Raw genomic sequence first — 55435 nt, 5'->3', positions numbered from 1 at the left:
CTTGATTTAAAATAGCACCATTCAATGTTCTTTTTCTATGAGTTTACTGTTATTCCTCACTTGAATTTAAATTCAAACTACTTATTCAAATACATTTGAATAAGTAGTAGTTTACTTTTCCTTTCATTGTCATTAGTGATACAGGGTCATTTACTATGTCTATTGCACATCACATGACCATTGGCCCATTAACAATCTGTCATGTGGATGCTGCTTATTGTATGTGAACAGCTTGCTAGTTCATTTGAATGCTGATCATTATTATAAGCATTTAGAAAGAGCTAGCTACTGGGGCTACAAGCAGAGGACCCAGGACCCAGGACCATAAATAATTATGAGACCATAATAACCTGAAATAAAGGCACTGGCTGCCCCCCCAACAAAGAAGAATATTAATTTTCTTGTACGGTATCACTCGCCATTCATGTGGGTTGAAATCTGTAGGAAAACTGAAAAAATAAATTTGTGAAAAGTGTGAAATGCAATAAATCATTACAAGATTGAGTATAACTTCCAAATAATGCCAACAAATAGGGGGGGGGGGGGGGGGGGGTGGCAGTAAACAGACAGTTCAATGGGGCTGTGCAGCGTCCATTAGGAGAGGATAACAGGCTATATTTGGCTGAATGTGACTATGAGGTGATGAAGTGACGTATACAGAGAGGGTACAGAGCTGCGGCTCGTGTACTAACCAGAGTTAGGAAAAGGGACCACATTACTCCTGTTCTGGCTGCCTTACACTGGCTCCCTATAGATCACAGGATAGAATTTAAAATTCTTCTTCTCACCTACAAAGCCCTTAATGGGCAGGCACCATCTTACCTTAAATAACTCATTATACCCTACTGTCCTACTAGGGCATTGCGTTCCAAGAATGCAGGGTTGTTGGTTGTTCTAGTCTCTAAAAGTACAATGGGAGCCAGAGCCTTTTCTTATCAAGCTCCACATTTGTGGAATCAGCTTCCAGTTTGTGTTCGGGCGGCAGACAAAATATCCGTTTTTAAGAGTGCGCTTAAGACCTTCCTTTTTGATAAAGCTTATAGTTAGGGCTGATTAGATTCAGCCCCTAGTTTTGCTGACATAGGCTTAGTTTGTCGGGGGACATCTTACTTCTTCCTTCTCTTTGTCTGTACCTGTGTACTCTCATGTTCCGATTAACCCAGCTTCCACAAATGTCTTTCTTTTTGGTGTCTATATACGCTGGGATCCGGAGTCATGGATGATCCTGCGGTCCTGTGTCCTGGATCGCGAGCGCTGGATCTTGAGTCGTGGCTGTGGTCCTGGATCATCGGTCCTGGATGGATATCCTCGTGGATTCATCTTCCCATTATACACACATGCACTTCCAAACATTTGGACTACCTATGTTGCAAATGTATTATCTTTTCAATTTACACACGGCATCTATTGCACGTCTGTCCGTCCTGGGAGAGGGATCCCTCCTCTGTTGCTCTCCCCGAGGTTTCTCCCATTTTTCCCTTTAAACTGTGGGTTTTCTCCGGAAGTTTTTCCTTGTACGATGTGAGGGTCTAAGGACAGAGGGTCTAAGGACAGAGGGTGTTGTATTGTCATACTGATATTCTGTACACACTGTGAAGTCCATTGAGACAAATGTAACATTTGTGATATTGGGCTATATAAATAAACATTGATTGATTGATGTTTAAAACAACATAATCCTAAACATTTTTGACTACCGGTAGTTTTGGGCTTGGACAGAATAATAGAAAAACTATTATCGGTTTTTATCAGATTTCAGAAGTCAAAATAGAGATAATGGTATATATCTATATATATATATATAGATATATAATACTAGTATATTGTTTTTTGTAGATGAACTAGATTGAGTTTTACTGTGTTGTTAAACATTGCTTTTTTTGTTGCCATTTTTGGACATTTAAGTAACATGTCAATACACTTTTTGCAAACAATGTGTATCTGAAATCTTTCTTGTCTAAGTTAATGAGCTGAATGCATAGGGTCATTTGTTCTAACACTATCTGTAATCCCTTTTTCCTTGTATTTAGCTGGGCGGAAACAGCTCAAAACCTCCGTTAAGTAAGCGTATCCACTGCTGTGAATTGTCTCTGCTGCAATGTTTGCTGATGTTGTCGAGACATATGCTCGCATCTGCCTTGGATAGGATCCGTCCTCCAACCATCGAACTGTGTACTGAGGGAAAATCCTGCAATGTATAAAAGTAGGCTGCAGGCTTTTTATTTGTATCTGCTCAGAATGATGATGAAACCGCTGGTTGTGTTATCCTTATCCCCGCCCACTGCTGCCTCCAGTTTGTAGGTTACTGAAAGATTTCACCAACCACAGATAAGAAGATTAGAGAGAGGAATTAATGGTATTCCTTTGTCATTATAGGAATAAATTGATATTTGGTTTTAAATCAGAGGGTGGGGACAGCGGGGAGTTACATGTTGTGTCAGCAGACGTCAGCAGAGGGATGGCACAGTGGACAGCAAATGCAACCAGGGAGATTCCTGTGACTTGGAGCTAAGCGCTGGATATCTGGCCGATGTTCACCGTGTTAGAGGAGATGAAACAGCAGGATAATCAAGATGCGTGTGTGCGTGGCGGGACAGAATGAGTGCTGCTGGGTCATGGAAGTGCCAGTAGAGGACAGGGACAGCTGTGGCATTCCCTGGGCGAGACACTGACGCAGCGGGAGGAACGTTTGGGTTCCTCTCGTCTCTCCAGCACCAGCCTAACCATGAGACTGGCCCTCCTGGCCTTCAGACTGATGTGCTTGGCCTGGCTGTGGCCCCTCACCCACAACAGCAGCCACTCAGCAAAAAAGAGGAGACACAAGGAGCACATTGGAGAGAGCACCAAGCAGAAGCATGGAGGGTGAGCTAAAGTGTGATTTCTCCTTGTGATTCTTTGCTTTGTAATCGTGGAGCTGCTTTTCTGATCAAAAATCTTTTTATTGCGTTTCGACAATGCATAAGTAATGTTTGTCATTTAGAATTGGGAAAGCAAAATATATTTATACAAATGAGACAATGGTCTGTACTGACTGTATGTACAAAGAGAAAAAAGAATGACAAAAAACACAAACCAACAATAACAACGACTAAAGTAATCCCCTACATTCACATACACGATTTCTCATACACACAATTATTTACCAGGAACATTGTTGAATGAATATTTGGAGCTGCTTTTACTGTTTGAAATGTCGACCTATATAATTGTATGGCTCTGTGTTCCACTTCACAATGTCATCAAATATATGGCTATGAATATTAAAATAAATAACTAAATGTAAGAGCAGGTGATTTATCATGTGAGGTGATAGGTAATCTGGGCATGAGACTGAACAGGTATTTTTTTATAAGATTTATGCAGCATAAAGTGCTTAGTACAGCAGTGAAAATCTGAAAAATCACAAGGATTTCTAGGAAGACAGTAAAAACAGATGTGCATTTTGAATAAATAAAAGTTGCAAGGTGAACCTATAAGACACAAGAAAGGGCAAAACGATGTCTCCAACCCAGTTATGTGCGAACAGTTATGGAACTTCTAATTTCCTCTAGACCAAAGCCTTGGGTTGTAATCAGAGTGCTAAAGTCCAATTAACCATCACTAACTCCCTCGACCTGATGTCAGTTCTGCTTCAATTATGCGTACGTGTCAGAGAAGGAGTTTCTACATTAATCTGTCATTTGTTCTCTTTGCTTTTCAGACGAGTTGATCTTAAACTCAAAAAGCTGGACAGCACCAAGTCGCTGCTAATTAAATCCGAGCAGCTGCTTCGGATTGAAGATCATGACTTTGCAATGCGGCCTGGCTTTGGAGGTAAGAAACACAAATCAAAACTATCTATTCACAGAAAGCCTGAATATATATTTATTCAAATATTCTTTCTCTTTTTTAAATAAATGTTCGTAACATGTGCTCTCCTGGCAACTCAGGGAGGTTTAAGTAGGTTACTGTGCTGCTGTTACGCCAACCACAAAAACCACTGGTGACCTAGATTGTCTGCTGTGTGAGACGATGACAGACAGCCTAGTAGGCTACAGATAAAATAATCTGTGTACTAATTCTGTGGAGGACGGGAAGAAAAGCCTAATGTTATATGACATTTTCGTGTTGCATAATTATTAGAATTTAAAACTAGAAATGTATTATTTGTATCACCGATTCAAAGACTGTACACGACAATCTTTGTGTTCTTTATGTGCCTCGTAGCCGGGTGAGGATTTAGTTTTGATTTTAACTATACATAAACAATGAATAATAAAAAACAAACTTTATCTGAAAAGAAAATGCTCTGGTGCTTCAGAAACGGTCTGTTTTTTTCTGCAAAGCATTGGGTGGCTGTCTTAATCCTTTCAGTGGATGTGTTTACGTTTTTTTTTTTAATCAGACGCACAAAATAACAGTCGTCTCTGAGTCCAACAAGTGACTCTTTCTTGACATTTACGAGCAGCTATTTTAAAGGTCCTATGTCATGCTTTTCCGGTTAGTACCCGTCCCCTTGTGTGTTATGAAGGTTTTTATGCATGTAAACGGTGTGCAGAGTCAAAACCCTCAAAGTACACCATGTAGGGAGTAAAACTCTAAAACAGAAAATACCTCCCCAAAACGCCTCGTTGGAGATACGTCACTGTCCATTTGATTCTTCCAGGTACGAGATTACGTAAGCACGTACCCGGAACGAAATGGACCAATCCGTGGAGCCGTTACGCTACGTCCGCGGAGCCGTTACGTTAAGCCCCCGCTGATTGGTCCAAATTGACCAATCCACGGACTTCCTCACACACACACACACACTCAGTGCATGCAGCTCTGCTGGACTCTCCTCCCTGGCTGCAGGCTGATAACAGACAGTTGGGATCGCGGCGAAATTCTCTCTGCAGACCCATTCTCACAGCATTTATCAACCTTTTTCTTACTCAATATCAAGCCACACTTATTGTTTTTACTTCGGCTGTGACTTTGTGTGTGCTCAGGATGAGTTTGCCTGTGTTTCGCTGTGTATCGCTAAACAAGGAAACAACACCTCCACAGAGTTTAGCACGATTCACAACGTCCCGACCAATCAGAGCACACTGTGCTCACAGGGAGGGTGGGGGCTGGAGCTATTGGAGCTACAACGAGCCGTTAAAGGCAGAGAGTGAAATTCAGTGAATACACGTAGTTTACAGAGATGCTGTTTGAGAAACCAATGTGAGTTTGGAAAATTGCACAATATAAATGTATTCTAGTAGACCTCAACAATGGAATTATGATCAGTGGAAATGGCCATGACATGGGACCTTTAATTAAAGGCCTTCATTGCCGAGGTGTTGTCCTCTGACCACTAGACTGTACAGACTTCCTGCATGTGTTGACTCTTATGACCTGTTTTCTTTGCAAACAATAAGGTCTTACAAAACTAGCATTGTGTGGCTGGTTTGAAATTAGTGTTCACTGTTCAGTAAAAACCTGTATGTCTGGTGTATCAGTATGTGTTTGGTATGGTTCTCTTCTGGTACACTTGTGAACTGTATGAGTTCCTCTCATTGTAGTTCTTGATGCACATCAGTAAATACACATGTTGCTTTCTGAATACCTTTTGTCAAACATTACATTTTCTCATCAGAAAACAGTTTTAAAGACAGTCTGTCTTTAACATATTTTAAAGGTTTGGCCAGTAACCATTACTTTCCGTTTCATGCAACGCTGATGTTTCAAATTGCAACTAAAGTCGTGACAATGGAGTTAGAGTTGAGAGACAGCGTTTACAACATATTTGATTCCCCAGCAGCCTTTTCCTAGTTCATTTTAAGCCAAAGAAAAGCTAAACTGACATCAAATGATAGGGTTGCAGCATTGCATTACGGCTACTGCGTTTCACTTTTGCTCTCTGCACAGCCTTTTAGCTGCGTACAACCAAAGCGTGCTCTAATGTGTTCGCTCGATACCAATTGGACTGCAAACAGAAATGTTTAAACACCTCTTGCCTACCGATTCTGAATGAATATGCTGTTTTTAGCAATATTCAGTGACATAACATTAAAAAAATGAGCAGGTCTTTACCTCCAGGACCCTACCTGCCTGATATAATCTCTCCCACTCCACTACTCCAATGTAATCGTAGACTGATGGCTTACCTTCATTAGATAATGGCACAGAGGGAACGGTATGTTTAGTACACATCATAAGTTTATAGTGTGACTGGGCGATGAGGGATAAGGTCCAACTATACACCATATAGAATATTTAGATGGGTACACAATGGGTACATGGCGTTGAAACATTTCAGTTGTTTAAGTAGATGTTTGGGTTTATCAATGCAGACTGCCGCCGGCATATGCGCTCACAATCAAAGTAGATCCTCTTTGTTGCGCTGTTCAATAATGGGCTGGCAACACATGCTCGTAGAGGAGAACACATCCTTAGTTTGTTTCCTGGCTCTGAACCCATTTGACATATTTTCCCAGTTTAGGTTTATCAAGTCATGTGAACTAAAATACCCCCTAATAGGATTTGTATGACAGTGATTGTTTGTCTTGTTGGTGCATCATGGGACAGGCTTAAGACTCATATTGAAAAGAAAGTTAAAGAGCATAAACTGAATGATTTTCTGGTAGTCTGTTATGAGTAACACAAGGGATATTTATGCAGTTTCTGGTGAGACAGAATCTTGTGATTTAAATCTGAACGGTCTCAAGGCATCTCTAAACTCATGCTTAAGAACTAGCCAGGGCATCGCTCTAATCCAACTGTTTGTCTTTGTATTCCGTCAAATCTAGTTTATGTCGTACTGTATATGTCACGATGTGGGATTTACACTTAAATAATCCCTGGCAGATGTGTGATTCATGGACGGCGTGTTACTGTTGCTGAAAAGCTGATCCACTGCGTTTGACCTTTTGTAGGTTCTGCTATTCCTGTCGGCATTGATGTTCAGGTGGAGAGCATTGACGGTATATCTGAAGTAAACATGGTACGTGCTAATAGGATATATGCACTTAGTCTAGGAACAGTGTTTCCTTTTCTCATCTGAACATCAGGGTTGTTTTGTTTTCAGGACTTCACCATGACGTTGTACCTGAGGCATTACTGGCAGGACGACCGCCTGGCATTCCCCTCCAGCAGCAATAAGAGTCGTACCTTCGACGCACGTCTTGTGAAGAAGATTTGGGTTCCTGACGTGTTCTTCGTCCACTCTAAGCGTTCTTTTATCCACGACACAACCATGGAGAACATCATGTTGAGGGTTTTTCCTGATGGCAATATTCTCTACAGCGTCAGGTAATAAAAATATGTTTTGTTAATATTTTGTTACTCATTAAGAGATAAAAATGAATGTTTGAAGTGAGACAAACTTTTACTGATCAGCAACAGGGCCCACTGTGGCCAAAAGAGGGTAATTGCAGGATAATGGTATGCTTTTGTTGTTGTTGTTGTTGTTGTTGTTGTTGTTGTTGTCACTTTTAAGGACACCATAATGGTCCTCAATATTTTTTAAATGTCTTGTCACATTAGCTTGCAGTATGCGATGTGTATTATTGCAATTGAATTCAACTGCACATCCAAAGCTTTCATTGTCCAGCTTTAAGTGTACCTGCGCATATAGATCTAATTTAAGGAGTTATGATTGAATCATTTGCATATAGTCCGGTAATTCAATTCAGGTTCTTTTTTTTGTTTTATTTTGTAAATATTAGAGGAAATTAGAGGAAATCTACAGATCAATAAAGACAAAGTGAAATGAATACCTTAAGGTGTGTTTTGGTTGTTTTCATTCCACCAGTCTATGGAAACAAAGCAGCCCAGAATTGCGCAGTGCATTACACTGAAGGGTTTCGCCTTAAATAATAAAAAAAAAATCTAAAAAAGGACGTCAACCAAGATATGAAACAATCCAGTGGACTGTTACTGCGGGGTTTAATGGGCATCGCCTGAAATAAATATAAGAAGCTTTCAGACGACATTCATCATATCCATTTCAGCCACAGAAGTCGTCAATATGGCGTCATCCCGACAGATTGTAGCGCCAGCGGCCTCTGAGAGAGAGTTAGTGCATGAATGCATCATTTAATGTCCCTCTCCACCGCCGTATGTTAACATCAGTCCAGTGATATTGTTGTATACACTTTCTGACATCTTGCTTGATTTATGAGGGTGTAAGCTGTGTTTCAGGATCACGGTGACTGCGCTTTGCTCCATGGACTTCAGTAGTTTCCCTCTGGACACACAGAATTGCTCTCTGGAGCTGGAGAGCTGTAAGTACCAAACTACAGTTGGAACATTTCCTGTTGTTAATGCTTGATAGGGAATTTAAATCGGTTTTCCTGAGGATTTATGTTAATTTTTTTTGCAATGCTTGCTTGGCATGTTTTGCTGAATAACATGTTACATAACTTTTGACACACTGGTTTTTAATTCAAAAAGCATCGGTTAGTGATACGGCTGAGCTCACTAAATTACACGAAGCAGTAGCCAAGCTTCACAAACGCACGGTAACCCCCGCCATCTTCTCTTTGCACTGAGTAAATATATCATAATCCTCATTCAGCTCTATCTCTGCCCATTATAAAAGTCTGCTCTTCTAATGAAGGACTTACTGGGGATTCTGTTTTTCTGAATCCCTGAACTTGGGATTCATTTCCATGTTGGGAATCTTTTGTTATTCTGGCCTGCTTCCATTTCTCTTTATCTGTCTTAAATTATTTCATGGATGAAGCATGGATCCTGATCTCACAGGAGAGACCCTTTCTGTGCAATCTTTCCTCTCCTCGGATCCATGACTCTTCTGGCAACATCAAAATGTTGACCCCCCTCTCTCCTCTCTTAAAGATGCTTACAATGAAAACGACCTGATGCTGTACTGGAAGAATGGGAACGATTCTTTAAGGACTGACGAGATCGTGCTTTCTCAGTTTTTTGTTGAAGATTTCCAGCCTTCCTTCGGGCTCGCCTTCTACAGCAGCACTGGTATGTGAGCTCAGAGCCGCGAGGGCCCCTCTGAATTGTACCTGCTTTGAACAAACACAAACAAAAAAGTCAATCTAAATAAGCCACCAGAGCTGTTACTGTTTTTTAAATGATGCTGAAGAGTATGATATTTTTTAATGAGTTTATCACCTCAAATTCATGCATGACCTTTCCTCTTCTACCTAAATCAGGGGTGTCAAACTCAATGTCATCGCGGAAGATATCAGCATTATTGTTGCACTCAAAAGGGCGGGTTGTAACTTTAAGACTATATAAATATATAATATATATATAAAATAATGTATTATATTACATTATTGCCTCTGTATTGGATTATTATCAGATAGGGTAATAACTTCATAATTAACTACATCTGAAAGCACAGGTCTCTTCAGTGCGCATGTCACACAATGAGATGCATTGTGCGACATGTAGTTTATGGGCAACGTATTATATTCTTTGCAAGCTCTTGCCGGCCACATAAAATGTGTGAAGTAATCTTGTGGGGACCTTTCCGCTCTAAGAGCTTGTTATATAACTGCAGCTCTAGACAGAAAATAATCACTTTGCCAACTGAGGTCTAGGTTCTCCCTGTAGATCCATCTAGTACTTTCTTACATTCACAACTTTTACTTTATTTTCCATGTTTTTTTGCAACATTTTCCAGAGTTTTCTGCTGCTTCTCACCGTTATTATGCCATGCTACCCACTCTCTACCCCACCTCCACTTTCTGTCCGTTTGTCTGTTTCAGGTTGGTACAATCGGCTCTACATAAACTTCCTTCTCAGGAGGCACATCTTCTTCTTCATGCTTCAGACATACTTTCCCACCATGCTCATGGTGATGCTGTCCTGGGTGTCTTTCTGGATAGACAGGAGGGCTGTACCTGCCCGTGTCTCTCTGGGTACTGAGACTACGTCTTCATTTGACCTTTAACACATGTTGACAGATGTATTCAACAAATACAATTTAACTTGTATTTTTATCCAAAATCATCAGTTTTACTTATAAGAAATGCTTAACAATTTAGGTATTTAGCTTTTCTAATTTCTTATGGAGAGATAAGAGCACTGTTTAGCTTATTTTAGCACAACAATAGAAAATAGGGGGAACACTTAATTGCTAAAAATGAAAAAACAATGGTGAATTCAAGAGGCAGATATTATGACAATAGTCTTTAACCCAAGTCAATCTGATAATGTAAACTACATGCCAAGACCTGGTCATAAATAGTAAATAAAGCATTTGAAATGTTTTATCAATCACTCGTAGGTATGACTTGACGTAGTAATGTTGTTAAACATCAGTATGTTTTTCTTCGGCTTTAAGCAACAGTTTGCAGCTTCAAGTCACTAAAATGACTTGTAGTGTTCGGATAAAAGACTCAATTATTGTAGTTATACAGATATTAAAAGACTAACAATTGCCACGGAGAATATTTATAATGCAACTTCGGTTTGTTTTATGCCTATTGAGTACTGGTGTGGTGTTTCTAATATGAGGATTTGATAATTATATTGTGGATAGGGATACATCTTTTAATTGCTCCTTTGTATGCAGGCATCACCACGGTCCTGACGATGTCCACCATCATCACCGGTGTCTCAGCCTCTATGCCACAGGTGTCTTACGTCAAGGCCGTAGACATCTACCTGTGGGCCAGCTTCCTGTTTGTCTTCCTGTCTGTCATCGAGTACGCTGCTGTCAACTACTTCACTACCGTGGAGGAGATGAAGAGGCTCAGGAAGGCAAAGGTCATATTCAGCTGTTTGTGGCCTAGAATATCTTGTTAAATAAATAAATAATACCAAATAAATACCATCTGGACAGACTAACTCTCCTCGTCTGCTTTCGTCTCTGCAGATCCCAGACTCCTACGACGCCAACCAGGCTATGGCGTTTGATGGCTGTTTCCATGACAATGACATCGACCTGACTCCTTTTCCAGACACAACCAGCACCTCAAACACAGAGAGGAACACGCAGTCTCGAAACTCTACCGTCTCCGGACCCACCCAGGGAACGAGGCTACGCCGCAAGCACCCTTTACTACAAAACCTCAGCTTCATCATGAGCAACAGCTACATGATCGACTCCTACTCCAGAGTCATCTTCCCCCTGGCTTACCTGCTCTTCAACATCATTTACTGGAGTATGTATGCATCGTAAATCACCAATGCATCAGAGGAAACTATTTATTTAAGACTATTTCCACCACAATACAGTTTAACACCAACAGGCTGCAATAAACTGATTAACAATACTCTGCTATGGGACTCGACCTCAAGTCTGTCTGCTGATGATATCGTGCATGATGTCGTTGTCTACATGGAAAACATCTGGGATCAGCTGTTGCATTGAATGGCTGGCTATTTTTGCTGATGTTTATATTTTTTTCTCGCATGCCTGTTTTATAAGAAACATACTTTTATTTAAACAAATGTGTTCTATTTTATTTCTTGATTAGACACAGAACATCTTAAAGTATAATAACTGTACATTGTCTTGAAAAATAAATGGATGTTGTGTGTCAAGTTTAAAAATATAATTCTGACAAATATTTACTTTGCTTTATTTTACTTAGTTTTTTCTTATGTTATTTATTTATTTAACCCTTAGATGCATAAGTGGGTCTTTTTTGACTCGGTGAGGTGGTTTTCTTGAAGTATCTTTGTAATTAAAAATGTGTTATCATTTCATATTCCAGCTATTCCTCAAAAAACATGTTTTGGATATCATGCCATTCAAATTTTTTATTTACATTTTATTTACATTTTACATTGTAGTTTTTGTATTTCAACCCCAAGCTTCCATAAGTGGGTCAAAAATGACCCGCATGCCTTTTCTATGGAATCCTATGGGAAAACGGTTTTTTTCAAAATGTAAAAGAAATATCTAAAATTATAAATAGTGAAAAATGTAATATAAAATATTTCTAGTGTGAACCAAAATATAATACTAAATATTATACAAGTGATTTTTCTTAACCAAAATGACAAAAATGGCATAAAAACACATATTATTCTAATACGGGTCCTTTTTGACCCAATATGGAAGAGTAGGATCCAGTCACTCGTGCATCTAAGGGTTAACAGGGACAGTGCACATTAATCAACATTCCTTTTCATTTAGTGCCAGAGTTAGCCAAGATGCTATTTTTCATCTGTAGTAACCGGACAGATTTAGTAAGTCACCCTAATGAGACAAAATGTCATTTAAAATAACGAGTAAATACAATCAATAAAAACATGCAACATACAATACTGGAAATGTTAATAAAAAAACAATAAAACAAAACATACATATTATGAAAAAGAACAGGTTAAAGCACAGGCAGTGCAGACAGACAGTGGGTTGTAAGGTGCAGAAGATTGTATCAGTGTTGACAGAGCTGATTCCTTACCAACTATTTAATTGGGATTTAAATACACGGAATGTATTATGTTCTCTGATTGTAGCTGGGATTGAGTTCCAGTGTTAGCAGCTTTAACAGAAAATGAAGATCGACTGAAATAACCTTTCCTGAGAGGAATAATGCAATCTCCTCTTGCTACACCTCTTTTCATCCTATTTGAGGTTGTCCCTATGATAATAATATCTGTGTACTTTAGCCGTAGACATTCATTAATATCAATTTGACGACAATGTGTCAGTCTTAGCCACAAGGCATTATTTATCTTTGCTCCGCTGCTGTGGCGGTGAACAAACACAGTTAAGGTGCAGCCCTAGAAAACGAAACAATGAGCTGAAAGATGCTAAAATGTGCCACTATTTTAAAAATACAAGTAGTCATGTTCTCTATTAAGAAATGTTTGCCCATTTAGGATTAAAAGATGAGGAATTAAATTGATTTATCGATCGTGGAAACAGCCGTTGAGAAAGGGATTAATGTCAAAGCCCTTCCTCCACCATCTCATGACGATCATAGCATGTAGAAGACACTACTTCATGCTATCGATCAAACACATGCAAGCCCATATGACAACCAAGAGTGACATAACAGAGGATTAATAGATCATAACAGCAGGCATACAGCACCTGAGACATTTAACAGTATACGTATGGGAATCGGATAGAAGCTTTTATGTGCTGCTGCTGCTGCTGCTGGGAGATTTTAAACGTATAGCCTATATGATGCCGTAACCCAATAATACATTATTGTTTATTCTTTAAATATCTCTGTGACAGGAGTGACAATACACTCAACAATATACTAAAAAAACAATTACATGCTATGCTGTATAGCATTGATACCCACTTGTATATGTTAACATGAAATGAGTTTAAAGGATTGGAACGAATGAGAAAATATGGAGGGAAGGGATTAGAGTTCATGAAGTCAGTCATACCCCGGTTGCATAACATGGTGTTAATGTGAAGCCAGCAGGAAGTCCGTTTTGTCAAAGCTTATGATGAATAATGTGAATAAACCTGACCAGAGTTATTATATATATATATATATATATATATATATATATATATAAAAGCTCAGCAGGGGGGAATATCAGTGCACAATATAGTTCAAATAGAAAAATAGGAAAACATGAACATTTTAATATTTGCTCTGGTCTCATTTGTGTGTGTGTACATCTGATCTTTATCCTTATGTCGCCCCCTAGTGTACAAACTGGGAACACCTATTATTCCACTGTTCATTCCTTTATTATTTACAGGTAACGCACGCTGGTCCATTGTCAAATTATGTTGGTACCACAATATAATAAGTGTTGTTAATAATACAATTATTAATGGTTTACTAACCCTAACCCGTCCCTAAAAGCTATTTCATTGACACATTGATACATCTAATCTGGGCTATCAGGATATGACTGTTCAAATTCAGGAACCCTTCTTTTACATCCACTGCCAGCATAGTAATTTTTTCCATATTTAGTATTTGATTTAACTTTATTTAGTAAATGAGAAGTGTGGCCTCTGAAGAGTGCACACTGTTAGGAGATTTAAATGATAACTAGGCCGCATTTCCAAATCTCCCCGCGTCCCTAAACAAGCTGTTATCTTACATGAAGGAAATCCAGAGCATACACTTAACCGTTAAACAATAATCCACTTTAATGGTAATATACAATGCAATACAATCAAATACATTACCATACACAACCATATCGTATCATATGTGTAATGTCAGGAGTTTGGCCTACTCCTGGCTCCTGCCCACAGGCCGCCACGACCTCCAGTCCAAGCGGCACGAGAAGAGAGAGCGAGGGCACACAGCGGGGTTCCTGTCTAAATACCTCGCTGACCAAAGGAGGAGTTATCTGCGCCTCCCTTCCAGACCAGTGATTGGCTGCCCAAATTATTATCAACACCTCACATCTTAAATTCCCCAATCCCAGTGGCTCAGCTTCATTATTACAGGGATCTGAGATGACTGTATGTTAACTCCACACCTTCCCCCTCTTCCTTTGTCCTCACAAAACCAAATGTTCACAGGCCCCAAAAACAGTTCACAGTTTTCTTACCCAAATCATTTTCCCTTTTTAAGCATCTTGATAGTTTACTAACATGAATACATACAAATATTTCCTCACAACACACATCCACATGGCTTTGACTCTTTAGGGTGTAGCTGTATTACAGTACAGTAAATATAGAGGTTTGCTTGTGTAAATATAATTTAAAATGCCACAGTAATTGATTACATTTTTATGTGTGAGTTCAGGTGTGTTACATACAAACCCCTCCCATTAAGAGTCCTGAAAAGCAGGTGCATAACAGGACATACACATAATGCTGGTGTGTGATTTCGTATTACGCAAGGAAATATTTGAATGCCCTTTCTGCAGTGTTACCCTGGAGACATTTAGTTCAAGTCATGTCTGTCACTAATTACATTAACAAGGCATAGGACACACCCTTAGGCGCACCTTTACTGACAAACACATCAGAATCAGAATACTTTTAGATAGAAAACCCCCTGCATAAACCTACACAGACATTAGCTGTGGACATTTAGGCCAATGATTTTTTGGAGGATTGTACAGCAATGAGCCTTCTTTGAACTTGTCTAAACTCGAATAATTTCCATTTTCGGGAGGTAGACATTGTTGAGCAGGTAATGTTTGCTACATGCAGCTGTTCAGGTTGACATTCCAGGGGCGTGCCACATGTGTCAGCTTTTGATCCTGCATGGGAAAGTCACAGTGAACTCACTCAGCAGTCTGTCAACAACGCTAGCAACGGGTTTGTGTCGGCAGAGAGAAGAAAAATGCACACATAAAGTTTGTCTTTTGGCTCTGTTTTCAAGGCTAGTATTCACCCTCGGGAAGTGATGTCCCAAGGAAATGAGGCTAAAATGAAGAGGACATCTGCTGGCTTTTGTCCTTATGGATCTTCAAGTCGACACACGTTTGGCCCCTCTGTCAGGTAAAGGTTTGGGTGTGTCTGCTTTTCCTTTATTAGTGCCCACAGCTGGTTTGAAACGGGATTACCCACCAATCTCTTCTATTTACATATTTATTATTTACACCATATTTGTCTTCATTTAAAGAAATTGTATGTTGTCTTCTTTTACTTTTTGGCTTTGATTGTGAATATACTATTTCATATTTAGCTTGGGTATATTAAGTGAAGTTCAGGATAATATTTCCAGACATAATGGCAGTTCAGATAACATTAAGGGGCAGAAGAAAACATTCCCAAGATGAATGGGTCTGTGGTTTTGTACTGTTGAAGTAAAATTCGTCTTCATCATCTACATACTGAAACAAAAGATTTTGATTTGTTGAGCAACATCGGTCCTCTACTCTAATCATCGTGTTCTCTCCTGTCACAGCTATTGCTTGGATGTTTCTTCTCTCATTTTCCTTTTCTCTAATTCTAATATACTCTATTTTTCCTCAAGTCAATGTACTAACGTTAACTACATTACGTACAGGATGTAGGTGAAAAGGGTTAAATTACATTTCAGTACATTCCACTGCCTCGAAAGGGTTTAGCTGACTAAGTTATATTTGTTGCCCTCTCAGTTGAAGCTTCATGTATCTACTACAGTATACATTGCTCGCTGTGTTGTGGCCCTAGGTGTGCGTGTTAGGTAGAGTGCTGACCAGAGCAAAGCTATGAAAGATTAATAGACATAAAAAACGAATTACTTTGTCTGGTTTGGTAGTTATATACAACACCTTTGGCATAATTTCCATCCATTGTAGCAATTCATTGAGAAATGGAAAGAAAGATAATAAGAAACAACAAATGTATTTAGTTCTACATTGTTATGTTCTGATAATTAAATGTATTCTTGGATTTCAAACATCAGCTTTATGATGTTGTTATTTAGTATCTCTAAGGCTTATCCTTTACACCTCATCTGTTGTCCTTCTAATTACTTAACACATGTAAACCATGATCTTGTGATGAACCAAAGCAAGTAGTTGTGTTGCCTTAAAATCATTTCACAACGTTAACCACTTGTTTGAAACTACAATGACAAACCTCACTCATCCATTCTGTGAGGATGTTTTGATTTCCACTAGTGAACAAACAACCGATCATATGGGTCGTATTCGTAGTTGAATATTACATGTATTACATAACGTTCATAGGTTATTTTGGGCTTTAAATAAAAAAAAAAAAACATATATTAAAGCAGGTACCAAAGTTTAGAGAGCTTTAAATGTAAAATAAAACTCTTCTGCTACCACATAACTTCTCAATACACTGCATGGTATAAGCACAGTTTCATAATAGATGTAAACACTGCGACCTGAGTAAACATTCCTCATTTATTCATAAAACCCAACATGTGTTTCTAGACTGTGCGATATGTACTTCTCTCTATGTGTTACTGTTTGCACTTTTCCTTAAGCAGTGATAAAGTTAATGTGTTTGCTCTGTTGTAGTGGACTCTGATTAAAGGTGATGCTTAACAGGAATATGTGTTATAATAGTGTTTGATTTGGCATTATCTATTTCTTAGGTACATTATAAGATACGGTAAATTACTGAATTATCCGAAACCAAAGAGAAAAGCTCTTAAAAAAATTAATACAGGAAAGGCTTTAGCAATTATCAGCGTGAGAGGGAAGGAGATAGGTGCTCAAGATTAGTCTGAGAATATTTTTTACATGACCTCACTCTTTCACCCGTGTGATCTGCTGTTCAACAATAGGTACTCAATTGAATGTCACTACAATGGCATTTGAACTAGACTATTTCATTCCATATAGACATTTGAACAAGTGTTTAAATGATTGTATGTGTTATCTTACAGACTGGAGAAGGCAGGCTCTTGTGTGAAACATTACCATTGTCTGCACATACTTCTGCTGGCCATCCTATTGGCAGGTATGTTCTGACATGAGCTATGACAGCTTAGAGCAGACAATGGAGCGTCAGCATCCGTCATCTCAACTGGACGGACAACTTCTATTTAAATATGTCTCCCATGTCTAAAATGCCAGTCATTCAGCACACGCACGCACTCATATTAATCAACAATAAACTGAAGTGTACATTTAAAATGTTCCTCTTAGTCGTTCATTCTGTGCAAACTAAAAATAGTTATTCTGTCTTTTACGCCGACAGGTCAGGCTTCCTGTGTTGAGACCGCTGATGCTCTCCCCACTGTTCCTCCAACAAACACACAGCCTTCAGGTAAACATGCACGGGCATTATTTTATACTGTGTCAAACACAACTTTACACTTCGCTCATCCACTCTGATCTCAGTAACCATTGAAGACTGATGACAGGAAACACAATATGTTACATACTATTATGCTTTTGGGGGTGTAGTGCGTTATATAGGTGTTTGTGCATGTAAATGGTCTGCAAAGTCTAAAATCCTAAATTTCATGCGAAAGGGGGTTTCTCTACCACACACTCCCCCCAGCCTGAAACACCACGATTGTACTCCTTTACTTTCATAACATAAGGACATTAAGAAACACTCGGCTTCTATTGGCGCACATTATACGTGACCGGATAAGGGGCGTGACATCTCTACGTTTTTCACCAATCACAACAGAGCCAGTCAGCTAACCAATCAGAGCAGACTGGGCTCTGGTTTCAGACAGAGGGTGAAAAGAGGTGCTGCATCACAAGCAGTATGAGAAAAATAAAGACCTTTTTGAACATTAAATCCTGTAAACAAGTCACAGAAGAGGCAGACAATACAAATATGAACCTGAAAAAGAGCATAATATGTCCTCTTCAAGATCAGTTGACTAAATAGGGCAAGTACAACTCTGCCTGTGAAAATAGCTTTATAGTGAACTTTGTGGATCAGGGATATGGCTGATATCATCTGTGTTATCCGAGGTTATTTATTATTTTTTCAATCTGTTTACTCAACTACATTCTGTCTTTCCTCCTTTCACAGTATACTTCTTTTTTGTTGTCACTGTGGATGTCCATGAAGAGAAAGATGAAGCGGAGATAGTTGCCTGGGTATGTTTAGGAATAGGTTCCGGACTTGTTGCTAACTAATATACCGGATATATGATATTTATACCCTGTAAATAAATATATAATAATATAATTAGCATTGTGTTCCTTTCCCCAGCTTAAACAGGTGTTTGCAAACAAGCTGCACACCTGTCTGTCTCCAAACATGGAAGAAACCACTGTCGCACCTACCTCCCCACAAACTACCTCTCCATACACTTCATATGAAACAACACTCGTGAAGACAGCAACATCAACATTACAAAGCTATAATTCAACTACAGCTCTGGCAATCACTAGGCTAAAGAGCAACAACCATACAACAAATGCTACAACTACAACGTTAAAAAGGGACACAACTACTGCAGCTGCAACAGTTACAGTATTTAAAAGCATCACCAGCACTCCAACTGAATCAACTACGGAGTTCAAAAGTATCACCAGAAGACCAGCTGCATCAACCACAGCGTTAAAAAGCATCACCAAAACTACAGCTGGAATAACAGTCTTAAAAAGCAACACCACAACTTCAGCTGGGGCAACTTTGTTAAAAGGCCTCACTACAAACGAACCTGGAAGCACACTTTTTTTTAAAACAACATTGGTAACAAAAGCCACTGGGAACCACAAAACAAAGAAGCCAAAACCAGATAACGGAAACAACAAGGGCCTAGTTCGGGAAATTCGGGCCAGTGTGACAGAAAACAGGTATCTCACGACAATTTTTGATTAAACAAACTAATGATTGAAAGGGTTCAGTGTAGGTAGGTGATAGACAACAATAGTCATACCAAGGTTTTGTTGATTTTACTCATGATTGAGTACAAAAATACTGCTTTTTCTCTCAGTAGGAGGAGAATGTTGTAATTGTGCTGTCTTCATGATGTCATCATAATCAATGTGAAATCAATTAAGCAAGGTCTTGTTTTTAATTGTTTGTGAGTTCAACTTTGTAAGAGGAAAATGTGATATCTCATCTACCAAAAGTTATACAGACTTTTATAGCAACTTTAAATCAATCTTGTTATGTCAATTTGATTTTCAGTGCGACCATCAGTGGCATAACATCTGATCTATTTCAAGTAAGTCAACACTAAGATGTATCTGTGGGTAACAGTGTGTGTGAAAAGAACGATCATGTGAATTAATTTGTTTTTTAACAGGATCTTTGTGTTTCATGCATCAACAAGACTGCAATAAGGTAGGTAAAGTATAGCCTACATTTTCAAATGACTAAAACGTGTGTAAAGATTTGTTTTATTGTTAACACTGACCTTATACTTCAGAGAGACCAACTGTTCTGTGTTGCTGAGGCTGAAGCAGAAGGTCCCTTTGTATTGTATCTTCCGTACGCTCTATGAGGCCAGTCGTTCCTCCTCTGACATCCATGTGGTGGGAGCAAATAAAACCGGTGAGTGTTCGCACAGTCTGAAAATAGATAATAACCTACCTAACAAATTCTCATAATGCAATCAACCTTCTGTGTCATTGAACAGGTATACCAGAGGACTGCAGTTGCAATAATACTGATCAAGACGTTGAATTATGGTAAGGTGTTTGGTATTTAAAATATTTTTTGTATTTGTTGTATTTTTTAAAAGTTTTTTAAAGGGGTATTTATGGGTTAATCTTTAGGGTAAATATAGTATGACCATGTTATGTGCTGCCTTTTTATAAGAGTGTATGAGGTTGTCTTGTTTTTATTAATCAAATTCGCCTATCTTTCCACAGTGAAGACACTGGGACTGTGGCTCCTCTAGGCAACTCAACACACTGTGGGGCAGGTGAGCTTTCAACATTTTCTTTGAACATCTTCAAAAAACAGAAAGTAAAGACAATTCTTCTGATCTAGGCTACATTAATTAACCAACAATTTCAATGTAGACATGTGGCATAGGCCTAGGTTAGCCTACATGTACAGTAGTCAAAGTAATGTTTGGAAGAGCCGTTGTGAGGCTAAACATGTATTCCAAGGTTTATATTTACATTTTTGGGAAGCAGATTTGTTCGCTTTCTTGCTTATAATGTTTTAAGAAGAACAAACCCATCTGATATAAATATACAGTCAGTTACAGACAGTTAGCTTAGCTTAGCATAAAGACTAGAAACGTGCAGAAACTAGTCCGGCTTTTGTCGGTAGGTAACAAACCCTGGCAAGACCACTGATGGTCATTAATCAACACGTTTTTATTTTGTATGTATAAATTCATTTATTGGCCGCGTGCAGTAATTTGTTTACCTTTCAATGCATCTCGCGATATCACGCGATATCATGCAAGAGTTGCGCGATCACAAGATCACCTGGCGCGTCAGGTTAGTTTTGTTACCATGGAGAAACAGCAACCAGCGGAACTTCCAGGAAGTCAATGCGCCCAGCCCATGGATGTATAATAAGAACGGCCCAGCCGGCCGAGTTATATAGTCCTGCACAAATCACTCTTTAAAACTGACCCTTTATATAACCTACACATTTATATGCTATAGTTTTATTATTTCTTGTGTAAATAATAGGTGAAATAATGGCACAGTGGCCAAAAATGAGACAAAGGCAGGTTGAATACTGTAATTTAATATTTAAGTGGTTGTTTTCATACTATCATTTAGGCCTATATAAAGAAAACCAATATACTTTGACTTTTTTTTCCAGTTCATAGCCCCTACAACTGCTCTGCCTACTGCAATGGAGTTGGTGAGTGTTTTATTAACAACAAAACCACCTGATAAAATAAGACATTTGTTAAGTGTTATCCTTTTGTTTTCAGAGGCATACTACACTTTTCGATTTTCAGTACAAGATTCCAAGATGAACTTTTCGTACATTTCGTGCATGGTAAGTCAACATGCACGTGTAAGAGTATGTTCAATTATTTTCTTAAGTGTCTAAAATTATACATAAATGAATTATCTAACTCTAATCTCTTACATATTTCCAGATTTATAACCTGAGTAAACCAGATTGCCCTTCAAGGGAAGAGTAAGTATTTGCATTCATCAAATCAAATTTGACATCAATAATACCTTTTGTTAAAATTAAAATAAATCCCAATCTTTGTAATGTTCCTTTGCAGCGATTCATGTCCATTGTCCGTCATTGCATCAGAATACAGGGTAACCGACGACCAAACTGTAATAATTGTGCCTGAACTTCACATTTTAGTTTAAATAGGCAATTACAAGAAAGATCAAATTCGAATAATAAGTGAAAATATTTTTTTTGCATTTCATTTTGCCAATGTGATGCATGGCATTGAGGCAATTGGCCACTGCACATGTGCATCTATATTGCACTTTTTCTTTTTGGTAAGATGTCCATGAAATACAAATGTTTTGCTCTGGATTGACACTGTGGATATTATGCTTTTTAACAATGAACATTTCTTCCTAGAACGCCAATGTGACATGTGGAAGCACATCACCAAAGTGAGTCTAATCCTACTCATAGCTTTGCTGGACCATTTCTTTGCATTGATGCATTTGAACAGTGACTGAAATCTGTACACTTCTGATTTTTTACTTTAAGACTTCAAATATGCAGAGTGACTTTACGCTTTGGCCATGAGGTTCCTATCTGTAATTTTTCGAATGCTGTGATTCATTTGTTTGAATCTGAGCCAGGAATACATTACATTGGAACCGTGACTCGAGCTGGTGTGTGAACTTAATACAGGGAAAACAAGTCAATTCAACAGCAATTCATGCCGTCAAGAAAATACCTGCAAGTCTATGCTGTAAAACTCCTCATTTGTGTTTTTTCCTTTGTCTCCCACAGCCATTTGTGGAAATTCCTTCAGTGACAATCCACTGAATTCTATCAACAACATGTACCAATTGAACCTACCTCCAGCTTACTTTTGCCCAACAATAGTAGAGTCTAACCTCCTGACTTGGTTTGTATGATCTGCACTATTACAACAAAAACCTGATTTAAAATCTTAACAAATACTTGCACCCAGGATTCTAATTTCTCCCTTTTTTCTTAACAGTCATGGCAGGAAAAATATACTTGTGGAGCTTAAAGAGTCGTGTGATGTTGAGGCGTTTATACCCAGCCCGGATGTGACAATCTCACAACCAAACACCTCCACCTCATCTGTGAATGTAACTTCATCCACGCTGACAGCAACATCTCCAGCTCTTAATGCAACCCTCACTACTGCTAATGTCACCGAGTCAGGTTTGTTTTCACCTCAGCACTGTGTTCAACTCTGTTCCCAACATTGACATCATCATTATAGCATCATTAAAGTGTACTCTTCAAATGTTCTTGACTGCAGCTGAAAGCCAAGCCAATGCACTGCTTGAGTTGACCAGAGACACGTCCAAGCTGAACTCCAGCCAGGTGCGTCAGCTGGTGTCAAAGCTGGAGAGACTTTTGTCGGGCCCAACGGTCAGCTTTGCTCTCGGAAACATCTCCGTCCACATTGTCAGCAATCTGCTCGGTGCCACTCCTGAGGTGCTGTCCGACTCCTCCAACAGGTTTCACATTTCATTTATTTTGTTGTCTACAGAAATGAGATGGTATAACTCAAGACCTTTTTGAGAACTTTATTTTGACAATTCAGTTGCAAGTTGCCCCCTGGGAAGCAGTTCACTTCAAGCAGTCATCTCAATGTCTGAATAAATGAAGGCAATGGAAAGGCTCCTCAAACTTGCACTCTCTCTAATATCCAGCAAGGGGCGACTCCGCTGGTAGCAAAAATACATCCTCTCCTAAAAGAGGCTTTTATCTTTACATCACATGCATAAGAATGTATTTAATGTCCAAATAGATGCTGGATTTTTGTTTTGTACTCTGAGATCCTATTTAAATTCAAAGTCGGTTTGTTGTTGGGGTAAAAGGGTGGGGGTGAAAACAAAACACAGCACCGACAGCACCAAATGTCCTGTTTTTGCCTACAAAAAAATCCATATATATGAATGTAATCATATAGTTCTAACCTGGTAGCTGGTAACAAAGGCCTGTTTCTATGGCCCAGAGATTAGGAACCACTGGTGTGACTGAATTTACTCTAATAATAATTTATGATTTGCGTAATACCAATTACATTTCCTTAATCAGCATTATAGGGGTTGTTGATACCGTGGGGTTGAAGCTGGTCCTTGATGGAAAGGTTGAGAACCTCCTGTCCTCCGCTGTGGCTCTGTCTGTGAAACCAGCAGATGGCAGCAACTTCCAGGAAACAGTTTTCTCCATCTCAGACCCTAAGACTGTACAGGTATGATATGAATAGTCCATTTGATTATACCTGTATGAAGCATTGTCTATATAACATGCCATTCTGTTTGTTGCCAGAATGATATTGATTGAATTTATAGATATTTTACAGTAGATGTTGGATGTTTTAGAGGTTTTTAGCCTGAACAACATACATAACTTGTGTAGGTTCTGTACTTGACCTCAATATTTCCATTACTCGATGCTTAAAATCCATTTAATTCCAGAGCGAAATACAACACTTTGTTAGATCACATTTAAGCAGTTTTTTTCAGCTTGAGACCCATTACAAAACAGCAATGTCCATTGTGGGCCCTTTGTCACATGTTTCAGAAGCCTAAGAGTTTTATCAGTTCCACAAAAGAGACATTTACCTTTTAAACCTTTAAGAAGAAAAATACCAAGATATTAACACCCTCTAGGTTTGACAATACTGGACTACACTGTATATAATGCAGATAAAGGCTTTGTTAGAACAGAAACACTGACATGTCACAGCGTGAAAAAATGTCCATCAATTCCATTTTAAACAATTACAAAAAAATGTTTATCTGTAAACAAAACCCTGCATTACACATACACTGGTTGTTAGAGCTAGATTCAGTTTATTCCACACATTTAGAAAGGTTGTTGCAGTAGGTCACCTTCTTCCTTTAATAACAAGGACATTACTTACAATTATATGTCATGGTAAATCCCTGGATTACAGTTGTTTTTGCACACAAGAAGAAATGGGTTGAGCTTGGACAGATTGACATCAATTACCCCAAATAAAATAGAAGTTGGATTTACAGTCTGATGATACAATCTGAATCTAGTTGTTAAGCCAGTGTCTCTCTGTTCAGGTCCGTGGGGGTCCCAGCAGGCCCAGCAGGAAGGTGAGAGCAGACACCCCCCTCCCGCAGGGCTCAATCAAGCTGCCCCCCTCCCTCACTGAGGACCTGACCAGCGAGGAGCAGCAGCTGGTCTCCAGAGTCCAGTTCAATTTCTACCAGAAGGACACAGTTTACCAGGTCAATACTATCATCAGAACATCACATTCCAAGCAAGAAATAGAACTCATTATAATGCAGACTTGTGCATCAAAACTGTTTTGGATTTAATATCCCTGGTTTTAAGTTGATAAGGAAACAGTTTAATTGAAATATTATAACATTGTCTTCACAAACTGACCCCTTTTGTGTGTTGTGTTGTGTTGTGTTGTGTTGTGTTGTGTTGTGTTGTCTCTAAATATTTAGGACAGCTCTTTGAGAGGCAAACGCAAACTCAACAGTGGGATCCTGGGAGCGAGTGCGGCCAACCTGACAATAAAGGAGCTCCAAGATGATGTTGTAATTCAGCTGAAGAACACAGGGCCTGTTCCAGTAAGCAAGACTGAATGATTATTTAATTTTTTTAGGAAAAGTATGTTTACTGTCTTTGCATCTTTAAATATTAGACAAAGGTAAACCAGCATCTACAGCAAATAAGATCACAAGAGAATATCTGAACTTCCTTTTTTCAAAAAATGAGGGGAAAAGTAAAGATAAAATGTGTTATACGTTATAACAGCTGCATATTACATTAAAATGTAAAGTTGTACAATTGGACATTGTCAACAAATACTAGCTTCTTTTGCTTTTTCTGAAACTGCAGGCTAATTGTGTGGCTATCTGCGTTTTCTGGGACATCACATTCAATAGTAAGTTTTACGACTATCTCAATCAGAATTAAATAAATATAAACAAAGATGAAAATACGATTAATCTGTGTATTATACCTGCAGGCGACTCAGGGGGCTGGAATCCAAGTGGCTGCTCTGTCCGAAAAAGCACAGACAACGAGACGGTTTGTGGCTGCAACCATTTGACAAGTTTTGCTATCCTGCTGGTGAGAAAATGAGAATTTGCATCCTTTTATTTGGTGAACACTTTTCCACTCTTCTGTAACTTGCCTTTATTTCTCTTTTGCCTACAGGACCTCGCCAGACAGCCTCTAACCAGCCGTACGCAGGCCACCATCCTAACGTTTATCACATATATTGGCTGTGGAGTGTCGGCCATCTTCCTCTCTATCACCCTCCTCACCTACTTGGCCTTTGGGTGAGTTTTAGGATACATTGCATGAATTAAAAACTGTTATAATAACCATTGAAGTAGCATATATATATATATATATATATATATATTTCATTCGGTCTTGGGTCCTTAAAGGTCCCATCATATGCTTTTCTGGTTATTACCCATCCCCTTGTGTGTTATGTAGCTTTATCTGCACGTAAACGGTCTGCAAAGTCACAAACCCTCAAAGTACACCCTGTAGCGAGTAAAACTCTAACACAGAAAAGACCTGTCTGTGCTGCCCCAGAACGCCTCGTTGGAGATTTTTCTTTATCCATTTTTTTCTTCCGGGGTAGGTTGACGTCACTATCTCACTAAGTCCAAATGGACCAATCCGCACGCACGCACGCACACGCACACGCACACGCACACGCACACGCACACACACACACACACACACACACACACACACACACACACAATAACTCACTCAGCCTGAGCTCCGCACACACACTCGAGCTCAGACCCCACGCAGCAACCAGGAAACGACACCAGTAATCCAGCTCACACTGTCCACTCCTCGAGCCCCACAGGGCGGAGCAGCGAGCCCCGCAACGTCCCGCCAACACGGCACCCACACCCCACGCAGCATTCTCATCTGTTTGTCATTACTGGTGTCATTGTCTGGTTGCTAACAAACGGCATTGTAAAACAAACACTGATGTGTAGCTGTAACGGTGGTTGACTAATCAGAACAGAGTGGGCGAGCTGACCAATCAGAGCACAGTGGGCTCACAGCGAGGGGGGGGGCAGGAGCTCCAACAAGCCGTTTAGGACAGAGAGTGAATACACATACTATACAGAGATGCTGTATGAGAAACCAATGTGAGTTTGAAAAATTGCGCAATGTAAATCTATTCTAGTAGACCTCAACAATGGAATTATGATCAGAAGAAATGGCCAAGACATGGGACCTTTTAAAATACTCAAATCAATATCTGACATTGTTTGTAAACTAGACATTGCTAACACATGACTCGAGTAACAGTTTTGTACTCCTTCCGCAATCTAAATGATATTGAACAACCAATAAATTAGATAGTGATTGGAAACACATCTGTATTACTTTGTTTTGACTTCCCAATACAAATATGAAAACAAAAAAAATGAAACTGATCTTTTTCCAGATCATTCTTTACAAACAGCTGATTAAGAAAAGTTCACTGATGATTTTTGTTTGAACATTGCAGGAAGTTGCGTAAGGATATTCCCTCTAAGATCCTGATCCAGCTGTGCCTGGCTCTGCTTCTGCTCAACTTGGTCTTCCTGGTGGACGCCTGGCTGGCTCTGTACCCGGAGGCTGTGGGCCTCTGCATCTCCACCGCCTGGTTCCTGCACTACTTCCTGCTGGTGACCTTCACCTGGATGGGACTCGAGGCCGTCCAAATGTACCTGGCCCTGGTGAAAGTCTTCAATAGCTACATTTCCCACTACATGGTGAAGTTCTCGCTCATCGGCTGGGGTGTCCCGATGATTGTGGTCATTATTGTCATCGCGGTTGACAAGGATAACTACGGCCTTGTCTCCTATGGAAAGTTTTCCGATGGCACTAGTGATGGATTGTGAGTCTTCTGATACGATACCAACAAATATCCAGACACACGAAAAACAAATTCTGCACAAAACAATAAGCTAACCCTATCATTCTCTCCCACAGCTGCTGGCTGAAAAATGACATTGCTTTCTACGTGTCAGTGGTGGCCTATTTCTGCCTCATATTTGTGTTCAACTTCGTCATGTTCGTGGTGGTGCTGGTCCAGCTGTGCCGGATAAAGAGGCAGAACCTTCACAATTTGCAGCACCGTAGCATACTGCAGGACATGCGCAGCGTGTCGGGGATCACCATCCTCCTGGGACTTACATGGGGCTTCGCTTTTTTTGCCTGGGGGCCCCTTAACCTGCCATTCATGTACCTGTTTGCCATCTTTAACTCCTTCCAAGGTGAGTTGACTCATACAGGTTTGAGTAAATTGACATAATAGTGAACTAAATAAGCAGAGAAAGGAGATATGCAGTATAATACACATCTTCGGGTTCATGTTTTCATGCTTGAATGTTACAAAACACTTAATTGTTCTCATACTCTTAGTTTGAATGTACCTGTATTCACCCTCTGTCGAAACATGCTTATATTTGGCACCTGTCTCTTTAAGACTCTCTTCTGAAGAAGCCCAGTCTGCTCTGATTGGCTTCTGAGAAAAGTTGTAGGTAGTTCTCAGGCGGTAGGAGGGGATACTCAGATAATGGGCGGTGTATTTTAATGAGCCTTTATAAAAGGATAGAATGGGGAACAAAATCTAAAGGGATTGTTGAATCCTATGTGTGAGGACATTAAAAAGAGTTTAATCACTTTTATAAAGCTTTTTATCAAGTTATAGTGCACTATAAGATAAAAAGCTTTAGAAAAGTGGATTAAACTGCTCACCACTCACACACAATGTGTAAAAAGTAAGCCCAAAACCTAAACAAATGTACTTTGCAGGTGATATGCTGAACCTATAAACCCTGTTTCTGTTTCTTAGGTTTCTTTATATTTATCTTCTATTGTGCGGGGAAGGAGAATGTGAGGAAGCAGTGGAGGACCTTCCTGTGTTGCAGCAGAATGAGGCTGGCAGAGAACTCAGGTTTTTACATTTCATAACCATTCTGGACATCTATGGTAATTACTCATCAATTATTATGTAACATTTCACCTTTTATCCTGTGTAATTTATGTTTTGAACAGAATGGAGCCGCACTGCAACACAGAAGACCACAACTAAGTCATCAGTGAACAGAGTCACATCTCTTCATTCCTCAAACTCGTCCCAGTTCAACAACAGCTCTTCCTGTTTCCTGGTCAGCGACTCCTCAGAGCTCACTAATGGCATCAGTAAGTGAAGACTGCCTGCCATCCCGATTATAATCCTTAGTTTTGCCTTAAAGGTGGGGTAGGTACATTTCAGAAACCGGCTCGAGATACACTTTTTGTTATATTCCATGGAATGCTCTTAACATCCCGATAGCGATGAATATCTGAAGTGCTTTGACACAAAATCCATAACAAAATTTCATCTGTGGAAGCCGTAATACTGTAAAAAGTACATCCAGCCCGGCTAAACGGATTGGATTGCCGCCCTGTCTGTCAGCCTTCCATCTCGTGCACGCACAAATGTATCTCGTACCCTCATTGGGCGTGCCCAGGCTCTGGGCGTGCCGTCATTGGGCGTGCGCCAGCAACAGGCGGCCACTTTCACCAGTCTGCTGACGTCATGTGCACGTTCATGTGTGTTGGAGGAGGTGCTCTGTAAGGAAGTCTGAAGGAAGGGGCGGATTCTTTTCGGCTGTGTTCTTTCAAATTGTAGTGCACTCGAGCCGGTTTCTGAAACGTACCTACCACACCTTTAAACAAGACTCAACAACACATGTAAAATAGGTTTTAATTATTGCTGCGGTTTACTGGATACAAATATTAAACAAGGCTGTGCACTGCAATATTATAATACAATAATATAGTATACACACACACACATACCAAATAGGCTACTGCAGGCTCTTGGGCAAAGTGGCCAGAAGCCCAACACTTTTAACTATGTTTTATTCTCCTACACACTTGTCATACCAGTGTACAACACAACAAATATTTATATTGACTACATGAGTGGTTCGTTTAACAGTCCTTTTGGAAAACATAAATAATGCAGTAGTGCTGTGTTACAGGTAGCCAATTTGAAGACCATGTGATCACAGCAGAAGAAGACTACAGTACGGATGTCGTCCTCAACGAGATCAACATGCAGTACAGAAACCAACAAACGCCCTGATCGCTGATCCAGACAGGACTTGACTGTTTTTCATGGGTTTCTTAGGGCAATTGTTGCCTTTATTGATACAGATGGATTGGAAAGGGGGAGAGGGGGGGGGGGAGACATGCAGCAAAGGTCCGCAGGTCGGAGTCGAACCCCTGCAAAGAGCGCTCAGCTTAATCTCTACCGGGTTCGCTTTGGGCAGCCCATAACTGCATATTGAAAGGCTCTTATTTTGAAATACTTGTATATAATGTTAATAAAGACTAATTTATATACTGTCCATCTTCCTGTCACTTGTATTATATGACTTGTAATGAGCAATGGAAATCCTACATTATAGCACTTGATTTTAACACGCTACCCCATATATTTAAATTTGTATCTATTGTATCTGGAAGGAACCTGGAGAACCTTTATTCCTTTGTATAGGGATGTTATTGAGATAAGTAGCTGATAAAAATGGAACATTACACACACTGATGTTGATTCATTGTAAACTATTCAATATTAGCAAAGGCCAACAGGCTGGTATCATTTTCACTGTGAATTACTTGCTTTTTATTGTTGAAATAAATGAAGCATGTTCACACTTGTGTCAGCATGCTAATATTACAGTAAGCATTGATCTCAGCAGAGGTTCAGTAGTTTCGGCAATATCAAGTGGAAACCTCCAACATCTAGCTGGAGCAGACCCGGCGGCAGACATACGTGTCTGGGCGGGCATTTGATGTACCAGGGCGGGCCCACCCCGAAACTTACATTTCCCGGGAAAACTGAATTGTGAAATAGCTAACATGCTGAAAACCCAACGCCTGCAGGGGGGTCTGGGGAAATTCTCCCCCAGGAGATTTTTTGAAATACTAACATAAAATACACATTCTGGTCCTCTCTTGAGAAGAAGAAAAATAAATAAATCTATTACTACACAACATATTTAAAAAAAAAATGAATGCCATTTCAGTTTTTTGTTACTTTGTTCTGAAAGCTGAACCTGCTGCTCCTCACAGAGAGAAGAGGGAAGAGGCTGTGAATTACTTTACATTGTGGATAAGGGTGGATTGCCCCCATTGTTCTGTGTGTCAAAATGAAAGACAGCCCACACATCAATCATCAAACCGTGGGGTCTTATTTCATTACGTGTTGATTTCTATCAACACGTAATGTTGTATCGATGAGAGTACTGTAACTCAAAGTACTGTAACTCTGAGGAGAGTACTGTAACTACAGCAAAAATATTCTCCGTCGGGACTTCCTGCAACAACACCACATCGTTATCTTGATTCTGATTGGCCAGAAGACATTATCAAAGATGTTCTATTGAGAAGATGATCAGTACGTGACAAAAGTTTTCAAACCGTTTCTAGTCTTCGGTATTTCCAGACAAGTGACTGCTGAAATCAATCTTACTAACTGCTGTCTGTGCAATTTACTCCGCGCGAGTTGGCGGACTTTATTTAGCTTACTTTAACATCATTTTTCATGGTGGGGCTAAGCCATTTATTGGTATGGCTGTACCCTGTAGCCTACCCAAGTATACCCTGACGCCGCCACTGAACATAATAATAAAACAATTAAAAATGTTGTATTCAGCCCTGATTAAAACAGCGGGCCCAAATCCTGGATGGCCGGGCCCAAATCCTGGATGGGCGGGCCCGGCCCCATGGGGCCCGCCCATGACGCCGGGTCTGAGCTGGAGCCAGTACGTTTTTCTCCGGGCCACTTAATTGTTCTCATACTCTTAGTTTGAATGTACCTGTATTCACCCTCTGTCGAAACATGCTTATATTTGGCACCTGTCTCTTTAAGACTCTCTTCTGAAGAAGCCCAGTCTGCTCTGATTGGCTTCTGAGAAAAGTTGTAGGTAGTTCTCAGGCGGTAGGAGGGGATACTCAGATAATGGGCGGTGTATTTTAATGAGCCTTTATAAAAGGATAGAATGGGGAACAAAATCTAAAGGGATTGTTGAATCCTATGTGTGAGGACATTAAAAAGAGTTTAATCCACTTTTATAAAGCTTTTTATCAAGTTATAGTGCACTATAAGATAAAAAGCTTTAGAAAAGTGGATTAAACTGCTCACCACTCACACACAATGTGTAAAAAGTAAGCCCAAAACCTAAACAAATGTACTTTGCAGGTGATATGCTGAACCTATAAACCCTGTTTCTGTTTCTTAGGTTTCTTTATATTTATCTTCTATTGTGCGGGGAAGGAGAATGTGAGGAAGCAGTGGAGGACCTTCCTGTGTTGCGGCAGAATGAGGCTGGCAGAGAACTCAGGTTTTTACATTTCATAACCATTCTGGACATCTATGGTAATTACTCATCAATTATTATGTAACATTTCACCTTTTATCCTGTGTAATTTATGTTTTGAACAGAATGGAGCCGCACTGCAACACAGAAGACCACAACTAAGTCATCAGTGAACAGAGTCACTCTCTTCATTCCTCAAACTCGTCCCAGTTCAACAACAGCTCTTCCTGTTTCCTGGTCAGCGACTCCTCAGAGCTCACTAATGGCATCAGTAAGTGAAGACTGCCTGCCATCCCGATTATAATCCTTAGTTTTGCCTTAAAGGTGGGGTAGGTACATTTCAGAAACCGGCTCGAGATACACTTTTTGTTATATTCCATGGAATGCTCTTAACATCCCGATAGCGATGAATATCTGAAGTGCTTTGACACAAAATCCATAACAAAATTTCATCTGTGGAAGCCGTAATACTGTAAAAAGTACATCCAGCCCGGCTAAACGGATTGGATTGCCGCCCTGTCTGTCAGCCTTCCATCTCGTGCACGCACAAATGTATCTCGTGCCCTCATTGGGCGTGCCCAGGCTCTGGGCGAGCCGTCATTGGGCGTGCGCCAGCAACAGGCGGCCACTTTCACCAGTCTGCTGACGTCATGTGCACGTTCATGTGTGTTGGAGGAGGTGCTCTGTAAGGAAGTCTGAAGGAAGGGGCGGATTCTTTTCGGCTGTGTTCTTTCAAATTGTAGTGCACTCGAGCCGGTTTCTGAAACGTACCTACCACACCTTTAAACAAGACTCAACAACACATGTAAAATAGGTTTTAATTATTGCTGCGGTTTACTGGATACAAATATTAAACAAGGCTGTGCACTGCAATATTATAATACAATAATATAGTATACACACACACACACATACCAAATAGGCTACTGCAGGCTCTTGGGCAAAGTGGCCAGAAGCCCAACACTTTTAACTATGTTTTATTCTCCAACACACTTGTCATACCAGTGTACAACACAACAAATATTTATATTGACTAAATGAGTGGTTCGTTTAACAGTCCTTTTGGAAAACAGAAATAATGCAGTAGTGCTGTGTTACAGGTAGCCAATTTGAAGACCATGTGATCACAGCAGAAGAAGACTACAGTACGGATGTCGTCCTCAACGAGATCAACATGCAGTACAGAAACCAACAAACGCCCTGATCGCTGATCCAGACAGGACTTGACTGTTTTTCATGGGTTTCTTAGGGCAATTGTTGCCTTTATTGATACAGATGGATTGGAAAGGGGGAGAGGGGGGAGACATGCAGCAAAGGTCCGCAGGTCGGAGTCGAACCCCTGCAAAGAGCGCTCAGCTTAATCTCTACCGGGTTCGCTTTGGCCAGCCCATAACTGCATATTGAAAGGCTCTTATTTTGAAATACTTGTATATAATGTTAATAAAGACTAATTTATATACCGTCCATCTTCCTGTCACTTGTATTATATGACTTGTAATGAGCAATGGAAATCCTACATTATAGCACTTGATTTTAACACGCTACCCCATATATTTAAATTTGTATCTATTGTATCTGGAAGGAACCTGGAGAACCTTTATTCCTTTGTATAGGGATGTTATTGAGATAAGTAGCTGATAAAAATGGAACATTACACACACTGATGTTGATTCATTGTAAACTATTCAATATTAGCAAAGGCCAACAGGCTGGTATCATTTTCACTGTGAATTACTTGCTTTTTATTGTTGAAATAAATGAAGCATGTTCACACTTGTGTCAGCATGCTAATATTACAGTAAGCATTGATCTCAGCAGAGGTTCAGTAGTTTCGGCAATATCAAGTGGAAACCTCCAACATCTAGCTGGAGCCAGTACGTTTTTCTCCGGGCCATTTTTGCTTGAATAAGACAATTATAGCCAAAGCCAATACATATAGTTGCAGAACATACTGGTTTTCAATACAACAGTGTCAACCTTTATCAATGGCTCACACTGAAACTGAATTATTCTACTACCCGCTGTTTGTATTGGCATGTTCTCAATTACATTTATTTTGGAGAAAATAACAAATCACACATTTCCCCCTAAAACACATTTAATTGTAGAGGTCACAGAAAATAACTCAAGTGGAACAGCATTTGGTGAAATGATATTGAATAAATAAATGTAACCGAGTCCCACAGGGTTGATCACGTGTAAACGTGCTGTGTACTGTATATGCAAGCTACATTCACTGTCCTTTACATGCACCTAATACAGTATTAAAAAAAATGTAATATATATTGTAGGAACCCAAAAGGTGCTAACAGAACATGACATAAAAACAGCACAAGCACAAAGGTGGCATTAAAGTGGTGGAATAGTTTCCCTTTTAAAACACATTTGGACTTAAACCCGTCAGTCTCACTGGGCATGATCACATTGCTTTGATACAATCTGAAAGAATCAAATCACATTTAAGAGGCAGTAACAAAAAAAACACAGCGCTTAAAAGCATCTCAGTTTAGCTGTGCTGAGCCTAAACATCACGACATGAGCCTATAACTCAAGTGCAGAGACGTCTGAAAACAAGAGAACACGCGCCTGTCGTACGATGATTTGTGTGTATCAAATCAATGTTTACACATCTAAACGTTTCCTTCCAAGAACATGCAAATGGACATTCCAAGAAACAAACGAAATACAACTGAGAGGTTGTAGCAAAAAATGGTAAGACAACTAAAACAGGAAGAAAGTGAATGATGATCAGGGCAGAATGGGGTCAATAAAAGCGGGAAAATAAAACCGTCATTGTACCCCTTGAGATGTGCTCAGACTGAATGTTATCTCGATAATGCACATTGACTAACATGATGGAGCATTTTGAAGAAAAAAAACCCAGCAGATTACAGCACATATGTTAGCTGTAGTGAGTTAGGAGAGGCACACACACACACATACATCAGGCATACACTGCCACTTGTGTGTGGACCTCCAGTTATTTACGTTATATTTCTCCAGATCGACTCTTTTAAAGCCCACCTAACACTGCGCTTACCCAAACGCTTACTTGCCTCATTTTTAATGTCACGTTCAGTCTGAACACATCTTTAAGGCTACAGCAGAAATGGGAGGAGCGTTCACATTCCAGCTGATGGGGATTCAAGCAGAGAAACTTGTTGGTCTTTACTTCTTCCATACAGAGTAGAAAACCCATCTGACACAATGGAATTAAGGATTGTACACAACAAAATAGGACGGCATGGAAAAATGTACAGTATTTGCCCATTCACAAATATATAAACAATTTTTAACTCAACTTGGCTCTCATTTCTATTGGTTTTGGTAACATCATAGGATCGAACAGACACTACAAAAAGCCATCAGATCACTGCAAATAACTAGTATATCATTATTACCAATACAAATAAGGTCCAAAGCTACACAAATATAGGTATTAAGACAGAAATAAGGTATAATACAAAAATATTTGAGTGTTGTTGTAATGGGATATGAACACCACATTTATCATGAGCATAATTAAAAACATTAAAATGTCCAAATACTGATGAAAGGATACTGCTCCAAGTAGGAGGGCACACACACCACCTCTTTAGAGAACCCCACAGGACACGAGAGCTTCTTCAGCTGTTCTTCATACAGACGCAGTGCCTCCGTCATGGTCTGTGCGTTACCCTGGTGACAGGTGGCACAAGAAAAAATAAATGTCACGGGACACACGTACTGAAGATATGGATTCTTCCTAAACACAAATGGAGGGTGTTAAGTGGGAGTGGTGGGTTACGATGCTTGGCTGCAATAAAATAATAAGATGCATTTGCCACTTGTTGACATTATGTCCAATGTGATGAAATATTACTTTGCGAAAATGTGAAACTACATTATATTGTGAGATACGGAGCATATTCTCTAAATATGATATCAGACTGTTTAATCAACAATAAAAAAAAACATGGAATAAGAAAATGCAATCACTTCAGATTGAAATATTACTCGAGGTGCTATACAAGTTTTCAGAAGAAATAATTACACAACATTATCAGCAGTTGATTAAAAAAGCGACTCACCTGTGTGAAATATTTCCCCGAGGGATGCAAGACTTTTATTGAAAGATCTAAGATGAGACGCAGGAAATCCCATGTAGAGTCTGCAACAAGCAGATAAGACAGGCTCAGACACCAGTTCAACAAGCTCAGATCATTTATGTAACACCAAAGGAATGAACATAGCCTTCACCGCAGGCAACACAACAGGTTGACTAGCTGGTAAAACATGTTAGACAGGTCTTCCTTTTATAAACAAACTTTTTTTTGTATACAAAAATAGTCAGGGTTTTTATATTCCACATTTCTACTTCCAGATATTACTGAATCCACAAAAATTAAGTGTTTTGTCAACTTTGTCACTTATTCTACCTTTTTTATCATCATAGCTTTTTTACCCCCTTATATCCCTTGAACTGTTATATTATGTTTTTAATGTTTAAGTTTTTACGAAGGCCTTGTCTCCTATAGGTTTTCCGATGGCACTAGTGATGGATTGTGAGTCGTCTGATACGATACCAACAAATATCCAGACACACGAAAAACAAATTCTGCACAAAAAAATAAGCTAACCCTATCATTCTCTCCCACAGCTGCTGGCTGAAAAATGACATTGCTTTCTACGCGTCAGTGGTGGCCTATTTCTGCCTCATCTTTGTGTTCAACTTAGTCATGTTCGTGGTGGTGCTGGTCCAGCTGTGCCGGATAAAGCGGCAGAACCCTCACAATTTGCAGCACTGCAGCATACTGCAGGACATGCGCAGCGTGTCGGGGATCACCATCCTCCTGGGACTTCGCTTTTTTTGCCTGGGGGCCCCTTAACCTGCCATTCATGTACCCGTTTGCCATCTTTAACTCCTTCCAAGGTGAGTTGACTCATACAGGTTTGAGTAAATCTCTGTCGAAACATGCTTATTTTTGGCACCCGTCTCTTTAAGACTCTCTTCTGAAGAAGCCCAGTCTGCTCTGATTGGCTTCTGAGAAAAGTTGTAGGTAGTTCTCAGGCGGTAAAAAAACAAAAATCACAGCCCATTCATTTCACCTTTCTTTCATGTTGTGCAAAGAAAAAGCAACCTCTTAACCCAGATATCTTACCATGACTCGTGCATGCATGTGCATGGGTGTGACATGACCACCACAACAGAAAGATATGGACACAAGATATGTGCAAATGTATTTAGTATCCTATCCATGTGAACATGATTTAAGTGTGGGGGGGGGGGGTCCGGGGGCATGCTCCCCCGGGAAGAATTACGTTATAAATTACGTTATATATAAGATTATCTTTATTGCTACTCCCTTTCCCGTCAATTTATAGTGTTGGTCCACAGCGCAAACTTATTAGTTTAACAAAATCCGCATCTAAAATTGTGGCATAGATACGTTATTTTCCCCTGTGCAATTCTCCATTTACTCAACAATAACACATAATTATCCTTGTGTTTATTTATTTGTTTGATTAATAAACACAAGTTGGAGTCCGTCAGGACCGAGGGTCGGAACAGCTCATTTGCTTTACAGAATATTACACCCAGAAGTAAGTATTCTCTCCGCTTCGCTTGACAAACCCCGTGATAGTCCTCAAGCTCTGTGATTGGATGTTTGAGTGTGCTCCGAGGGTTACGCCGAGCGTCGAACAGCACTTTGAAATGGGATGGAACCACGGCAGACTGTCCAAAACTGAATTTGAACGGGTCCACCCCGTCCCCCCCTCTGTCCCCAGAACTACACATGCTGGCCATTGTGTGTTTTGCAACATGCTCTATGGCACGTCTCTACTGGAAATTGTAGTTTTAAAAGACGTTTTCGTATTTCCCATAATAAGAAGTTGCCAGTATTAAACTGTGTACATCCATGGAGGTTTAGGGGATAGGAAACACTCAAATGTAAAACATATAATTAATAAATGGGTGAAAATTGCTTGTGCCCATTATGGGCAGTATTAATATATATACCCACATGCCAGCTAAGGTCAGAAGAGCTTTATTTAACAGCTGGTCTTATGTTTGTGACCCCTGTGATAACATTACATTACATTCATTAATAAGCCTGAAACATGCACTTGTCAAGGTTCAGAGGCACATTTTGCAAATATGGCAGTAGCCATCGATCATCTTAAGATAAGATGTACTTTATAGATCCCAAGTTGGAAACATTTGCGTTACATCAACATGTGTAACAGTTGTAAATATGCAGTGGTGTTTATTTGTAAATCATTTAGTATAATCACACAAATTCTGTGTTTTATATTGAATAATTCTGTGTTCTTTATTTATTAAATGTTCAATACCTGACAAGGTCGGAGATGAAAAACTTGTGTCACAGGTTCCTTAACAGTGCATTACAAGACATCAATATGTGTGTACCTCTACCATTAAACTGTCGTATTCTGCACATTTCTTATAATATCTACATACATCTTATAAGAGTATAATACATATGTATAATATCAGTTAAAACAAGTGCTTCAACATAGTTAACATTGCTGGAGGTATACACAAATATTGATAGATGTCTTGTAATGCACTGTTGAGGAACCTGCGACCCAAGTTTTTCATTCAGTGCAGAACTACACCACAGTGGTGTATAATACGATATGTCAATAAACCTTAGAAAATCTTGAAATCTTGAAAGGGATGTGCAAAATAGTCATTATATACAGTCTTTAATTAACTATTAGTAGAGAATAACGAGTAATGAATATACTTTATAGGGATCCTATTAATATCTAATAATAAAAATAATGAAATTCAATAACATGCTTTAACCACTAGGTGTCCCTTTATATCAGGTGTGCACGTTTATGGTGTTAATACAGCCTATCTACCAATTGGATCAAATATAAAAGTCAGCCGAATTAGTGTTGATACTGCAAGGAGACGTATTGTGTGAAAAGAAATGTAAGATGTTGTTTAATTGCTGATATATTTATGATCCACGTCACGTTTTCAATGTTGGCGGCAGTTCCTCATGTTTGTCTAGAAGTCTTCTCATCAGGGCTCTATAAATAGAGAACTACGGCAGATATGTAATATTTAATGCAGCCGAACCGTGTATTACAATGCCATTATGTGATGACTTTCAAAGAGAAAAGCAAGCACACTCGGAATAAAGTATTATTTTATTTTTTTTAAATGTTTTCGGTCTGTTTCCGGTATTTGTTAAGGACGATGTGCTTTGAGATGTGAGACTGGAATTGCACAGGGGAAAATAATGTATCTTTAGATGCAAATCTTGTTAAACCAATACGTTTGCGCAGTGGACCAACACTATACATTGACGGGGAAGGGGGTATGTTTTTATGCTGCATTTGTGCAAATAGCTTTGGTTTGATATTTTATTGGATTAAATTAATTAATGTTTAAGTTGAGAAACATTGTAATCGTTGCCCAGCACTTCTTTTAACCTAAATGTAATTGATTTTTTCTGTTGAAATGTATAATGTGTGCCATGTTGTGAAAGCACTATATGCTGCACCTAGTGTATGAAGAGTGCTATACAAATACAGCCTAATTATTATTATTATTAATAATATTATGTTTCAGAAATGTAACACAAATAAAGAGAAAGTGCCTGGTGGAAATGTGGAAAATATAAAGTAGAAAATATAAAGTACAGAAAATATATATTATAACAAAAATACAGAAACCTTCTTCTGGCTCCGTGGATATCGGTATTGCAGTCAGGTCATTAATAACGTAATCAAACGTCTTTCCTTCCTGCACATACTTCCTCAGCACAGGGACACAGTCCTCAACTAGTATCTGTCAAACAGGAGACAAAGAGAGCACACTTTACTTCATTATAAAAATATGCTTGATACATTACATGCATGAGTTCAGTTCAATCTCAGGTTCTCCTTATCCTGTTTATCTAACCCTAACCCTGATAACATGATGCAGTTTTACCAATGATGGTGGAAGACAGGTGAGAAGAACAATCCAAATAAGTAAACATGGATGGAAACAATGCTGTGTTTAAAACACTCAATCTGCTAACAAAATTGTTTACAGTCGGATGATACATTAGGTGCACCGATGTTAAAGAGGCTGTATTGTGTTTTTCCCTTTCTTGTATTGTGTATAGGTTGTTGTGCATGTAAATGGTCTGCAAAGGCTAAAATCCTAAAGTTTGCTCCGGAGAATTTCTCTCCCACACACTTTGTTTACTTCAGTAATATAATGGCATCACTATGGAACACTTGCACTTATATTGGCTAGCGCTCCAACACATTGCATGTGATATGCTAAAGGGGCGGGGCATCGCTAAGCACTTCACCAATCACAACAGAGCCGGCCAGCTCTCCAATCAGAGCAGACTGGGCTCTGGTTTCAGACAGAGGGTGAAAAGAGGTGCTGCGGCACATGAGAAAAATAAAGACTTTTTTGAACATTAAAGCCAAAACCTGAAAATGAGCATAACATGTCCTCTTTCAGCTCAGTGAGAGGCAAACATCAGATGGCAGCACTCACTTGGTAACAATCTCCCTCCAGGCTGTCGAGGATATTGCCACAAGTTCGTCTCATGTATTTTTTGCACGCGTCTATCACCTTCTGGTCAATGTGCACACTTTGTAAAGGAACTATCATTCAAGTGCAGATGAACAATACAATGAACAACACCAAATAGAAAACTGTCTTTTTATGTGATCAAGTTTAGAGACTGATTAAAGTCGCTGTGAGAGAAACAGAGTCACAATAATAAAAAAAAAGGATATATCCAACATGGTGATCATCTTTGGCTTCTGTTTGACCATCTCAAAAAGGATGCCTCCATCACCTCCTCCTAATATCAGCACCTCTTTTCCAGCATAGCTCTCTCTTCCATTACCCATGATGGCCTGGGTGTAAGTCAAATCGCTCTCTGCCAAGTCTGCAAGGAACACAGATTATTTACACTGATGCAAATATGACCTGGTACATTTGAATCAATTGACACTAATGGTGTACTTAATAATAATTTCAATTACAATAAGTTAAAGGAGTCAAACTGGATCTGTTTTTTTCGAGAGTGACAGACATGCCAGGCACTGTATACACTTACTTATGTCATCATCAAGTATCAGGACATTCCCATACTGCTGTGAGTGCAATATCTTAATGTTTTGGTATGGAGAATCTTCTTCATACACCAGCTGGTCCATGTCGTACTCCAACAGTCTGTCGTCAGTCGTGGGCCAGTATCGGTCCACCTCTGCTCCTCGTACGAGGGCCGGGAGCCTTGGGAAGAAGGGTGAGCGGTGAAATCACCAACACTACTTCACCATGAATATATGCTATTGCTTTTTAACTAAATTAGCAAAGCGGCATAGCCTTACCTTTTAATCCGTGTAATATTGCCATTTAGGATCATCTTTAGCTTAGTTTCCAGTGCATTTAAAAGCTATGGAGAAAAAGGAAATGTCAACTTTTAGGATAATTTATGGGCAGCACTCCAACACCAAAACACAATTAATAGTATTTCCTGGAAACCAAACAAAGGTTTATAGTATAAACTTGCTTTTCTGCATAGCTATTAAGATGTGAATCTACGTTTTACGAGTGATAACGTTATTACATCCCATGGCTCAAAAGTTGCAAACCTCTTGTGTGTTTTGAAGTATTACGCAATGTTTTTTTCATTTTTTCCACCTACATTGTCTAGTTGTGCAATGTTATCCTCTTCATAACACTGAAGATCAACGGTGACCAGCCCGTGGGAGTGCACACGCAAAATAGCAAGCCTGAAAAGTAACAGAATAAAGTTAGAACAAAGCGGTTAAGTGAGAAGAACATTACATTTAGCTAAATTGATTACTAAATCAGGGCTGTCCCGGACTGAGCATTTACATAAAGTGAGCCACAAACAGCTGCTTCTGTTGCTTCCCCAAGTTCATTTTAAACAGAATTGTTCATAAATTGAAATTATATTCAGTGTTATGAGAATGTACTGATTAATAAATGTTTTCTTTGACTTTGACTGTGTAGACTTTATTAAAATTGTTATTTGTAATTAAATAGGCTTAATATATCGTGATTTATTTAAAGCTATTCTATATCAAATCATAAATGAAGGACCCACATATTTCCCAACTGCAATGACCCTTTGCTACATGATCACATTTCTAAGCCACTGCAACAATTCAGGGTCATCCCTACCCAAAATCAATATTTGAACAAATCCACACCCTGGTATGTTGAAAGGTTTTTGTTTCCTCTTTTACAAAGGACATTGAATGAGGACAAGTTTTCACAGTGGAAGCATCGATACATCCACTTAACCAGATCTGCTGACCATCAGTGGGCTCAGTATGCCAAATAGAAAAACTGGGGAAACTAAAAACTAAATATCTCTATAGATGTAGGATAGACTTACAAAACAAACAAAGCCTAGCCAAATAATTCCACTTATTCATTTCCAAATGTTAAGCTAAATATAAGCCGCCCCGGATGATATTTACAATGAAACTACAGGTTCCATGTGGCAGTAATAAAATCTAATATTTTGTAATGACAACTCTGAGATGTTTCTGAAGACTCCTGCATTTATGCCGCAGAGACAAGGAAAACACAAAGCTTTTGTTTGGCAGAAAACGCTGTTCCTTACCGGCCATTCTTGCCTACAAAAGTACCGAGGTATCCATGTCCATTTGTTTCATGGACAGTCTCGGTCATTTCCTGCTCATGAAATATGGACAGTAGGTGAGGGACTGTCGTAGCAGAGTCAACTGGGAAAAGAGATGAAGAACAATAAAAAAACAAAACAACAATTGACTCGCTTTAAACATTCTATGAATCAGTGGTAAAATAAGTACTGAGATCCTTTATTAAATGCTCTATAACAATGCTATTCATAGTAATACTCAAGTAAAAATATTACTCAAGTACAAGTATTATTACCAAAATACTTCTATGGGTCAACTAAAAGTACAACTTATCTGGTAAGATTAACAATGACAGTGTTCTATAATACTTAACATTGCTGGATAATCCCTTATTTATTCACACATAAAAGCATCATTTTACTATTGTAGCTGATCCAAGTAGAGCTTATTGAATCATTATATGTACAGATAGGTTGTTTAATATATTGTAAAAACAGAGCAGTGCAAAGTAAAAAACATCAGAGGGAAAGTCTACTTAATTTTCAAATCAAGAACTACTAAAATAATTACATTTATATTGTTATAGATGAAGCAGTTAGATTGGGCATGTTTTGTTCTAACAGTTTTGTATATTTTATATACGAAGACATTAAAAATACTGCTTTTATTTTAAATAATTAGGGCCCGAGCACGATGTGCTAGGACCCAACGGCGTCCTAGCACGAAGTGCGAGGATACCTATTGTTATTCGTGGTATTATTATTATTATTATTAGGGCCCGAGCACGATGTGCTAGGACCCAACGGCGTCCTAGCACGAAGTGCAAGGATACCTATTGTTATTCGTGGTATTATTATTAGGGCCCGAGCACGATGTGCTAGGACCCAACGGCGTCCTAGCACGAAGTGCAAGGATACCTATTGTTATTCGTGAAATTATTAGGGCCCGAGCACGAGAGTGCTAGGACCCAACGGCGTCCTAGCACGAAGTGCAAGGATACCTATTGTTATTTGTGGTATTATTATTATTATTATTATATAATTACGGAATCCTTGTTTTCAGGCCTTTAGGATGCTGAAAAAGTTGTATAATTTTGCACGGACGCCAGGACCGGTGAAACATTTGATATTCTGGAGTCAATGAGTTCAAATTGTCCAACCTGCTCGCTAGCGCCACCTATTTCAATTCCATTTTGGAAAAATTCACAAAGTCCCACCGTAACTCCGAATGACCTGACATTTTGCAAACATATCCGGGTGGACCTGCTCTACAAATAATCCAATTGGAATCTTTTTTTTAAATTAGCATAATTTTCAAAACACTTAAATATTCACTTAAATACTGTTCACTAGCGCCCCCTATTGTGTGGTAGTCACATATAACTCAGAACTTCACGGATTTTAGCACAGACATTACTCATGGAATTGCGGACATATTTGTAGATACATTCCATTAGCCCCGCCCCCCAAAAAGTCGGCCATTTTGAAATATGTGCGTTTTTCAGCCATTTTACGCACGTTCTTGCGAACTCCTCCTAGGGGAATGATCGGAAAAATTCCAATGCAGGACAGGTTTAGCCCCTATCCCATATGATACTTAATTGAGGAGCACATTTTTGAAAAATGACTCGTGGAGGTCGTAAGCTAACAGCGAATACACCATTGTTGACGATTTACATGTCGCAAATTACTCCAAACTACTCGGATATAGTAATTCCGATATTCACGAAACGCTGTATACGTATTGCTATTATGATTGCACACATATTTCAAATTGCCTTCCATTAGCCCCGCCCCCCAGAAAGTCCACCATTTTGAAAAATGTGCGTTTTTCTGCCATTTTACGCACGTTCTTGCAAACTCCTCCTAGGGGAATGATCGGAAAAATTCCAATGCAGGACAAGTTCAGCCCCTATCCAATATAATACTTAATTGAGGAGCACATTTTTGAAAAATTACTCGTGGAGGTCGTAAGCTAACAGCGAATACACCATTGTTGACGATTTACATGTCACAAATTCAACCAAACTACTACATTTCCATTTTTGGAAACCTTTACAAAGTGGCACCGTAACTCCGAATGACCTGAAATTTTGCCCACTTATTCGGGTGGACCTACTCTACATATTATGTCCAGGAACCCCAAAGCTCCAACTTCTTTATTTTTTTTAAATTACCATAATGTTAAAAACAGTGAAATATTACCTTAAATTTCCATGTTTTCTTTTTCAACGCCAAACTTAGTATACAGCATCAGTGGAGGGTCAGACACATTACTGTAGAAAATGAGCATGTTCAGTCGATAAATATGCCCGTCATTAATCTAAATGCTCATCACTGCTGTCACTTCAGCCTTACATACTTTTACTTATAATTAAAAAATTACATCTGTGTGCCATGTAGTACTTGTCATTTTGCATAATACTGTATATACTTATTACATTGCTGTTAACATTGTCTTTTTTTAAATACTGTCTACACTTAATCTACAACTTCTCTCATATCATTGAATCTACATTATGGTTGTTTATATTTATCTGTTATCTTGGACTTCTTTGCGTCTTAGGTTTACATTTAAATGTTTGCTGTGACGGACTGCGGAGCTGAGCAAAACACACACTAACAGTTAGACCAAACACACTTAGCTATTCCATCTACCTCTGGAGCTAGCTAAACTAGTTATAAATATGTTTATTCTTCACTGTCGGCATATAGGGTTAGGGTTAACCCTAACCCTAACACAGTTGGCGCACATGCCTAAGATTTCCTGGTCAGAAATAAAGGAACGCAAAGTCAGGTAAACAATTTAGAGACATGACAAACGGCTCATCTCGGAGGACTGAGGGGGGGGACCAGCAACCCTCCCCGACAGGCGCACGGACGCGAGGGCCCGCTCATCACTGCGCGCACAAGTGCGACCGCAGTTTTAATTATTTTTTTTCTGCTGGTGTTTCCTGTTTTTGAGGCCTTTAGGACGCTGAAAAAGTTGTATAATTTTGCACGGACTCCATAACTGGTGAAAACTACCTTATTCTGGAGTCCATTGTACAACTTGCTCGCTAGCGCCACCTATACAAATCCCAATTCGGAATTCATTTACAAAGTCGCACCGTAACTCCAAATGACCTGAAATTTTGCACACATATCCGGGTGGACCTGCTCTACAAATAATCTCCTTAAACTCCTAAGCTCCGCCTACTTTTTTTTTTTTAAATTAGCATAATTTACAAAACAGTTAAATATTCATTTAAATTTCAAATGTTGGTTTTTCAACACCAAACTCAGTATACAGTATCACCGGAGGGTCAGACACATTACCCTAGGAGATGAGCATGTTCAAACGATAAATATTTCCAACATGAATTAAAACGTACTCGCAAAAAGGCGGGGCTTAGAAAGAAATGCTCATAATTCATCAACAATGTACCAAAAAAACACACATTTTGTTGGTAAGGTTCAGTCTGTATTGGGGAATAGGCACCAAAAGTGATTTCCATTTTGGACTATAGGGGGCGCCAAAAACATGACAAATCTATAACTCATGAACCGATGGACGAAATCTTTTTTTTTTTTTAGACATACTCTAGGGATGAGTATTAACGTATATTTAAAGTCTCACAACGAATGACAATTGTGGGCGTGGCCTTATGACGATGTGCTAAAATGTGTTTCGGTACGCAAAACTTGGGACACGCGTCACAGCCCGCGACCTTTTGAAGAATGTAAAAAAAAAAACGTACATTTTCAAAAAAACTGCTCACTAGCGCCCCCTATTGTGTGGTAGTCACATATAGTTTCTCAAAACTTCACGAATTTTGGCACAGACATTTCTCATGGAATTGCGGATATATTTGTAAATACATTCCATTAGCCCCGCCCCACAAAAAGTCGGCCATTTTGAAATATGTGCGTTTTTCAGCCATTTTACGCACGTTCTTGCGAACTCCTCCTAGGGGAATGATCGGAAAAATTCCAATGCAGGACAGGTTTAGCCCCTATCCCATACGATACTTAATTGAGGAGCACATTTTTGAAAAATTACTCGTGGAGGTCGTAAGCTAACAGCGAATACACCATTTTTGACGATTTACATGTCGCAAATTACTCCAAACCACTCGGATATAGTTATTCCGATATTCACGAAACGCTGTATACATATTGCTATTATGATTGCACATATATTTCAAATTGCCTTCCATTAGCCCCGCCCCTCAGAAAGTCGGCCATTTTGAAAAATGTGCGTTTTTTTGCCATTTTACGCACGTTCTTGCAAACTCCTCCTAGGGGAATGATCGGAAAAATTCCAATGCAGGACAGGTTCAGCCCCGATCCCATATGATACTTAATTGAGGAGCACATTTTTGAAAAATTACTCGTGGAGGTCGTAAGCTAACAGCGAATACACCATTTTTGACGATTTACATGTCACAAATTCATCCAAACTACTACATTTCCATTTTTGGAAACCTTTACAAAGTGGCACCGTAACTCAGAATTACCTGAAATGTTGCCCACTTATTCGGGTGGACCTACTCTACATATTATGTCCTTGAACCCGAAAGCTCCACCTCCTTCATTTTTTTTAATTACCATATTGTTAAAAACAGTGAAATATTCACTTAAATTTCAAATTTTGGTTTTTCAACACCAAACTCAGTATACAGTATCGCCGGAGGGTCAGACACATTATCGTAGGGAATGAGCATGTTCAGTCGATAAATGTGGCCGTCAGTACTCTAAACGTGTTCGCAAAAAGGCGGGGCTTAGATAGAAATGCTCAAAATTCATCAACAATGTACCAAAAAAACACACATTTTGGTGGTAAGGTTCAGTGTGCATTGGGGAATAAGCACAAAAAGTAGTATCCATGTTGGACTATAGGGGGCGCCAAAAACATGACAAATGTATAACTCATGAAATGATGGACGAAATCTTTTTTTTTTTTTTTTAGACATACTCTGGGGATGAGTATGGACTTATATTGAAAGTGTCACAACGAATGACAATTGTGGGCGTGGCCTGTACTTTTTTTTTATGACGATGTGCTTAAATGTGTTTCGGTACGCAAAACTTGGGACACGCATCACAGCCCATGACCTTTTCAAGAATGTAAAAAAAAAACGTAATATTTCAAAAATACTGCTCACTAGCGCCCCCTATTGTGTGGTAGTCACATATAACTCTCAGAACTTCACGAATGTTAGCACAGACATTACTCATGGAATTGCGGACATATTTGTAGATACATTCCATTAGCCCCGCCCCCCAGAAAGTCGGCCATTTTGAAAAATGTGCGTTTTTCAGCCATTTTACGCACGTTCTTGCGAACTCCTCCTAGGGGAATGATCGGAAAAATTCCAATGCAGGACAGGTTTAGCCCCTATCCCATATGATACTTAATTGAGGAGCACATTTTTGAAAAATTACTCGTGGAGGTCGTAAGCTAACAGCGAATACACCATTTTTGACGATTTACATGTCGCAAATTATTCTAAACTACTCGGATATAGTTATTCCGATATTCACGAAACGCTGTATACATATTGCTATTATGATTTCACACATATTTCAAATTGGCTTTTATTAGCCCCGCCCCCCAGAAAGTCAGCCATTTTGAAAAATGTACGTTTCTCATGCATTTTAAGCACATTTTAGCAAAGTCCTCCTAGGGAAATGTTCCAAAAAATTCCAATCCAGCACAAATTCTGCCCATATCCAATGTGATGCTAAATTGTGAAGAAATTAGTTGCTAGCTGAATCGAGGACCTCGTAAGCTAACGGAGAATATACCTTTTTGGACCATTTATATGTCAGATAAGCTACTGAAACCTGCCTGTCTGCCTCGCACATCAACGCTCACAAACACACAGACACACCTACACGTTCTACAACACACACCTACACATTCTACAAAAAACACAAACAGCTCCTAAAGCATATAATAAATATAAATATTAGGCTACAGCCCTTGTATTTATTAAGTGAAGCACCATATGGTTTCATGAAAAATCTCCTAAAGCCTACAAATAAACACACCCCCCTCCCCCACACAAACACTTTCTCTGTCTATAAGGCTTACAGTTACATTGTTCAATCATGCTTTAGCAACCATGTCTTTATTATGATCTCTTGTTTTCTCTGTGATTACCACAATTCTGGAGAAATGGATCTGCTGGGGAACGACCCTTACTTTGAAAAGTGCACGGCAAATCAGAAGGACAGAGCTGCCACCTGAGGTGCTGGATAAAGCAAGCCTGAACAGCGCTCAGGAACATCATCCACCCAAACCTCCGCTGACTGCAGTACAGACTGAGTGTAGACGTGTAGAGCTCATCACTGCTGTCACTTCAGCCTTACATACTTTTACTTATAATTAAAACATTACATCTGTGTGCCATGTAGTACTTGTCATTTTGCATAATACTGTATATACTTATTACATTGCTGTTAACATTGTCTTTTTTTAAATACTGTCTACACTTAATCTACAACTTCTCTCATATCATTGAATCTACATTATGGTTGTTTATATTTATCTGTTATATTGGACTTCTTTGCGTCTTAGGTTTACATTTAAATGTTTGCTGTGACGGACTGCGGAGCTGAGCAAAACACACACTAACAGTTAGACCAAACACACTTAGCTATTCCATCTACCTCTGGAGCTAGCTAAACTAGTTATAAATATGTTTATTCTTCACTGTCGGCATATAGGGTTAGGGTTAACCCTAACCCTAACACAGTTGGCGCACATGCCTAAGATTTCCTGGTCAGAAATAAAGGAACGCAAAGTCAGGTAAACAATTTAGAGACATGACAAACGGCTCATCTCGGAGGACTGAGGGGGGGGGGACCAGCAACCCTCCCCGACAGGCGCACGGACGCGAGGGCCCGCTCATCACTGCGCGCACAAGTGCGACCGCAGTTTTAATTATTAATATTTTTGCAATGTGCCATCATGTGATTCAAAACCCAATTATAGAAAAACATGTGTATTTCCATAGAGTCCCACACATTATTATTGGTGACCTAGGTAACTTTCCCTGGAAGTGCTATTTAAAGACAAGTAGGTTAATGCTCGTCTGACTGCGGTTTAAGAGCTCGGCACACCTCTCCTGTATTAGCACACTGTTCACCTTTACATAGTTGTAGATAAACACATAAAAACTACAAAAATGGGTGAAAATGCGCCACTTCCTGTGCGACAGAGCTGACTTGAGCAGCATACTTTATTCATACTGTTAGCCAGAGGGGCTTCTATTCAAATACTGAATACAAAATAACGTCTAACACACCACCATGCATATGACATTAAGATTCAATGTTTAGCCTATAATAACGTTAAGCTGTAACCCCCACTTGTCAAATAGTGTTTATGTATATGCCAGTATCAGCCTCGTTTCATCAAAATCAATACCGCGTTTCTGTTTTGAAGGGCAGTGATAGACTAGCAGGTATTAGCATGGTAGCCAGCGAGCTAGCATGCAGCCCTGATGCACTGAATGTAACCAGAATGAATTGCCTGCATTAAGCCGCTAATCGCACTCGTTTTACCTGCCGTTGAGAGCTTGAAGTCGAGGGTATAATGTCGCAGAGCCATGTCTGAGTGCAACCGTCATCCATGCCTGGGAATAGACAGGCTGCGAGTATTTATCTGCAGAGACAGAGGGAGGGCCCTGCTACCGCTGCTGCTGCTATCACTGCCTACTGCACAGCCTGCGGGCGATGCGGCGAGAGCAAAGAGTCAGGAAGCCACAAGATAGAAATCCTCCGCCGGTGTGTTTGGACTGGCGCACAAAGTGAAAACAAGTGAAAGCTATCACTCTTTTATCATTATTTATATCCACGGTTTAGTATGAACTCATTTAATATCAATTAAATAAAGGGAACCAAGAGCCAGTCATGATTGATATTTTTTTTTAAATACAGTTCAGAAACATTTTGAAAGTGAGCACCAGAGCACGTGTTTTTATTGCTTTCAAGTTTTAACCCTCTGGTATGATGTTGCCTCCAGACAACATACCCATTGTCCATACCCATACCACATTAGCCAATTTCACCTGTTTCTTTCAGAATGAGAATACAAGTATAAAACGAGGTGAACATCACTACAAGTCTGGACACGTTGAGAGCTGTACATACACGAAAGGGGAGTTAGTCGGTTCTGTAAGAGCAGCGGGAGTTCCGGTTTAACTGGTTCCCCGATCAACTGGTTGACAGATGTGGAGGCGTGGCCTTCGACTGAAAAACACATTTCGATCGCTTCTTCTGTCGTTTACATAAATCTTTTGGTATATTTGGCTGGATAGGAACACTTTGATGCACATTCAGTACCAGTGTGTGAGGTTGTGGTTACGATGGCGAAGTCCGGACGCGAACAGCGAGGACTACAAAAAGAAAAACGAGTTGACATGGGCATGTCTGGTCAAAACATTGCGAGCTCCAATAAATCATTTAAACCAGCTATTGTTGGCAGACGTATCACTGAATATCGTTCGTAATGTGATACCAAGTCCATCTGAGACCTGTGTACACCTTCAGACAGCCTCCCAGTGAAGCGCACGTTGTTTACTCAGAGTTTGAAAGCAGCGTGGAGAAGTCTTCAGCTGTGTTAAACTGTGAGCCTCTCAGGTAAACTGTGATTCGCCCATGGAAAATGGGATCCGCCCAGATTAAACTGTGTTACATCTTCTGTGGCTATCTACCAGCGATCATGTTTAATATGAAAGACACACACATACATCCCTTATAAAAACGGCATTCTGCAGCACTCATCCAGATCAAATGTGACTGTTAACTCGTTTTGGAAAGATAGCAGCAGAAATGTCATTGCTGCATGTGCAGGGATATTTAGACTTTAAAATGCTGATAGGTCATTAATCTTGGTCTCGGCAAACAATATTAGGAATCTTCTATTCAAACTACATAATATTCAGTGTCCATCGACATGAAAATAACAAAAAAGTTCATGCTGGACTCAAACCCGAGTCCCAACAGCAAAAGTCACTCCAGCCCTGCACGTTATGAGTGCGCCACGGATAACAAGATACTTCCCAGAGAATCAAACATAAAATAACAGTGTTCAAAACACTCACGTCAATTACATTACATGACATTGCATTTACCTGACACGTTTATCTAAAGCGACTTACAATAAGTGCATAAGACCAAGAAGATACAAACTTGAAGAAAACATAATCATGAAGTACATCAGGTTTCATAGAGCCAAAACATTTAAAGTGCTACTCAACTGGCTTTAGATAAGCCATTCCTTTATTAGTATATAAGTGCTTTGTTAATAATTCTAACGTCAATAAATCCTTTACAAACTATTCGTGTTGTCAGTCTTACATTTGTATCATATATCGTTATTAATATGATGTCGATTTGATACCCGTTTATACTTGTATAAACTAGGATATCTGATCTCGGTGGGTCTTAATGAGGCTTGATACAGACCTCAGTCAGTATACTATATTATAATATGTATATTATGGCTTAAAGTGTACATACATTCGCTCACATTATAAATGATGGTCGGGTTGTATTTTTCTGGAACTTTTTAACAAGGTTAATCTAAAATGTTGTAGTGTGGTGGTTCGATATGTCGTGTTGATCTGTGGCGCACTCATAACGTGCAGGGTTGGACTGACTTTCGCTGTTGGGACTCGGGTTTGAGTCCAGCATGAACTTTTTTGTTATTTTCATGTCGATGGACACTGAATATTATGTAGTTTGAATAGAAGATTCCTAATATTGTTTGCCGAGACCAAGATTAATGACCCATCAGCATTTTAAAGTCTAAATATCCCTGCACATGCAGCAATGACATTTCTGCTGCTATCTTTCCAAAACGAGTTAACAGTCACATTTGATCTGGATGAGTGCTGCAGAATGCCGTTTTTATATGGGATGTATGTGTGTGTCTTTCATATTAAACATGATCGCTGGTAGATAGCCACAGAAGATGTAACACAGTTTAATCTGGGCGGATCCCATTTTCCATGGGCGAATCACAGTTTACCTGAGAGGCTCACAGTTTAACACAGTTGAAGACTTCTCCACGCTGCTTTCAAACTCTGAGTAAACAACGTGCGCTTCACTGGGAGGCTGTCTGAAGGTGTACACAGGTCTCAGATGGACTTGGTATCACATTAGGAACGATATTCAGTGATAATTCGGGCAGCAATAGCTGGTTTTAAGGATTTATTCGAGCGGATCACAGTTTAACACAGCTGTTGCGTGAGACATTATATTCAGCAGAAGTCTCCACGTTTGCAGTCAACCAAAGTAGCTTGCAAGTATGCTAACGGACAGAAGAAACACACGACCACATCGCTCAGAGTTTGGCCTGGAGTACTGCCGTTTATTGTAACTGCGCATGCTCATTAGCATCACCACGTTTCAGGCACATTCTGATGATGTCATACACATGAACTCAAACATGACTTTGTTATACAAATATGCTCAACACTCCCACTCAAAGACATGTTGATAACTCTCTACAGTGGTACACAGAATCCAAATAAACAAAACAAAAGCTTCTCTAGCAGTGTTCAATTTGTATACCTGCAATTTACATTACTCTCCAAACAAATACCCTTTGAACTTGTCAAATTGTGCCTTTGTCAACGGCTTGGTTAGGACATCAGCTACCATATCTGCAGTAGGACAATATGTAATAGATATCTTCCCCTCAGCATGTGCAGATCGTACAAAATGGTATTTGATGTCTACATGCTTGCTTCTCTGTCTGGATACAGGGTTTTTGGATAGAGCTATTGCTCCCTGGTTGTCCTCATATATCTTTACTGGTACATGTGGGCTATTACGGTCTACCCCTTTTAATAGCTGTACAAGGTACATGCTCTCTTGAGTAGTAGCCGCTAATGCCATGTACTCGGCCTCACAGGTCGATAGCGCCACTGTTGGCTGCTTCCTGCTTTTCCAGGATATAACTGGACCATTTTCAGTTAAGCTGAAACAATATCCAGTTGTGCTTCTCCTATCATTTTGATCGGCTGCCCAATCAGCATCACTGTATCCCTCAAGCTTTAGGCTTTCCTCACTTTTCTTGTAATGTAGCTCTTGGTCTATTGTACCCTTTAGATACCTCAACAGTTGTTTTGCTGCAGCCCAATGTTGTTGTTTTGGTTCTGCTAGGTGTTGTGATAGTTTACTCACAATCCAGCTCAGATCAGGTCTAGTACATGTCATAATGTATATCAAGCTACCTACTATCTCTCTGTATCCTGTTGAATCGATAACTTCACCCTCAGTGTCAAAATGTAACTTTTGCTCGCATGGAGTTGACCTTGGTTTGCACTCTGACATGCCAAACCTCTCTAGCATATTTTCTATGTGTCTCTTTTGGCTCATTTTGATCTCCCCCTCACTCTGTGTAAAGTCGATACCTAGGAAGTGTTTAAGTTCACCCAAATCTTTCATTTTAAACTTCCTCTTCAACATCTCTTTGACATCACTGAGTGAGCCGTTGTTATTGGCCGCTATAAGTAGGTCATCTACCCATATCAACAGAATAACTCTTTCTTTCTCAGACTCTTTTCTGTAAACACAATGATCAGCATCATTTTGCACAAACCCATTCTCTGTAAGATGATCATGCAGTAACTTGTTCCAGTTTCGCCCGGATTGCTTTAAACCATACAATGACTTGTTAAGTTTGCACACTAAGTGTTCCCCTGTTTTGGATTCTGCCTCAAAACCTTCGGGCTGTTCCATATATAACTCGCAGTCTATTGGTGCATGGAGATAAGCTGTCTTCACATCCATTTGGTGTAGGATAAGATCCTCCTGTATAGCCACCTGCATTAATGTACGTACAGAAGTCATATTTGCTGTCGGTGAAAAAGTTTCCTTGTAATCAATTCCCTCTACTTGACTATAGCCTTTAGCTACATATCTGGCTTTAAAAATCTCAGATCCATCTGGGCTTTCCTTTACTGCATATGCCCAACGACCTCCCACTGCTTGCTTTCCCTTTGGCAGTGTGGTCAGACTGAAGGTCTCATTCTCTGTTAAAGAGTTTATCTCCTCTTTCATTGCATCAGCCCACATTTTTGATTTCCTAGAGCCTACAGCCTGCATGTATGTTTTGGGTACGTCACAAGCAACCCTGTAGAAATAATCTACATTTTCACCTTCATCTTTACACTCAGCCTTACACTGATACTCCATTAAATATTCTGGAGCGTTTCTTTGTCTAGTGGGATAGCGTCGTGCACTCTCTCCCTGTTCTCTTTGAGTACCATCTGTCTGGATCTGACTAGCCTCAATATTCTCCTCACTATAGGACTGTACACCCACATTAGGCTCTCTCTGATTGTGGTTCACCATTTTTGTCCCTGCTGGTGTTGTGGGAATAGTTTCTCCATAAGGGTCAAAATCCATATTATGATTTGTCTGAGTCTGACTATCTGCACTACTCTTTGTGATACATTTTACCAGCCTATGTTTCAGGACTTTCCCTGTCTCAGGATAAAATACTTGGAATGCTGGGCTATATTTGTCGTATCCTACAAAAATACCCTTTGCACATCTAGAATCTAGCTTCTTCTTATCCTGTTTATACACGTAGCATTCTGAGCCAAATATTTTCATGTTGGACAAGTTGGGTGTTTTGCCAGTAAAAACACGGTATGGTGTCTGCTCTAGACGCTTACAGTAACACCTGTTACGTATCTGTGCTGCTGTCTGTACAGCATATGTCCATAACTGCTTTGGGAGTTTGCTCTCCAATAGCATGCATCGTGACATCTCAAATAAGGTCCTCCAACCTCTCTCAGCAGTACCGTTCTGGTGAGGTGAGTATGGGGCACTTGTCTCGTGCCTTATCCCTTTCGTCCTAAGTAAAGTTTGAAACTCATGCCCAGTGAATTCAGTACCGTTGTCAGATCTTATGCACTTAATGTGTCCATATGGAGCAGTATCCGCTAGGAATTGTTCAGTAGCTTTTGCTGTATCACTCTTTGCTTTGATAAAGTAGGGAAAAATCATCCCACTATAATCATCAGTAAATGCTATTGCATATCTGTACCCGTCTTTATCTGCTGGTTCTATTGGACCGCATAGGTCTGTAT

General features: G+C 39.6%; 3 protein-coding genes across 3 annotated transcripts; 2 read left to right on the top strand and 1 right to left on the bottom strand.

The window, feature by feature from the left end:
- Positions 1-2483: 2483 nt before the first annotated feature.
- On the top strand, positions 2484-11407 carry gabrr3a (gamma-aminobutyric acid type A receptor subunit rho3a). Its single transcript, XM_034099477.1, has 9 exons — positions 2484-2862; positions 3701-3813; positions 6882-6949; positions 7034-7257; positions 8149-8231; positions 8806-8943; positions 9696-9848; positions 10505-10698; positions 10808-11407. The coding sequence occupies exons 1-9, from the start codon at positions 2726-2728 to the stop codon at positions 11111-11113; spliced, it is 1416 nt and encodes a 471-aa protein (XP_033955368.1). The 5' UTR covers positions 2484-2725; the 3' UTR covers positions 11114-11407.
- A 2672-nt stretch (positions 11408-14079) lies between these two features.
- Positions 14080-30131, top strand: LOC117458021 (adhesion G-protein coupled receptor G2-like). The gene is made up of 27 exons (XM_071205355.1): positions 14080-14244; positions 15213-15331; positions 17178-17251; positions 18287-18354; positions 18470-18693; positions 19638-19762; positions 20040-20135; positions 20999-21040; positions 21114-21181; positions 21285-21325; positions 21420-21459; positions 21737-21771; positions 21872-21999; positions 22121-22238; positions 22335-22525; positions 22587-22827; positions 23411-23567; positions 24412-24579; positions 24805-24930; positions 25202-25247; positions 25332-25435; positions 25523-25647; positions 26856-27227; positions 27323-27606; positions 28188-28289; positions 28391-28537; positions 29365-30131. Exons 1-27 carry the CDS (start codon positions 14080-14082, stop codon positions 29466-29468), a joined length of 3510 nt encoding a protein of 1169 aa, XP_071061456.1. The 3' UTR covers positions 29469-30131.
- A 3355-nt stretch (positions 30132-33486) lies between these two features.
- sms (spermine synthase) lies at positions 33487-50111 on the bottom strand. Its single transcript, XM_034099211.2, has 11 exons — positions 49890-50111; positions 42339-42459; positions 41388-41475; positions 41071-41135; positions 40797-40972; positions 40471-40625; positions 40226-40315; positions 39403-39517; positions 35778-35857; positions 35270-35385; positions 33487-34906 (listed from the first exon to the last, which is right to left on the bottom strand). The coding sequence occupies exons 1-11, from the start codon at positions 49933-49935 to the stop codon at positions 34876-34878; spliced, it is 1083 nt and encodes a 360-aa protein (XP_033955102.1). The 5' UTR covers positions 49936-50111; the 3' UTR covers positions 33487-34875.
- Between the last annotated feature and the right edge of the window lie 5324 nt (positions 50112-55435).

The sequence above is a fragment of the Pseudochaenichthys georgianus genome, chromosome 14, assembly GCF_902827115.2.
Source record: "Pseudochaenichthys georgianus chromosome 14, fPseGeo1.2, whole genome shotgun sequence".
NCBI lineage: Eukaryota > Metazoa > Chordata > Actinopteri > Perciformes > Channichthyidae > Pseudochaenichthys > Pseudochaenichthys georgianus.
The sequence above is the reverse complement of the archived record's forward strand: the minus strand, read 5'-3'. Positions and strand labels throughout refer to the sequence as shown.

What these genes read in the sequence shown, in the direction of transcription:
- gabrr3a (XM_034099477.1), top strand. Translation starts at nt 2,726, where the DNA reads ATGAGACTGGCCCTCCTGGCCTTCAGACTGATGTGCTTGGCCTGGCTG. An exon ending in AATGCGGCCTGGCTTTGGAG is followed by an intron (nt 3,814 to 6,881) that starts GTAAGAAACACA and finishes GACCTTTTGTAG; the next exon opens with GTTCTGCTATTCCTGTCGGC. An exon ending in ACCTGCCCGTGTCTCTCTGG is followed by an intron (nt 9,849 to 10,504) that starts GTACTGAGACTA and finishes CTTTGTATGCAG; the next exon opens with GCATCACCACGGTCCTGACG.
- LOC117458021 (XM_071205355.1), top strand. Translation starts at nt 14,080, where the DNA reads ATGTGTAATGTCAGGAGTTTGGCCTACTCCTGGCTCCTGCCCACAGGC. An exon ending in CTGTCCGACTCCTCCAACAG is followed by an intron (nt 22,828 to 23,410) that starts GTTTCACATTTC and finishes TTCCTTAATCAG; the next exon opens with CATTATAGGGGTTGTTGATA. An exon ending in CTGGGACATCACATTCAATA is followed by an intron (nt 25,248 to 25,331) that starts GTAAGTTTTACG and finishes TTATACCTGCAG; the next exon opens with GCGACTCAGGGGGCTGGAAT.
- sms (XM_034099211.2), bottom strand. Translation starts at nt 49,935, where the DNA reads ATGGCTCTGCGACATTATACCCTCGACTTCAAGCTCTCAACGGCAG. An exon ending in TTTGTAGGCAAGAATGGCCG is followed by an intron (nt 41,476 to 42,338) that starts GTAAGGAACAGC and finishes GTTACTTTTCAG; the next exon opens with GCTTGCTATTTTGCGTGTGC. An exon ending in GATACTTGATGATGACATAA is followed by an intron (nt 40,626 to 40,796) that starts GTAAGTGTATAC and finishes TGTTCCTTGCAG; the next exon opens with ACTTGGCAGAGAGCGATTTG.